At 47.6% G+C, this 70,256-nt stretch overlaps 3 protein-coding genes across 7 annotated transcripts in view; 1 reads left to right on the forward strand and 2 right to left on the reverse strand.

Moving 5' to 3' along the window:
- Window positions 1–3,407: 3,407 nt before the first annotated feature.
- On the reverse strand, window positions 3,408–43,042 carry Pomt2 (protein O-mannosyltransferase 2). Of its 2 annotated transcripts, none has more exons than XM_047538439.1 (21): window positions 42,244–43,042; window positions 34,805–34,889; window positions 33,041–33,145; window positions 31,563–31,671; window positions 29,793–29,901; window positions 28,149–28,308; window positions 26,758–26,864; window positions 26,036–26,118; window positions 22,920–23,029; window positions 18,452–18,518; window positions 16,343–16,415; window positions 14,444–14,522; window positions 13,085–13,236; window positions 12,547–12,638; window positions 11,585–11,661; window positions 8,419–8,490; window positions 8,080–8,139; window positions 7,879–7,984; window positions 6,817–6,957; window positions 6,513–6,627; window positions 3,408–5,835 (listed from the first exon to the last, which is right to left on the reverse strand). In XM_047538439.1, the coding sequence occupies exons 1-21, from the start codon at window positions 42,699–42,701 to the stop codon at window positions 5,730–5,732; spliced, it is 2,466 nt and encodes an 821-aa protein (XP_047394395.1). In that variant the 5' UTR covers window positions 42,702–43,042; the 3' UTR covers window positions 3,408–5,729. The 2 variants fall into 2 exon arrangements, with proteins under 2 accessions (XP_047394395.1, XP_047394396.1); XM_047538440.1 differs by having other exon boundaries at window positions 16,343–16,412; window positions 42,244–43,041.
- Gstz1 (glutathione S-transferase zeta 1) lies at window positions 42,388–55,346 on the forward strand. Of its 2 annotated transcripts, none has more exons than XM_047538443.1 (9): window positions 42,388–42,972; window positions 46,623–46,674; window positions 48,426–48,493; window positions 49,044–49,124; window positions 49,416–49,541; window positions 51,192–51,270; window positions 51,743–51,795; window positions 52,382–52,431; window positions 53,073–55,346. In XM_047538443.1, exons 1-9 carry the CDS (start codon window positions 42,958–42,960, stop codon window positions 53,197–53,199), a joined length of 651 nt encoding a protein of 216 aa, XP_047394399.1. In that variant the 5' UTR covers window positions 42,388–42,957; the 3' UTR covers window positions 53,200–55,346. The 2 variants fall into 2 exon arrangements, with proteins under 2 accessions (XP_047394399.1, XP_047394397.1); XM_047538441.1 differs by lacking the exon at window positions 42,388–42,972 and adding an exon at window positions 46,221–46,319.
- A 6,214-nt stretch (window positions 55,347–61,560) lies between these two features.
- The window catches only part of Tmed8 (transmembrane p24 trafficking protein family member 8), a 36,545-nt gene continuing 27,849 nt past the window's right edge, over window positions 61,561–70,256 (reverse strand). For all 3 annotated transcript variants that reach the window (XM_047539108.1, XM_047539109.1, XM_047539110.1), the window contains 3 exons: window positions 68,663–68,789; window positions 68,144–68,449; window positions 61,561–66,706 (listed from right to left, as the gene is read on the reverse strand). In XM_047539108.1, coding sequence (XP_047395064.1) covers window positions 66,489–66,706; window positions 68,144–68,449; window positions 68,663–68,789 — 651 coding nt within the window. In that variant the 3' untranslated portion in view covers window positions 61,561–66,488. The remainder of the gene's footprint in view (window positions 66,707–68,143; window positions 68,450–68,662; window positions 68,790–70,256) is intronic.

A 70,256-nucleotide genomic window follows, 5' to 3' on the forward strand; every position in this document is an offset into this window, starting at 1 on the left:
CCAGCAATGCCGGGAGACTGAAGTCTGCTGCCTCGTGAGCACATGGTCTTTGCTCAAATTGTACCCATTTCCTGTTTCTTTCTGCCAGGACGTGGGACCAGTGGGCATCAGGTCACATGCCTGCATAACTAGGCTGTCTGGGGACCTGTCTGTCCAAGTTCTGGGTCTGACTGGAGCACCCACACGCCTTGGGGGCTACTGCAGCTCTCAGCTTAGGGAGCAGTCCAGACCACAGCCATTTCCATCAGACCCATATTTTTCTGTCTGGAAATCTGTGTTGCAGTCCCAACCAGTGCAGGAGGTGCATTACAGTCCCCAGACACCAAAGGGGTTCCATGGTTTATTTACAATCATGACTTTGTGGGGGTTGGGGTTGTGGTTCTCCCTGATAAAGCACTTGGGTTTGATCTTCAGCACAGCATAAAAATGAATAAATAAAATAAAGATATTTGTTCATCTACAGCTAAAAATATTTTTAAAAAATAAAATTAAAATGCATGACTTTTTTACAATTTTTTTCAAAATAGTCCAGGTTATAATCTCATGCCAACTTCTCAGGGTGTGCTGCTGGCCTCCTGTCAAAACCAAACTTTTATTTTTCAACCATGAAAATTCCTGAAGCCTCAGCCCAGACCCACTGGCCTAGGTTTTGGAGAACAAGCCTATTTTCATCCTCATTAATTTTGAATCTCTGAGCTGCTCTCCTCTCAGTCTGCCCCCATCTCTGGGCTCAGTTCCAGCAGCTGTACCATAAGAGGGTTGGGTGGCAAGGTCTCTAGAGGCCACTTAGCCCACCTCCTTTGATCCCATGGATCCAAGGTAGCATCCTGGGGCCGTCAGCTACGCCAACAGGTTGTGGCCTCGTGGCCAGCCCTGTGGTGGACGTGGAGTGCTAAAACTTCTCAAAAGATTTCTAAAACTTCTGATCCTGAATCAGGACTGGGGGCCTTAGTCCTGATCTGGGCCAAGTCCCCTGAGGCCCTCTGGCTGCTCCCTTCTTCCAGGGCAAAGTTGGGGTACACACTCTTCCCCATCTTCCTGGTATCTCTGAGTCCCGGGCAGGGGCAGGAGAGCAAGGCTTTGGGGCAGCCTGGCAAAGCCTGTGTCCTGAAGAGTTTGAGATGAGAGGTCCCCAAGTAAGAGCACAAAGAGACTAGGGCTGAAGGGAGAAGGAACCAACTTTCCAAACTGGGATCCCATGGCTCTTCATGGGGAAAGGCCACATGAGTCTTCGGTGACCTTTGCCTTTTAGTGCCCAGATGCCTGGTGCTCTGTTAAGGCCACACTTGGTCTGACCCCTGCTCTAGCCGGCTGGCACTCCTACCCTTGTCCCCCTCCTCCCCTGGACAGGGTCTGCAGTCTGAGGAGCTCACCGGCGCTCATGGCCTCAGCTGGGAAGTGGTGGAGGGGCACAGGAACTCGTGGCTCTCTGCCTTCCTAGAGCCAGAAGGCCGGGGAGAGGGCCAAGCGTGCCCCGATCTCTGCCTCCCTTGGAGAAGGGCCTGAGATTCAGGTGTGGATGAAGCAGCCCAAGTGCACATGCCACCCAGTGCATGGAGTGACCGAACTCACTTCTGAGGGGCTGGGGAAGTCACAGGAGCTCTTCCGCTGGGGGCACCTGCTGAGATGCATGTAGGCTAGAGCCTGGGTGAGAGTTCAAGTGCTTCTCTCCAGCCAGTGCTGTCATTCAGAGCAATGTATCATTAATAACAGCAAAGTGCTACTTTTGAGCACCGTGACCCTGTGCCCATTAACCCCGCATCCTCACGACAGCTCAGTAAAGCCTGCGCTATTTATTCCTTCATCGTACAATTGAGGAAAGGAAGCAAAGAGGTTAAGTAACCAACCCAGAGTCACATAGTGGATGAGTGCTGGGGCCAGGGCTTGACCCACGGGGGACCCTCTGGCCCGTTCTCCCCACTGCTCCGTCACCATGACCAACAGCAGTGTCCATGGTTCAGAACAAGCCAAGGTCACTGGGTCTGGGTCAGAGGTGTGCTGGGATCAGCCTGATAGGGTTTGGAAAGCCAAGTGTCCACATCTCTTTCCAATTTCTCATTCAGGGACATCGAGTTGGTAGCTAGAAATGGGCAGAGGTGGGAGTAATTCACACCATGGAAACTGGCAAATGTTTTACATCAGGGCTTTTCTTTGCTCACAGAAAACCTGCTGTTAAACATCTACCATCACTGGTCTGGGCACACCTGGGGGAACCAGGAAAAACTCGTTCCTCGCTGATCTGAGGATGTGTTATGCAGGACGTACAAAGGAGCACACTGAATCGGGACACGTCCTAGCTTGGTGTTCACACCTCACCTCAGGGCGTCCAGTGCTGCTAGAGTGCTCTCCGGAGGAGCGTGAAGTCCAGGCTGGAGAGGTCAAAAACGCCCAGGTGGTGCTAAATCCTGCCTCTACTATTTCCCAGTTATGGGACCTCAGGCAGGAAATTTAATCTCTCCCCGGTAGAATGGAGACAAGAACCTCACTAACGTCACCAGGCCTTTAAGGGGATTCAATGTCACAGATATGTCAAGATTCCATAAACTAGCAGGGTGCAGGGGCACACACCCATAATCCTGGCAGCTCAGGAGACTGAGACAGGAGGATGACGAGTTCAAAGCCAGCCTCAGTGACTTAGCAAGGCCTAAGCAACTCAGACTCTGTCTCTAAATAAAATATAAAAAAAGGGCTGAGGATGTGGCTCACTGGTTAAGCTCCCTGGATTCAACTCCAGGTACAAAAAAAAAAAAAAAAATCCATTAACTAAGCTACGCCATTCCAAGATCCCAAGTATTTAGTGTGCTTCTGATTTGTCTGTCCTAGGCCTTTTCCATCTCCCGAGGAACACAACCTACCCTGCTCCCTAGCCTGCCTCCAGCTTCTCTCCTCCTCCCCACCTCCTTCCAACACACAAGTTAGCTCTCACCTCCGTCAGATCCCTAATGTCATTCCAGGTGACAAGATCCCATCAGGATAGGGCCTGTTAAGAAAACGGCAAGTTGCTGCAATGCTGGGCCACTCAGCTGTCTCAGAAGCGGACAGAGGGCTCACTCGCTTCGTTCTATACTGTCTGGGCAGGTCCAACAAGAAGATATGCAAGGTCAGCTTCCTGCTTATCTTAGAACAAGTAAACCGAAATAACCAACATCACTCAAGTAGTGTGTTTCGGGGAAGGTCCAAATGCCCCTGGGCATCAGGCTCCGGCTGGTCAGAGCCTCTGGGGGGACAAGAAGGGCCTCGGACAAGAGGCGAGTTGGTTGCTGCTCTCCAAACCGTCTGTCTTCTCTTCTTAAGGAGGCCTCTCTGGGAGCCAGAGGGCAAGTCAGATTCAATTAAGTGCAAGAACAACAGGACAACGTGGCATTCAAACGAGAGCTATTTATTACAGAAGGACCGCTTCCAAGTCCTTTTTTTTTTTTTTTTTTTTTTTTTTTAAATAAAACATGGCTCAAGATGCTGGCTCCAGGGTGGGCTCACTGACAAACGTCTCCTCCTCCCCCTGCAGCCTGTGAGACATGTCACCTTTCTGCCAACTCCCCAGGCTGCAGCCCACATTCAGAGCAGCACCCTGAGGGTCTCCTTCCCAGCACCTTCCAAACAGCCCCTGAGCTCTCACAGCTGTGCCACCCCACGTGGCCTTGTCCCCAGAGAAGTGTTTGCCAGCATAGGTGTGGAGAAAGAGGAGTGGTAAAGGAGTCCTTTTTCTTCCATCCTCAGGAAGCAGTGCCAGAGACCAAGGGAACTCTGGTCCCCAGTGTGGCCAAATTAGGAGGGAGGGTGGGCAGGGCTGGCTGAGTTCCCTCCTCGCTTTCCTTGCTCACAGGTCACCTGGTTGGCGCCTTCAAATATTTCCCTTCCAACAAGTTCTTAGGAAATGAGAGGGCAAGAGGGAAAATCAGCCACCTCCTAGATGTCATGGTGGGCCACAAACAGATGCCTGCATCCACACCTCCAAGAGCGCCCATGCTGACGGTGCCCCACCCAGCCCAGGAGAAATCAACTCCCTCTGAGGGAGCAGGGGCCAGAGTTCCACCCTGCCATCTCCCCTGCCAGACACACAATTAAGCAGGCAACCCAGACGCTTCCTGCCTTCCTGCAGGGGAAGTGGAAAGGGCTGCAGCCGTGGGAGAGGGAGGTCATGGGGCCTCAGATCTAATTAGCCTTGCTTTCCACGTGGCTGCACTTCCTCTATTAACACTAATGACGCTCGGTCTGAATGTCCACGCATGGCCCAGAAGCTCGCCTCCCCACCACTCATAGGTAGCACAGCCTGTCCCTGAGACCAATTTCCAGTCTCCCTGGCAACCATCTCCTGAAGATGCTTTAAAGAGCTCTGACCCTGTCAGGGCTGTTGGGAGCTACAGCAGAGGGAAGCTGAGATGTGGCAGACTCTTCGTTAACCGTGAAGCATCCACCTCCTCTGAGACAAAATGAACATTTTGTCCTGAACTGAGGAGGGAGGCGGGCTGAAGGGCTGGCCTTGGGTTGGTCTGGTCCTGACCCAGAGGTTTCCTAACCCCTCTCAGGGAAGAAGTGGAAGGAGCAGTTTGAGCTCCTTAGCTGTGCGTCGAAGTATTTGGGCAGCTGAAGTTGTCACGCATTTCCAGGAGTCCTGGGTCTCTGGGGAGTAGGAGATTAGTGAAGCAGTGAACAGAAAAAGGGAAGTGCCAGTGGAGCCGGAGGGGGGTCAGCAGGGAGGGCTGGAGGGGTAAAAACCAGGAAGCCCAGCCGGGGACAGGAGCATCACGGGCCAGAGCACCCCACGCCCTGGCCTTCCCCTGGGATCCCCGCCGGTGCCACGGACCCCTGCTCTGCCTTTCATCCCCTTAGCTGTTACCAAGGGTTCCCAAGGGCTCTCCCAGTGATCAGGAGAGAGCAGCTGTCCTGGTCCTGGTGACCAAGCCAGCTGCAGAAGGAAAGGGACAGACTGAGAAACAGCCCCTGGAGCACAGGGGCCAAAGGATACGGAGCTGCCAAGGACAGGGTGGGGTTCTTCCAATCAACCTCACTGTGACATTCCAGAGAAAGAGGAACAGGGCTGAAGCCCACTGCCCGTGTGCACACTGCGGCAGAAGTCCAGTCCCCTGTGGCCACAGAGGGCACTCAAGGAAGCAGCAGGGAGCAGGCCCCTAGTGCAGGGCACTTCTCTCCTCAGCTGGACTCATCTGACTGTGGGAAGGAGGGTAGTGCAGCTTCGATGGTCCCATCTGCCGTGTCCCTGGTGACATCCCAAGGGGTCAGTCTTTGAGGTTCTCTTGCAGGTCAGAGACTTTCTAATGGATCTTAGAAACCCAACCCAAACCAAACCCATGTGAAACAGCAGAAAATATTACGGTAGCCCTGGACTATTTCTTAAGAGTTTATGACACTCAGCTGTCCACAGTTACGTGGTCCATATTCCATAGGGATCTGGACAATTGTGCGTCAAACACACACACACACACGCCCACACTCAAATCCACCCTCATGCACACTTATCCTCCCTTGTGTTGCACACTTGGGGAACTGGGCTCAAGAGATTCTGTCCTCTGTAGTGCGGCAGACAGAGCTGTGACTCTCGTTAGTGTTGGGTCAAATCCAGGTTCACTCCCAGAGCTTGGTCCTGGTAGGCAGCAGAAATCTCCAGGCACCTGAGGCAGCTCTCCCACAGCTGGAAGGGTCCAGGGACTGACTCACAGCTGGTGTCCCCAGGAAGTTCCTGGATCCAGGCTGGGGTCCTTGCAGTGGCCTCAAAAGTCCCATGATTCCAGCCACCTTAGTCCTGCCATTGGACTCTCGGGATCCTGGGCTAGGGGACCAACCATCCCGTAGGCCAGAGGGTGGAAGAGGTAGAAGCTGTGAGAGAAGCAGAGGCAGTGGGCATACCAGGGTCAAGCTGAGGAGCCGACTTCAGCTCCCCCTGCTGGAGCTCAGGGGTTTTCCACCGGCAGGACCCTTTTCTCTCTCATCACCCCATCAGCGTGAGCTCACCATGTGGACAAACTCTAGCGTGCCCTGAGAGCTTAGTGACAAGGAAGGAAAAGGCTCTTCCCAATAGGCGTAGGAGAGGGATCCAGCTTGGGGCCTGGTTGCGAGCTGTGTGGCCCTGAGTAGATGTTAACATGGGAATATAGGTCACAGGCCCTACTACAACCGGGCTGTGACTCCACAGGGGATCTGTGAGGAGTGGGGAAAGGGGACTTTCCAAACCACTATCTCCTTCCAATGATTCTGTGCTCCCACCTCACTCCCCTTCTCTCACCCCACCAAGAGCCATTCCAGTAGGGAGACACCGACCATCCCTTCCAGGAAGGCTGCAATGGTGCCAAAGCTGGGAACCACCAACGAACGGGTAAGCCCCAGTCCCTCTTACTTCACTGCACATGAGAGTCACCTAGGGGCTTTGGAAATAGTGAACAACTGTCTCACAACCTCTGGGGACAGGGCCCAGCCACAGGAACGCCTTAAAAACACCCCAGGAACTCTCAGTGCATCCAGGGCTGAAGCAGCAGCAACAAGCACAGTGTACACACCTGTAGGCAGTTCCCAGGAGCAGACTCAGGATTCCCAGTGCATGCACACCCCTGGCCAGGGAAGAGGAGGCCAAGCCCCAGGCACAGAGCCGCAGGAGGGTGTCCCACAGAACGCCTAGTGGAGAGAAGGCGAGCTCAGCATGGCCTGTCAGAGAATGACTTCTGGGCTGTGGCAGGAAGGAGCCACCCAAGGCAGGGAGCAGAGAGTCCTCTCAGCACTGCTGCCCCATGGCGGCCTCCTCCGCCCTTCCCCACCCCAGCCCTCTCCCTGTTGCATCTCCCAAGAGCAGGTGGGTGTGCTGACCTGTCAGCATGCTGGAGAAGAGCATGGCTGGGAAGTAGTGGTGGAAGTAGAGAATGCGGCCCATCAGGAAGAACGGGAAGTAATGGAGCACCCAGCCGAGCAGCAGCTGGCCGCCTCCACGCAGCAGGATCTTGGTCAGCCCTGGGCCCCAAGCAGCACAGCCCCGGTCAGGAAGGAGGGTCTGGGTACTAGCCCTGCTCTGCCCCTTCCTTCCTGTGACCCAGATTAAGTCACAGCGCCTCAGCAGGCCCTCCTTGGCTCAGGTGCACCAACGCAAACAACCCGGTGGCAGCCAGAAGAGAGGAGCAACTGGATCAAGATCCCTGGCCAGAACCCGGACTGGAAAGGCCTCGGCACCATGGCAGGGGTGTGGCATGCCAGCAGGAGGCAGCCTGGCTCTAAAGAAACCCAAACCTGCCTGCCTACAGGCAGCTCCCCTCCCTGCCTCCACCTCCATCTCCATAACCACAGACCCTTGCAGCAGCCGAGGGGGACAGAGGTGAGGGCAGAGAGCCAGACAGTACCTGGCACGGTAACTGTTCAGAGAGGGAGGCGCAGGGAAGAAAGGGCCTGTGTGGTGTTTCAGATGCTGAGATCGTGCCTGGTAGCTAAAGCCACCAGGAGTAGCGGCAGGCCAGGAACCCATTGCCAGCCTCAGAGGCACCTCCCTATCCCACTGGAGGAGAGGGCCATGGAACAAGGAGGGGCAGAGCAGAGAAGATGGGCTACCCTGGCTACAGCACGGGGTAAAAGTGCAGGCTCTGAAGCCAGGCTGCCTCAGTGCTGTCATTCACTAGCTCTGTGTCCTGGGGCACTCCCTAATCTCACCAGGCCTCCGTCTCCTAATCCACCGACGGGTAATACTACTATGCCCCAGTGTTGGGAGGATGCAGCACTGATCAGCAGTGCAATGGGTGTCTGGTCACTGGGCTCTCAAAAGCAAAGGAGAAGGGGAAGCAGGAGTGGGGAGGGCAAAGGATACCCCTCCCCAGCAGGCAGGCCCTCTAGCACTCAGGCTGCTACCAGTGCTAGGTCGGGGCAGGGAGAACCCAGTGACCTGACCTTCCACCTCTGCAGGCAGCTGAGCCCCTCTCTGCATGGCGATGGCAGCAATGCTCCCTGAGAGGAGGTAGAGGGCAATGCTCACCAGATTGAGCCACCAGACCACCTGCATGGAAATGAAAACCAGAGGATGAGAGGAAAGCAGCAGCTCTCCACAGCCAAGTGTGGGAGGAGCTGAGCCAGGAACATCTGGGTACTCACCGGGTTGCCAAGCAGATAGACCCGGAAGTCTGTGTCATTAGCCCCTGAGAAGCGTAGGCCCTGTGGACAGAGCACAGCCTGCTGAACCAGAGCCCAGCTAATCCCCAGTCACCTCCACTTGAGGGAGGGAAGACTTAACCTTTCACAGACAGACAGCCTGGACAGGAGGCTCAGAACGTGCAAATTCTACCTGAATTCTCTGGGGAGTTGGAGTCAGCATCAGGGAAGAAAAGGGAGCCCAGCTCTGGCCAACCCATCCCAGGACCCTAGCCCTGTGCAGCCTTCACACATCTCTTTCTTGGCTCCATTTCCTGGAGGAGTTCCAGCTTTGGGCCGTACCTGATAGTTGATGGGCCAATGCCAGGGTTTGGATGTGAACTCATTGTCCTTGGGCTTAAGGCCATTGTTCCCCTACAGGAAGGTAGCAAATAAAAGTTGGTCAACTAGGAGATCCGGAGGGCTAAAAGAAACACGAGGTTCAGCTGCTCAAGGGTCAAGAGCAATCCTCCCTCTCTCCCCTCCCTCCCGTGCAGGAAGAGGCAGGTCCCCCCTGCAGCCACTGTCCACCTTCTACACTGACTGCTATAATACTCTTCCATGATCAAACAAGCTCCACTTGCCATCACAGGCCATCCAGACCTGCTCACTAGAAAGGAAGAAGGGGAAGAGGAATGAGGGACTTGTTTCCATTAGACGCAAAACACATACCTGTTACCAAGTCAAGGACAGGGTTGGAAGGGCAGGTTGGGGAACATAAACCAGCTTATTTATTTGATTTCAAACGAAAAGCAGAGGCTCTGAGGCATGCCTGGACTTGGAAAAGGTTATGTCAGCCTAGTGTTTCTCAACTTCTTTTCATTATCACCTCTTACCACTAAGAGCCTTTTTAGACCTTTTCCCCCCTAAATGCCGACCACGACATTTTAATAGCATAGCCATGCTGTACATCTGTTTATGTACTAATGAATACCTGTGCTCTGTACAGATAAATGGCAGGACTCTGCTTGCCTCTCCAAGCTGACATTTCATCTACTGGGAGAGAAATCATTCTCAAGTGCACACTTCAGGCTGAAGGACCTGAACCTGGCCCCTCTAATTCAGCAGCCAAGAATATCCAAAAATTTGTCCCACCATGGCAAAATCAGACCTTCACTAAAATGGAAGGGAAGGGGTCAGGTCCCTGGACACTAGGCACCAGGGCTGGGCAGCTTCAAACTGAGAAGGCACTGCAGAAGGGGAGTCAGGCGCTCTGACTTAGGTCAGCGTTCCAAGTCTTGCCACTTGGGGCTGGATAAGCCTCTATCTTGGGAGCTGTCCTGTCATTACAGGATGTTCAGCATCCCTGGCCTCTACTCACAAGAGGCCAACAGCACTCCCACATCCCACCCCTCAGTTATGCCAGTCAAAAATTTCTCCCTGGGCTGGGGAGATAGCTCAGTCGGTAGAGTGCTTGCCTTACAAGCACAAGGCCCTGGGTTTGATCCCCAGCACCCCAAAAAAAAAAAAAAATTCTCCCAACATTGCCAAATATTCCCTGGCAGGTTCTCAATTGAGAACCATTGAATCTAGCCCAAGAAAGATCCAGAAGTTCTGGTTCAATGAACTGCCACCCAAACCTTACTCATTCAACTCTTTGAGGGTGTAGAAATAGTTTACAAGCCTTCATATGGTGATTGAGTGACTCCTGTAGGGTCAAAAGTGCCATGGGGTGGGGTGTCAGACCCAAAGGGGCAGCTACACTGTCCCTGAATCACTATGGCCATCTGGAAGACCTTGGACCCCTGGAGCAGTGGCTAAGGTAACTCAGCTCCTTCAGACGAGTCTAGCTGAGTCCCAAACTCAAGAACTCTCAAGAACTGTAACAAGCCAAGGGGATCCTATTCACTACGTTAAACTCAGAGAAATGCAGCTCCTTTACTAAATCAAGAGATGGAAGGAGGGGAAATCTATAACTAACAGAGGTATATATGTTTATAAGTTGTCCTTCATGCTGAAAATCCAGAAGGCTTATTCCAGCTAATCTCATCAGACAAGTCAGCCATCTCAGCTGACAGAAGACAAGACAGACAGACAGAAAGACATACACACACACACACACACACACACACACACACACACATCCCTACAGTTTCTGCAGCCTGAACTCACTATTTAGGTCATTCCCTGAGTCTACACTGATTAAATAAGAGAGCTCCCTTACATCCCTTTTCTTCTTAAGATAATGAAAGAATGAATGAAACGCCTTAGACCAACTCATTTACTCTTAAAATTCTATGCAGACTCAGACTGATATTCTGGCTGACAGGCACATATTTAAAAGAGCTATGTCATCAGGCCACAGTGACAGTTACAAGCAGAGAGTCAGAGAGGAAGTGACCCAGAGATGGCTTAATGTCAACTCATCACCTCTCCATGTGCAAAATGACAAAATCTGAATTTTAAAAATTTAATCTGGTGAAATAAGTCAACTGTGTTTACTGAGCACTGCTGACATAATCACTTCCAGGAAAGTCTGCTTGACAGTGGCTCACAGGGGAAAGAGAGCCCTTTGCCTTCTGGCCCCCATAGATGGCTGAGGATCACCTATCTCTTGAGATACAGTGGTTCCTCAACATCACTCCTACAGGACTCGGGTTTCTCATAAGCCAGAGCAAGGGGGTCTCCCAGGGAGCACCAGAACTGTACCAAGGTCTCCCTGATTCACAGGGGAAACTTAAGCTCGTGGGCAGAATTTTTCAATTTAAAGTTTTCTTCTCTCAATTTTCCTTAAACCTGCTGTCAGCTAGTAATGACAGAGCAGAAACACTGAGTCTGAGAAAACCTTAACAAGAGTCAGCCATGCCCCCTAAGTTTCTGTTCCAGGAATATGGGTGAGCTCATAGTTGGAATTATATGCTGCACATCAACAACAAATTCAAATTAGCTATTTATTATAACAAATCCTAATTCCACATGGAGTGAACTATTAGTGTCTCAGGATCTTCAACCAAGAGACTATGACTTTCAGGGGCCCTGCCACTTGTACAGATTTGCAAATCACTCAGAGGTAGAGGAATATCACATCTAACTGGCACTGACTCTGAAAGCCTACTAGCCTCGCTTTGAAGCCTGGATCTACTTTTTACACAGAGCTCTGTAAGCTTGGACAAGTTCTTAACCTCTCTGGGTTTCTGTTCCCTCATGTATAAACTGAGAATGACAATAATCTCCATAGGATTCTAATAAGTATTAAGGGAGTTAATCTATGTACAGTGCTTAAAGTGGTGTCTGGCACAGAAGAGTCCCACAAGTGTCTCTGGTATCAAGGTTGTTGTCATCGCCATCATCACCACCCATCACCCTCCTCATTTTGTGATTAGCCTGTGAAGGTGAAGTAAACCAGCAGAGTAAGACACTTTCGAAGTCTTCCACGTGGGGGCAGTGGATCTACACCGTGACTATTGATCTGTGCTCCAAATCTGTGGCTGACCCAAAGCACTGAGAGAATAAAAAGGGACCACCATACCCGGATCATGACCATGTGGGACTCCAGCAGTATCTCAGGAAAACTGGGCTGCAGCACATCCAGGCTGATATTTGGCACTAGGAAGAAAAGCACATTTCTCTTCACTGTCCAGCCACGGTATCCACATTCCCACCAGGAAATTGCACCCTCCTAACAAGCTGACACGTAGTGACACAGTTGAAGATCGTTTATTCAGCTTACTTTGAGCATGCATCAGGCATTCTGAGAAATGCAAAGGAAAGGAACAACAAGGTCCACCCCTGAGGTGTCCAACAGCCTTTGGTACGCCACTCCTCAAGACCTCCTGTCAGACATGGGTGAGATCAGGCCCAGATCTGCCTCACTGGCCAAGGATCCACAGGGCCCCACGTGGTTCCTGGCATACTCAGTAACGGGGTGCTTAATGAGTTGGTGGTCTGGCTAGATGAGGTGGTAAGAAGGGGCTGGGGAGGAGAACGTCAGTGCAAGCCTGAGGGGGAGTTCAGGAAACAGATGATGGACCCATAGACTTAGTGAGCTGAAGCTGATGACAAAGGGAGCCAGGAACAGTGGGGGACCAGATCAGGGCTGTGGCCATGGCCTTCTGTTCAGCAGCGGGCTGGATGTGGGAGAGGAGAAGCTCTGCCCAGGTAGAATGGGAGAGGACCAGCTGCTCCCAGCCTAGAGGGTGCAGGGTACTCTCCAGGGGCAGAGACAGAAGAGCCCAGAGGGAGACACAGGGTCCTGCAGGAGGTCACTGGTTACCTTAGGGAGGGGAGTTTAAGGAGGAAATGGATGAAAAGAAAAAGGAGTTAGCAGGATTGGTAAAGACAATGCTCACGAAGACATTTAGGTGAAAAAGGAAGAAAGTGCAACAGTAAGATGAAATGGTAGCAGAATCTGTGGAGGCTTATTTCTCTGTAAGGTAAGAGTTCATTACAAACATTCCCCTTCAGAGCCAGCTGGGAAGTCACCTCACTCACATTTGGGATTGATATGGTCCTCCACATTCCAGATGGAGCTGAGTGTGTCTTTTAGATATGGTGTGCAGGTAACTTCCAACTGCTCCCAGCCCCTGTGAAGAGCAGTCACAGATGTCTCTCAAAAGACCTGAAGCCCTCACCCCTGCCCCAGAGCACATCCACTGCTCTTAAATCTGTGGAACTTCTCTCTTTTCAAGTCAGGGGCTATTATCTACTCAACCTCACACTTTCACACTCCACAACTCTCCTAGGACTGGTCTAGGATATACCACTCCATTTTATGAAAGACAGACCCGGAGAGTTACTATCACAAGCCAGGTGTGCGGATGTTCAGCTGTCCGAGCACGCAGAATACCATGGCTCCCCTGGAGCTCTGTGCTCCATCACATACTTGATGCCTTTTCTCCTTCCTTCTACCAGCAAGGAAAGGCAACCTGAGCGAACACTGACCACAGGAAATGGAAGCTCCGGCATTCTCCTCCTAGCATAAAGGAAAAAGCCCGAACTCCATCAGGACTTTGGAACTCTGGAAACTTACCACTTGGGCAGAACCTTTCCTGAGGAGCCCAGCACACAACCCGTGACCAGATGAATGAGGCGAATTCGACTTCTCAGCACTTTGATCCGGTTCCCAAATTTTCTGTTTACAACCTCAATCCTCCAGAAATCATTTGAGTCCCCTGTCCCATTCTACCACATAAACCAAGAAAAGAATACAAATAAGATGACTTTAGAGAAGAAGTGTCAGAAAGGGAAATGGCCCCCCTTTAAAATGCCACCATGTTATCGAGGTCAAAGACCAAATCAGCCTCCGTGACTGCAGTGGGAAAGGGAAAAAGGCCATAGAGATACCCCAAGTAACTGAGATTGCCTCCACTCACAATTAAAACAACAGTAACAACAAAGTGATATTTTTGCCCTTAAACCAAATTCAAGACCAAATTTTCCCTGAGCCAACAGAGGCAAATAAAGACCATTTGCATTCCTCATGTTGGCATGTGGACACTCACTCATCCTGGCCAGAAAGGTCTGGCCTGGATAATGTACCTTGAAATTAAGATAGTGGCATCTAATTGTCCTCAAGAGATTCCCTCAAGAAAAAAGATGAGGACGTTCAGTGTCGTGGCGAGTGCAAGTAGGAGGGTTGGGAGATCCACCTTAATGAACCCATGATCTTTACCAAAGCACTGGTGATGATGGGGAAAGAGGCAACTGCTATTTTTGTCTTCAGTTATTCTTAAGCCATAAATACTCAGAGTTGCCTTTGGGGGGAGGGCAATCCTAGGGATTGAACTACTCTGGCACTGAGCAACACCCCCAGTCCTTTTTACTTTATTTTGAGACAGAGCCTTGCTAACTTGCCCAGGCTGGCCTTGGACTTGTCCTCCTGCCTCAGCCTCCTGAGTAGCTCAAATTACAGGCATGCGCCACCACACCTGGCACCCACAAAACCTTTACTCTATGGAGTCCACCTCCCTGAAGCAGTAAATAGAAAAGCCGTGTGGATTATATCCCTCTGCAGAACAGGGAAGAGATCCTTACAATAAAGTAGTGAGAATTTGGGATCTGACCAAAGAAAAACTTACCTGGATCCACAGGCAGGTCTTTAGCTTCTAAGTTTCATGTGATTTTAAGAGGCCCAAATAGCACTCACGTTTGACATTTATTGGGAATTAGGATATGTAAATGATGTGGTTATTATATGAGGACAGAATGGAAACAAGCAGACTTCAGAGACTGCTCTGCTCACAGCAAACCTAGACAAGAAGTTCTCAGATGTTTAGACATCTGCAATCCTTAGGAATTCCAGAACTCTTGGGAGGATGTGTCCTGACATGCAGCCCTAAGCCAAGCCACAACTCTTTACATCCTGCTCACACCCCAGCTGCTCACTTACTATGCCATAGCCAGTGACCTGATAGTGCTTCCGGGTCAGGGGGGCCTCATGATAGTGACTGTGCAAGTTTCGAGAAGTCCTAGGAGTGAGAAGAGAGAAGAGCTGTTACCTGAAGAAATGGGCAATGTTTCCTCCTTTACTAGGAATATATCTGTGAGAACAGAAAAATTAGCATCTGAACTATTAATCCAACCTATCAGGAACCTGTTCCCTATTTACTCAAAAGAAATATCCAGAAAATCGGGGGAAGGAACTCAAACTGAGAAGGAGACGGCAGGAGCACTGAACTACCTGCCAAGCAAGGGGCTAACTTAGGTATCAACAGGGCGGGTGGTGACTTTCAAACGCTAGGTGGCTTTGAAGCACAGCCTGCCTACTTAGGAGGCAGGTCTATAGAGAAGAAAATCAACACCTGTAATCTGCACACACCAGAGGCAGGCGACCTGCCCATCTCCACTTGATCACTCCCATTACAATTTTTATAATCAGAGGAATTTAATTAACTTTTATTTATTTCACTTTCCACTTACTTTTATCTGTAAGTAAAGAATGCTCACTGTAAAATTTTTGAAAATTTGCAAAAAAAAATCAATTATAATAAAATTTAATTTATTAATAAAAGGAAATTTATAATAAAAAAATTTAAACAATCTAAAATCCAACTGACTAAAGAGAAACTATTGGCAACTGCTTTCCTATGTGTGCATATCCACTCCTGATCTTTAAAAAATCTATACCTAATCATTTCAGTATATGAAATTTTTAAAGGGCAGCTTCTGTTATTATTTTTTTCTTTGTTATTACACATGGTGCCCGATTTCTTTTGAGTGATTTATTTTTGTGTACATTTGTGTATTTTGAATACACTATTGTTAGAAAACCACTTATGGGAACTGATTGCAATGTCTTTTCCAAAGGAGAATTTACATTTGCGTTTAGCCAGGCATCTAGGAGACATTACCAGTCTAAGGTCACGTTCATTAAATTCATTGTTTGAATGATTTTTGAGACCAGGAGACATAATGAAAGCTGAAAAGCTACATGAAGACCAACTGGTAGTTACTTCTCAGGAACTGAGAACCCTCAATACTCTGCTGGGTACCAAAGCCACCCTTCCTGGAGATAGGTGAATAGTAGATTTAGCCTTACCTTATGCCTCTCAGGGTTCCAAATTTGGGGGAACATCACTTAATTTTGTTTTTTTGTTTTTTGATGTGCTGGGGATTGAACCCAGGGCCTCATGCATACTAGGCAAGTGCTCTACCATTGAGCTATATCCTTAACCCAATAAACTTACCACTTTGCAAAAGTCTAGAACTTTGACTTCCAAACCCTTCTTAAGAGACAGTCAAAACAAAAGATCAAAATGAAAAATCAAAACTCAGAACTGTACGATCAAGACCAAGTCCCTTCAGGACCTCACTTATTTCTCAGCATTCCACCTTTCACTTAGATTTTGGCTTAGTAAGTCTTTAATATCTTGTCAGTTATTTTGTGCTTTTAAGAAGTTTTTATATTATCCCAGCATTTTCAGTCAACTCAGTGAGAACACTGATGAAATAAACTAGTTGTCGTACTTTCAGAAATGGACACATTTCGTAAAAGTGTCCACTTAAGATGAAGTTTTGGATAACTCAAACTTCATCCTTTTCTTCTAGGAAAAGGGAAACTGAAAGGTGCCTTCAAAGATCAAAGCTCCTCACAGTCAAAATAGGCAGGCAGAGACTGACCTGCCTGATTCATCACCTTCATAACTGGTTGTTATCATTCTAGCACAGCAGCTTCACTACATTACCAGAGCCTCAGTCAAACCTGACTTCTGTGTATTTTATTTCTTAAAAGAACTCCCGACCCTTGGTGCCCATCCCACTCATTACCTAAACAGCAAGTTCACTTAACTCTTTGTGTTCCAGTCGAATGATGTCTCCATGTCTCACAAACTCCACTGGGAATGAAGGGTCTAGGGGATCTGCTGAGAAGAAACAAGCATTGATATGGGTCATTCACTCCCCAGGCCGGCATTGATGGAGGGCCCACTGGAAAGCAGTGCCAGAGGTACCAAGAGTGCTGTGGGACCAATGAATGGGGCCCAGTCACCTCAGAGGATCAGAGAAGGGCGTCCTAGAGACCGTGCTTGAAAAGACTCTTAAAGAAGAGAATTTCATCAGGTGAACAAGTCAGGGAAAGGCCTAGAGCTATGAAAGAATAAACTCACGTGATCAACAGCACACGGTTTCATGTGGTTAGATGTGCAGGCAGACAGGGAGTGGGCGCAGGAGGGAAGGTGTGAATGAGTGGGGCCAGGCTGCCTAGGAGGAGCCAGGCAACGTGGCCTTCATCCGGCATGCCTTTATCTGAAGCCCCCACTGGAACTTATGCTGGGAAGCTAAATAACAAGACTTTCTTTTATAAGTAATAACATACTCTTCCAAAAATTAATTCCATGAAAATCACCATCTGCCCAGCTCTCCTCAAAATCAAATCTTATCTCTGGTAACAGGCTTGCTAAATGTGAGGTGAAGAAAATGATGAAATGATGGAAGAAAAGGACTACTTCTGTGTCCTCTGGAAATCAAGACTGATGAGGTCTAGGAAGGCCATAAGGAAAAGGTGCTGGCAGTCGTCAGAGCGATGCAGATTGCACCCGTGCAAATTTCTGTTCCACACAGTGAAACCAACACTCTATGAATAGCTCAAGGTCAGGAAAGATAAATTTGCCAGAGGAAATCACTGGCTCTCAAGAGAATTGGAGAACTTGACTGCACCACTGCTCTGCTGCCTTTTAAGGTCTTCTAAGATTAATTAGCAAGATGACAAATCAAGTAAGTCAATAGGAAGGGAAGTTTTATTTCATATGGGCCGTGGGGGTGGGAGGAGGATGACACAAAGACTTTATTCTATTAAGTTACCAGAAAATCCTTAGTTGCTTAGTTGAAATGGAGTTGTCTTATCTTAGAAGCCACAGTGGAATAAGAGACCAGGTATGTCCAAAAGATTTGGTTAAAATCCATATAACTTAGAAGTAAAACTGTCCTTTCCTCCTAACTCCTTCCTGTGGACCAGTTATGTTGGCTTGGTGGATTGAAACATAATAAACACTAGTATAATAAGAGTATAAAAACAGTTTGATGGTGTCATAATTTTTATTACTGAGGGTGCAAATAAACAGGATGCAAAGACAATGGTTGTGTATGTCATGTTTCTATCCTTAAAAAATAGCAATAAAAGAAGGACAAAGAAAGTGGATTAGATTAGCAGCTGCCCATTTCTCCACAAAGCCTCAGGAGCAGCTGGAGGCTACACGGTGGTATCTGCTGAGTCACAGAGAATGCCTGTGACATAGGACATCGACATGAGGATGGACTCAGAAGGCACGAGGAAGATGCCCTCTGCTCCCAGATGCAGCAGAAGGCAGTCTGCAGGTAGCTAGTTGCCTGACCAAAGAGAGGAGGAGGGAGCCACCTATAGCTCTTACTCTGTCCTAAAGCCTGGAGGGCTCAATAGGTGTGTTTCAGAGCTACTTTGCTTAGACGGTTGGAGGCAGATCAGCAGGCTTCAAGTGCTCTCCCAGGCACTTGCCTAGACTAGTCCAATGGGGAACTGGCAGATGGGGTCTGCACAGCTTGGTGTGCTCTACATTAGAAATAAGAGCAGCCGCCAGGTACCCTGGCTTGGGTTTGGCTACTCAACAACTCCTAGTGTGTCATGCTCAGGTAACCTCTTCCAGGAGGAAGTCTAAGCCTTGCCCCTGCTCAATGACTTCAAAATAATAGTGCTAGGAGTGATCTTATTTGTTTTACTCACTGCTTAACCCCTATGCCTACAACTGTGCTTAGAACACAGTAGAAGCTCAATTGATAACTGCTGAAAGAATAACCCAGATCAGTAAAGATGCTGTCAAAGAAGCTTGGGGAAGCCCATCTCGGTACCATTTTTCTGGAGGCAAGAGAAAAGCGGAGGACTCAGAAGAAGTAGTAACTCAAGAAGTCCCATTCCCAAGCACATTACCTGAGTTTGTATTATGTTTCTTGATGATCCACAAGTTGTTGTAGTCCTTGTGCAAATAGGTGGTGACCTGGACGGGAGTTGGGCAGAGGAGGAGGAGGTGGGAGAATGGCATCACTATCACAGAGCTAGCCAGGCACCATCCCCAGCAAACCAGCCCATTACGTGAGCCTCTTCCAGAACCCCAGCCATCAACCCAAGGGGCTGCATCTCCCACCAGACTCAGGAGCAGCACTGCTGAGTGAGATTCTCTCCTCCCTTCTGGATTTAGAGGCCCTGTCCCTCCAGAACATTTGGATTCATTTCTGTGTATCTTTCTGTGTATTATCCTTAAGTCCTAGCCTTCTAGAGGGAGGAACCATGATACCTTGTGTAACAGTCTCCAGCACAGAGTAGATACAGTGCATTTTAAAAAGGAATTCATAGCCAAGTGCAGGGGTACATACCTGTAACCCCAGTGACTTAAGAGGCTGAGGCAGAAGGATAACAAGTTTGAGGCCAGCCTTAGCAATTTAGTGAGGACCTCAGCAACTTAGAAGACCCTGTCTCACCATAAAAAATAAAAAGGGCTGGGAATGTGGCTCAATGGTTAAAGCACTCCTGGGTTCAATCTCTGGCACCCAAAAAAAAAAAAAAAAAAAACTCTATAACTCTATGCCACAGATGCTATGGTGTTCTCCATGTTACTTACAAGGAAACAGACTGAATCATTGGTTCAACATAGTCACACAGTTTATGCATTAGGGAGATAGGATTCAAATCAGGTAACTAACTCCAAATTTCCCAAGATAGAGACTAAATACATACAATTATGCCAACTGTGTAAACAAGTCCAGAGGCACCCAGAAACAATGGAAATACAGGCATTTCTTTTACACTGAGAGTTTTTATAACCCCAGCTGGATGCAACATGACAACTTTATTTGCAAAGAAATTTGGAGCTAGCACTTATGGAAAAAAACATTTGCATGTATTAAGGCTGCTTTTGCTTTGTTCCTCAGAAAAAAATTAATGATAACGATAGTAAGAATTTATAAGAGGCTAAAACTTTTGATGGTTAATAAAGAAATTAAACCATACAGAGACCATCTGGCTTGGATTTGCTCATGGATGTCGAAGTTCTATAGGGCTCAAGAATGTAGTACATGGCTGTGTGCGGTAGGGAATGCTTTTTACTTCTTCCCTTTTACAAAAACCATTAGCATTAAAATTCCTACAAGAAAAAGTATGTCTTTATCCTAAGTATAGTTCTTGGCCCCTTTTCCCCATGAAACATTTGTTTTATAAAGAATTTTTGGTTTTGTATGCCATGAGGTTTCTTAGGAACCCAGGTATACAATTATAGCAGAATACTGTATATCAAAATACTTGGATAAATACAGAGCTGGGATTATGTATAGCTTTTGTTTCCTTTTTTATGCTTTTCCATATTTCTCAATTTTATTTTAGAAATTTTATGTTTTAAAACATTTGTAAATGAGGCCTAGTGACATTACTAAGATGTTAACTGAAGGGTAGGTGATTTAGTTCAATCTCTTCAGCTCAAGTGAGGCAACTGGCAGAGATAGGCTCAGCGATCCTGCCAAGACTAAGCCAGACCATCTAGCTCCTTGCCCAGTGCGCTCTCTCCACCGCTGCTACGGCTTAAATCTGGAACGTCCTCCAAAAGCTCATGTGCTGCAGCCGTGGCCCCCAGCGCAGCCATGTTCAGAGGAGGACTTCTGGGGAAGTGACTGGATCATGAGGACTCTGAGCTCATCAGTGGATTAATCCATGGGTAAGTGAAAGAACCCTGGGAAGAGGCAAAAACTGTAGGCAGTGGGGGCATGGTTGGAGGAAGTAGATCACTGGGAACGTGCCCTTGGGGACTATACTTTATCCCTGGTCCCTTTCCCAGCCCCCCACTACTTCCTGGCTTCCATGAGCTGAGAAGCTTCCCTCCACCACGCCTTCCATGATGTTCCGCCTCACTTCAGGCCCAGAGCAATGCAGCTAGCCATTGACTATGGACTGGAACCTCTGAAACCATGAACCAAAATAAACCTTTCCTCATCCAAGATGTCTGTGCTAGGGGTTTTGATGACTGTAACAAAAAGCTGGCTAATACAACTGCCATCGTGGCTTCACACCTACACTGTGGGCTCCAAGTGTACAACACCAGCCTAACAGGGTCTCTCAGAACTTGGCCCTTCTCTCCCTTTGCACAGTGCAGATGTTCCTGGCCACATCTGTAACTTCATTATCTTCTACATGACAGCTGCAGCAAGGTTCAACATGGGATGACTTAGTTATGGTTTTCTACCCTAGCTGGGGATTAGAAATATCTGGAGAACTTAAAAATGAAACAAAAATGCACAATGCATGGGTCCCCCTCAAACAAACTGGAATCTCTGTGGCAGAGTTTTTTAAAAGCTCTCCAGTTGATTCTAAAGTGTAGCCAAGGCTAAGGACCACTTGGTCAGAGAAAAGCAGAAAATCAGGAGTGAGAAACATAATCCTAATGCCCTGGATCAACTTTCTAGTAACTAAAAAGGAAAAGACAATAAAGCATTTTGAGTAGTAAACTTTTTTGCAAAGTGAAGAACTTGGTCATCTGCAAGAAGACAGCTTCATTTGCAAACTACAGGAATGGCAGCCTGCCCTCCAGCCTCCACGTCCCATCTCCCGTCTGCTCCTTAAGGCACGCATCTGAAGCTCCTGCTGGGGCCTCTCCTCTGAGATCACCCTTCCAGAGTCACAGGACTGTTTTGCCTCACCCTTTCTGACATGGGGCTGCAGCTGCACTGCTGGCTCTCCTCTTCTGCAGACGCTCCCTCTCCTCCACTCTGCCTCTTACCTCCCTGTTCTCTCCTTTCTTCTTGGCCTTTTCTGCTGGCTCTGCTCCAGGCAGCTTTAAACACCATCCTCAATGCTGGACCCTGGCCAGGCCGCTTCATGGGCCCCTCCCCTGAACTGCCTTTCTGGGCAATGCGCTGTTCCCTGTGTTGACACCCACATGCTGCGCCCTCCTGGGATGAGCCCCAAACCTAGGATACACAAACCAACCCCTCCTGTCCCCACAGGTAGCCTTCCCCCCAGTCCTTTTCCAACTCTGGTGACACAGCATCATCGCACATGCACTGGGGCAGCCAAACTATACACTGGGCGCAGCTCTTGGCCATCACACCTATGAAGTGCTTCCTGATCGATTCCCGTCTCTGTCCTGTGCTCTCTTTCAGAACCACCACTTCCTAACTGGTTCCTCACAATCTATTCCATTCCCACTACAGTTACCCTTCTAAACTAGGGAACTAACCATTTCTTACCATCATTTGACAAATTCCATGCTCCCCAGTGTCTGCAGAAGAGCCAAATCTACTCAACAGAGGCCTCTCCCTCGTCTGACCCCACCAACCTTTCCAACATGCTGCTAGCCCTCTCAGAACTGTTTGCCACAGCCACACTAACGCTCCCTGACACGAACATGTTGACACTCACTCACTCGTTCAGATGATTCTCATGGCTAACCTCACATGTACTTCTTATAAGTTAAGTCATTTAATCCTCACAGCAACCCTGCAACAGAGGGAGATATTGTTTTTCCCCTAATTTAAAGATGAAGAGACTGAACCACAAAGAGATTAGAAATTTGTCCAAAGTTATACTTTAGAAGAAGGACTCAATCAAACCCAGCCAATCTAGTCTGACTCCTGAGTCTATGCCCATAGCTACTGCACTTGAGCCTTCTAGGAGCAAAAACCAAGGACCAAGAAATGGGAAGAAGTAAGCCCTCGCAAGTCCCAACGAGAAGGGACATCACCCGGGCCTGCAGAGCTGAGAAAGCCCCACATGAGAAGGGCACTGTTCCAGCCAGATTTTTGTCACTGTATCCAAGAGACCTAACCAGAACAACTTAGAGGAGAAAAAGTTTATTCTGAGTCACAGCTTCAGAGGTTTAGTCCACGGTTAGCTGACTCCATAGCTCCGGTCCCAAGATGAGGCAGAACATCATGGTGTTAGGGTGTGACAGAGGAGAGCTGCTCAGGACAGACAGCCAGGAAGCACGGAGAGCACAAGGTCCCTAGAAACAACAAACCCCAAGGCATGCGTCCAGTGACTGACCTCCCCCAGCACACCTTACCTGCTACCTTGCCACCCACTTGGTTGGTTCATGGGTATTGATCTGCCCCTTAAGTACAGCTCATCATCTGATCATCTTAACCGGAATGTTCTCTTATTGTCTCACACGTGAGCTTTTGGGGGCACCTTATATCCAAACCATAACAGGCCCAGTACCAGGCAGAGAGGAGTCACAGTGGACAGGGAGGAGCACCTACGCTGCGTCCAAAGAGGCTGCAGCTAGCAAGAGGAAAGAAGGGGGCCGGAGCAGCAGGAACATTTCAATCGGAGGAAAGGGAACAGAGGACAAGAAGAAAGCGAACAGCGGTTCCGCCACAGCAGCCATTCAGTGTGCACACAGAAGGCCACCCACCTGCTGCTGGCGGGCACCAACGCCCTCGGGGTACAGGTGCCTGTGCGAGTGCAGATAGCCGATGGCCATCCGGAGGTTCTTCACAGTGACCACAGAGCCGTAGGCCAAGTCTGGGAGGAAGGGAGAGAGCAGATGATGAGCGGGCACTGCGTGACAGCCACAGGCTCCCAAGCCCTCGGACTCCTCAGCCCTCTGAGAGACTGCTGGGCCTGGGGCTGCCTTCTCGGTCCCACAGGACCAACTCAGAGACTTCCCCACTGGGTCTCACATGTGCCCTGCCCTCCCTGAGCACTTCAGAAGCTGGGTGTTGACGCTGTCATTTTTGAAGCACTACTTATACTAGCAAAGTTCAGAAATGGCTGTCCCACGGTCAAGGCCTGTACATGTATTCAATGGAATAAAGAAGGAAGAAGCACTTTATGTCTTTATCTGGAATGTTCTCCAATATATAACATTATGACAGACTATTAAAATACTTTGGTTCTATATACTTTTGTGCCTTTTGAATCTAGTAGCATATGAAATAACTCTTCAATGATGCTTTGGGTTTTTTTTGGGGGGGGCACTTAACCACTGAGGAACATCCCCGACTCTATTTTTTTTTTTGTATTTTATTTAGGGACAGGGTCTCCCTGAGCTGCTTAGCGCCTTGCCATTGCTGAGGCTGGCTTTGAACTCAATCCTCCTGTCTCAGCCCCCTGAGCAGCTGGGATTATAGGCGTGCACTACCACACCAGGCTGATGCTTTGGATTTTTGAACTTTGAATTAAAACACCTAAAGTAAACTGCTTCCCCAAGAGATGCCCTCCTGCAGGCTCTGGTTACTGAGCAGTCTCTTTTCCCTATTCCTGTCCCTCGTCTCAAGCCCCTGTACTCTGGCTGCCCCACCATTTACCACTGCACTGAAACAGGTCTCTCGCTCCACTAGTGATGGCTTACTCCTGTGCATTCAGTACACCACCAGCATGTATTGATTACACAGAAGATCCAAAGGCAGAGGAGGCTGGCTGCAGCCCTCGAGGAGCCCTGTCTAAATAGAAGACAGCTTCACACACCGACGAGCACTGGGCAAATGGGCAAGTCCTCCAACAAAGGTGTGACACATGTAGCACATAGGAGCCCAGAGCAGGCTAGGATGAATTCTCTTCTGGGGAGCAAAGAGAGGACCACCTGACAAAAGAGGGGACAGCTAAGCTAGGGGTTTTAAATGACAAGTGGGAATTTGCTGAACTCCATAGCCACATTTTTCCAAGTTCTCATGCAGGTCAACACCTGTGTCCCTGTACACTGCTGACCACCTTTGCTCCCTGTTCCCCTTCCTCCCCTCCAAGTCCCCTCATAGACTGGTCCTCTGCAGCCTCCTTCCCTCATTCTCTTCCTCTTGCATTTCCTGGTGACCTGACCTTGGCCCTGTTCTCTTTCAAGCTTCCTTATGGATCACAGTCACTGTCACAACATCAATTACCCTGTACTTGGTTGGTTCCTCCTTTGAATGCATCAGCCCAAGCCCACTGGCCTCACTGCACAGATTTATGCTGAAAGTCAGCCCTGATATCTACCCTTCTGTTATGGGTTGGATATGAGGCGTCCCCCTGAAAAGCTAACGTGAGACAAAGCAGGAATGTTCTGAGGTGGGAATGATTAGATTATGAGAGCTGTAACCTAATCATTGAATTAATCCATTTGATGGATTAATCCATTTGATGGATTAATAATTTGAATGGACTACTGGGTGGTAACTGTAGGCAGGTGGGGTGTGGCTGAAGGAAGTAGGTCACTGGGGGCATGCCCTTGAGGACTTTATTTTGTCCCTGGCACCTCACTCTCTCTCTGCTTCTCAGCTGCCATGAGCTGAGCATCTTCCCTCCACCATGCCCTTCTGCCACGGTGTTCTTCCTCAACTCAGGTCCAGAGCAAAGGAGTCTGCCAACCAGGCACTGAAACCTCTGAAACCCAAATTAAACTCTTCCAAGTTGTTTGTGTCGAGGGTTTTGACCATAGTGGCAAAAAGCTGACCACATACTTCCAAACCAACTTTTTCTCCTGCTTTCCTACTTCTCATTCCTTCCAGTCTTGGAGGGCCCGTGTGCTCTGGACCCTGGGCAAGGAACTGAAGAGACTACACTGAGTAAGGCGTAGTTCCTGCCCCCAAGAAGCAGTCACCTGAGCTCAAGTCCTCGGTGACATATTTCTTGCTTTCTTCCAAATCCAGTCTTCCTTGCACATTCCCATTTGCTTCCCCTGTGGCTGCCACCATCACAGTCAGCTCATGTCCCTGTTCCTAGAGGATGTCCCTGTCTCTGATCCTGTACTCCTCCCAGCCATCTACACTCTTCCAGCAGTGTCACCTCCAGCCGCCAGCCACCTGTTTAAAGACCTGCCCCACGTCTCTGACACCTCAGCTGAACATCTCAAACCCTTACGATCTGGGCCCAACCTACTTTTACCAACTTATATTCCACTACCTTTCAGCATGTAACCTGTGCCCCAAGTTTGCCCTGTCCTCAGCTTTGATCACGCCATCACTGAAGCCTGATGCAGCCCCTCCTCCCCTGATGCAGCATCTCCTGAAGTCTACCCTCCTCTCCAGGGCCCAACTCTAAGTCAACCCACTCTGTGTAGCTCCACCAGCCCAGCAGTAGTGACCCCTCATACCCTTCAAGCCCAGCGCTCTGGGTTCCCTTTTAGTACTCAGGACACACTGAGCACTCAGTCATACTGTGTGCAGCCCACTACCCGGACTGTCTCTGGAGGGTGAGTGCCTGCTAATGACCTATCTGTGAAGAAGCAAGTGGACAGGAGTCTCAGAACTCTGCAGTGGAAACAACAGCTGTCCCTAGGGGCCTTCTTCTGTCACCATATTCTCTCTGACTAGCCTTCCCATGGAGCTGGCTTTGACAGCCACAAAGAAGTTAGTCGTTAGGGTCAAACAGCTTTCTGTAAGGCAGCACATCCTGACGTGCTGTCTTGAGAATGCATACCAGCATACCAGCCTTGGCCCCGCTCTGCCATCTATGGGCTAAAATAACTCAAGCTTGATCAGACTTGTCTTTTCCAATTCAACTCCCAGGAAACGGCTCTGCCCCTTCACTTGTGCAGAGGCCCAGAACACTCACGTTCAGGGATGGAAGCGTTATAAAGGTTGTTCCCAGAAAGCCGGGCCTGGAAGGCAGAACTGAAGAAGCCATCACCGGGACCACTGCGGGAGAGGAAGAGGAAACAGTCAAGTTGATGGAGTGAAAATGGTGATTTCCCAGGAGCCCTCAGTTAATTTAAAAGAAATAGAATTAGATTGGCAGTGTGGTATCATGGGACAGTTGTGGGTGATGGAGTCAGAGAAATTGGAGTCCAAATCCCAACTCAGTCACTTACTGGCTGGATGACTTCGCCAATATACCTAACCTTGTTTAGCCTGGAGTACATTTATAAATTGGAGATTTTAAAAAGACAGAAGAACTCACAAATGATTAAATGAGATCATGGATACAAAATGTTAAACACAGTTCCTGGTACTTAGTATTCACTCATTAAATGGGAACTACTGCTGCTGGTATTATAGTTATTATTACCCTCACTCCTACTGCACCCCCTTATTTGCTAAGGTCAGGGACTCTATTAAAGATATAAAGCAATTTGGTTATTAGGAAACTTTTCTCTTCTTGGCCTTTCCGAGCCCTTGGGACACCCAAAGGATAGGCTATAGGGGCAAAGAAACAAGAAAAAACCCCTTCCCCCCACCACCATCCTAACCACAGACCTGGGAAATCATAAGGCCCACCATGGGCTTAGGAACCAGAGGAAGACCAAAAGCAAGAGGCCAGAAAGGTTCTGGTCGTACCTTTTATTCAGCACCGTGATGTGAACGGCAAAAATGGCCACGTAGAGCACCAGGGGCAGCACTATAAGGCACAGGATACGAGCAGTCAGGTGTTTCCCCACAGTTACCTGCAACAGAGGCCAGCACGGGGTGAGGCCATGTGGGACCCCATTATTCTTTATACCATCCATGGCATTATGTAAGTTTTTATGTATAAGCCATAACCATTAAAAAAGCCCAAGAAGAAAGAAGAATAAGTTGAAACCTGAACCTTTTCTTTCTATAACCCACCCACCTCCACAGCCTGCTCTTTTCTGCACCTCAGGCCCTGCACCCAGGACCCTGGACTGTCTCAGTGCCTACCAGACAAGGTGCAGCTGCTGCACATCAGGCCTACGACCTGTCACATGGAACTCCCTGCACTTTCCCAACGTTGCCATGTGCCTCCCCATAAGGCCAGCTGTTCCCTGCCTGGACTCCAGCCTTGGCTTCCTTCCAGAGGCCTCCCTGGAGCACCTGCGACTGGGATGGTGGCCTCTCTCTGCACACACAGCACTTACTAGCTGGCCTACAGTGTGACTGCCTGTTCCTTTCCCTCTCAGGCTCTCCTTGGACTCCAGAGGACAGAATCGTGTTTTGGCCATCTGCACCTTCCCAGCATCTCACAGTCAGCGGACAGTCTCTATGTATTTTCTGGATGAATAACTAGTGTGCTAAGAGTTGGGTTCAGAGGTAATGAAGCACCTGCAGCACAGTAGCTGAGACTGGCCTCAGCTTACCTAAAAATGAGCCCCAGGCCTCCCTATTGCTACCTGTATAAACTTGGGAAAGCCATTACCTCTTCAGGTCTCAGTTTGTTCATTTGTAAAACCAGGGTAATAACTACCCAACTCATAGGACTGTCATGAGGGGTGAATGAGATAATAAAGGCAAAGCATTTCACCGAGTGCCTGGCACCAAATCAGCCCATTATAAATGATGATATTATAATAAACCCTAAATTCCTTACTGGTCTCCCTATGTGAAGACTCTGGATCAGGAAGGAAAAATTGTAAGTTCAGAAGGTCATTCCATCCATTTTAACATAGGTCTCAGGTAGTCAGAGTCTGCTACACACTTGACATGAGCCCAGCTGGACAGAATACTCTGGCTGGGCAGTTGAAGAACATTTAAAAGATGTTATAGAAACAAACGCCAAAAGAGAAGGTTAAGGTTATTAGTCTATCCTCTCCTTTTATGCCCCTCTAGCTCTTGCACCAGGCCCACTCCCTGATGCCCGTTGTCTACCGAGGGTAGTTAGGACTAGTTCAGCTGAGACCCAGGACACAGTTGCTCCCTAGCCTGTGGCTGGGGTAGACCACTGGGAGCGATGCTGGGGAGCAAAGACATTCCACAAGCACTTGGGTTCTCACCAACGAAAGACTGAGGTCTCCAAACAGGTGCCAAAGGTCTGAAATGGTGTTCAACCCCACCTGCAGGATGATGAAGAGGCCAACAAACTTGACCCCTAAAGCACCAGCAAGACTGATGCCAGTCAGGCTGAGCCAGGACCACCAGGGGGCAGAGAAAGGCCTGGAAACCAACAAGACACAAGAGTTTAGTTTGGCAGCTGGAACCAAGCTCGAAAACAAGAGCAGCAGTGGAACAAAGCTAGGGCTCAGAGAGGCTGTGCTGTGCCCTGTGCCTTGGGCAAGGAGGCCCAGTTCCAGGGAGGATGTGGTCTGTGAAATCCCTAAACTGCAGACAAACCAGGGTGAGAGTGAGCAGGATATTTTCCTGGGGCGATGGTCCAGGGTGTTCCTGGCTATGTGTGGGGCATAAGATAGACAGAGACTCTTTCTTCACTAGTAAGCAACTGAGTAGAAGTATGAGTAGAAGTAAAAGGAAAATCCAAAGAAGTCCACAGGGTTCAGTCAGCCCAGGACCTGTTACAGTCAGCATTTATGGAGTGCTTACTATGTGTCAGGCACCATTCAAGTACTACACACATATCAACTCTTCTATTCACCACAGCCCCGTGATGAAGAGCCAGTTATGATCCTTTTTTTTTTTTTTTTGCGGGACCAGGGATTGAACCCAGGGCCTTGTGCTATATCCCCAGCCCCATGATCCTTTTTTAATACATCAGGTACAGAGTGCTTAAGAAAGACAGCCAACAAGCAGTGGAACCCGGCACATGCTCTTAACCATTTGGTTGGCTAAAACCAATGCCTCTGTGCCTCTGCATCTTCAAACCTCCAGTTCCTGGCATAGAACCCACTGCAGAGTAGCCATTCAAGAAATGGTACATGGACCCAGAGGTGGCAGAAACAGAAGGTAACTGAAAGCCAGAGTGTACTGATAGGCACTTGCCCAGGCGTGATTAGCATTGTGTGGCTTAATGAGTCTGGCCACCGGTGAAACCACACTGACTTCTAGAAGAGCCCATGAGAGGCCAGCTCTTTTGGTTTAAATAGTTTGAATGACCTACTCTACTCTCTGAGACAGAAAGATGATCTAGAAAAGATTATTCTGCAAGTAGAGCAGAACAGCTTTAAAACTGAGAAGGGCCTGAAAGGATCCTCTTGTCTTGTCCAGAACATTCACCATTAGGTCAGAACTGGATGCAATCTCTGGGGCCAGGAGACAAACAATTCTAGGCAGCATCTACCCTGGTGTCTCACTCCTAGGACAGAGAATTGAAGCACACTTTGTCTGAGATCTCCTAATCAGCACTGGTGCTGAGGGGCATGCTAGGCAGAGTGAGGGAAGCTACTAGGACCCTTCTATAAGATCCATAAACCCCTACACAATTGTACCCCCACTGTAACCTAGTAATAATGTTCTTGAAAAAGACAATTGTATGTTCTCAATTTCACATAGAGAAAACATAAAAGCATTTATAAAAAACTTTTAAATCTATTTTTATTATTTAAATTTAAAAACAAATGAAAAGTATGCTTTCATAAACTCAGCTTTAAGACAAGTGTTCTGGGCACCCACTCTGGTTCTGGCTATTATCAAACTCCCGGGCTGCCAGTTTCTGACCCTCCCCTCCCAGAGATAGTGTTTCTGACCTGTCAGCGCAGGAGTTGTACTTGACCATGCTCAGCATGGCAGCCATGATGAAGAACATCAGGATGGGGTCAAGGAGGATGTACTGGGACAGAGTGAGGCATCCTGTGTCTGAAAAACATGAGCTCACTGGTCAAATGCAGTCGAGAGGGAACCCCCTGAAAACCAGAAGCCCCATCTCCCTTGCTTAATTGCTTATAAGCCTTTGGGCGGGCAAGACTGGTTGTGCCACTGAGTCACCATGGGATCATCAGAGAGGTAGGAGGCCATAGCTCTGGGATACACAAAACCCCATGATGAGGAGCAGCATCTGACACTGTTTCTGGGCCCTCTACCTCAAGAGGGCCCTGAGACAAGTCCTCCCCATTTCCACCACCAAAAAACAGGCCTGCCACCCCGCTCATGCAGGTGCAAGATGAATATACCCATGATAGAATCTTAGCATTTTACACAAAATTGCTGTTGGAGATTGATTCATCATGTAGGTGTCAGAGTGGGTTTTTGTTTGTTTGTTTTTTAACTTAACTCTCATTACATCATGCCTCTGCTTAGACCTTCCAATGTCTTCACATTCCACTCAGACTAACAGATTCTCAGGATGGCTACCAAAGACCGCATATCGCCCTCCCTGAGTAACCTGTTCATCTCCACACTCTCTGCCTCACTCACTCCACCCTCGCCATAACAACCTTCCTGTTGTTCCTTGATTCCACGAAGCCTAGCCCCCATGTGAACACGCTTCCCTCGAAATTCTGCATGACCCTATCCTTTGTTTCACTCAGGTGTGCTGCCTTCTCAGGGAGTTCTCCACTGCCCACCTGACCTAACAGTACTGATCCCCATTTCTCTGTCCTTAGTCTGCTTTATTTCTACATTGCATTGACTGCTTAAGATGTTCCACTAAGACTTACTAACATACTTGCTTATTTATCTGTCTCTCTGGAGAGTAAACGCCACAACAGCAATGTTTTCTCAGTCCTTGGAGGCCAAGGAAAGCGGCCTGGCATAGGGCAGGTGCTTGAGAAACAGGTGTTGGTGACAAGCAAAGAATACCTGAAATGACTTAATGAATCAATAACTGAAGAAAAAAAATTAAAGATACAAGGAAAAGCCACCAGCCCTCTATAGGAAGATGCTATAATCTTGAAATATATCCATCAAAACAAAGGTACAGCCCTGTCAAAACAAACCCCTAAAATATCCACCTAAATTGGTCTGGACTTCTTTGAATGTTAAGCTCCATGAGGTCTTGAATTCACTTTCAGAAGAACAAAGTAGATGACATGATCATCTTCTATAAACCACTCTCATCTTATCCACGTGAGGAACCACAGAGAATGTTTAAGTTCCTACTGCTATCTCTTGCCACACAACTATTTCCGGGGCATCCTGCATTTAGTTGTGATTTAGTTTAGTGAGTGCAAACTAATCTGTGTATTAATCTAACAGAAGCAAAATTTAAACTGTAAACTCCCTTTAAACATGCATGCATATACACACAAATCTATCTTATTATTCATTCCAAATTCAAATGCAGACTTGGAGAGAGTCTATCCTTAGGATTACCCAGGCCAACTCTCCCCTCCATTAATAAAGGCTTGCTATATAGCAGTACTTACAAATAAATTACTAGTAAATAAAATGAGATTGGCAATATAATTTACCCAATCCTAAAATTACTTAAGAACTGGGCCCACGGATGGGTGCTTGTATGAACTGAGCCTCACCGTGTGGCATCCACCTCCCAAAACACATGGGATAAAGCAACTTACCAAAGGTGAGAAGGGCGGCAGTGAGCAGTGCTGCTGGGAACGACTTGGACAGATCCAACACAGTGAGGTAGGCGAAGGGGATCAGCCAGGAACCAAGGAACGCACAGAACTGAGGAAGGAGCAGGGTGGCTGTCAGGCAAGGTAGCATAACCACCAGGGGCTGCTTGTGGACCTACTTTGGTACAAACCAATGTTTTAAGATGAAGGACCCTGATGAAAGCATGACTTTGGTGACCTAAAAATCACCTAGAAAACCTAAAAATAAGAAAGGGGAGATGTAAGAGTGAAGAGTCAAATCAAGCAAGATGTATGTTTGCCCACAGCAACAACATGCACACTGGCACGAGAGCAGCAAAGTTCCGTCAGGAAGGTGGGCAGGACTGCCTTATCACTGTGACCTAGCTGTGACCTTGAGAGTCCATTGCTTACCTCCACCTCCCCATCTGTGTGATGGGAAGAGAGAATTCCTACCTCACAGGTTTACTCTGAAGATTAACTGAGCTAAAGATTTATTAATGCACAGAAAGTACTTGATGAATGTTAGATTCTATCTAAAAACTGTAGGTACGAGTTGAGAAAGACCTCTCTCACGTATCTTCTATTTTAGAGAATTCTAATGTTATTTCTGTAATCTCCCTACTGATTCTTTTCTTCAACTACAACAGAAACCACTCTTTAACCTACAAGATGTATTTTGATTTTGGAAAAAAGATCGCTCAGCACTTTCATATCTAGAAGATTGTTTGCTTATTGTTTTTTGTTTTGTTGTTGTTGTTAGAGTTGTTTATTTAACTCTCCAGTCCTCTTTCACCCTCCTATGTGCCTCTGAACAGCAAAGACAAACCCAGAGAAATGGTCAATTCTCTCATTTGGGTTCTCACCTTTGTAAACAGAAAATAACATGCCTGAGTGTGAAAGAGCTTCTCAATTTCCAGAGCAAGTCCACAGTGAGTCAGGCCTATCTCCAATTATGTCAGCTTCATCATGTTCCAGGGAAAACAAGAAATGCTTATTTTAACACTTATTTAATCTTCAGAGTAAACCTGTGGGGTAGGAATCCATATTTTCCTGAATGATGCCTGAAACCTTCATGTGTAGAGGCAGGAACCGAGTGGCAGGGTGTGGGGACGCCAGAATCTCAACAAAAGGCTGGAGCAGCTGTGGCTGCAGAGGGGAAGGACGTGCCGCCTGCCAGCGCAGAGGCCAGGGCGGGCCACAGGAGACCCCTGACTGCCTGGGTCCCGGCTACTCTCCAACCTGAGCGCGACGCTGCACATGGGCAGCGCCACAGGCTTAGCGTGCGCTTGCTCTGTGATCTCTGCCTTGTCCATGGCCTCCCTCCCTTCCTCAGCCCTCAGTCCTCAATCGCCCCCTCGCCCTGCTCCTCCAGGAGCACCCACTCCAGGGCTTCCCACTGAATGCTGCTGAGCGAGCGTGGGCCCAGGTCCAGCCAGCCCACAGCAAGCCAGGGGACTCACTCCTCTCATTCCCATGTAGCGGTGATGCTCATATTTGTCCCCAGGCTTCTGGAACAAAAAGGTACCATCATATCCACTCAGGTAGCCAGCAAGACCAATCAGCATCTGAGAAAAGAACAAAAAGATGAGAGGCCTCTGGAAAGATCCCTCTGTACCCTGAATGTCCCTCCAGCTGCACCACAGCCCTTGGCATCCCTTAACGACGATCCGCAGAGGAGTGCCCGCCACCACATTTTCTCCTGCAGCTGCTGCAGAGTAAAGAATCCTCTGTCTGTCAAGCTCGCTGCTTGAAACAAATCCTCTCTTGTATAAAGGCCAGTTCTTGGAAAACAGTGTGGACTGAATCCTGAGGAAGGAAACACCCCCAGGCGTGAGGGGTGGGCTCAGCGCAGCGCTCCCACATCAGCCTTCTTTCACGAGTTAGGAAATGGCTTCTGAGGAGGGAGGTCACGGGGGGGATGCCGATTCCCAGGAGATTGGCTTATTGAAAGGAAACTGAAGTTCCAAGTCACAATAAGGAGGGAGAAAAGTGAGCAAGTAGCTACACGCCAGGAATAAGGAGAGAGGAATGAAGAGACAGGCATTTCCCCAGGGATGAAGAGGAAGAAATGCCAGTTTCCCGTGTGCAACGGAGCTACAACACACCTCTTCCATCAGGGTGTTCCTCTCTTCATTGTTCTTGTTGTAAAGCAGACAGGAGGAAGCAGGGCATTTTCTATCCTTTTCTGGATTTAGAACCAATTTCAAAACAGGCCTCGTGCCCTACCGCTTTCCCCACCCCTCCTTCCTCAGGGACCTCTGAGGAAGCCCACCTGTCACAGATCACTTCTCTTGCCTGCCCTGCCTCTGCCTTTATCCCAAGCACTACTCTCTCCAGGATCGCTTCCTGCCTGTGCCCTGGTTCTGAGATCTGGCTCTCCAGTCGGGAAGAGGCGCTTGAGTGAAAGCCAGAGCTAACCCACTGGCCTGCTCAAGGGGATTGTTTTTAAAAGAGTAAAGGAATTCTAACTGTAGAATTTCTAATTTTAAAACGTTCGCAAGGAACAGGTCAAAGAAGGTGTGTGCAGGGAGTGGAGAAGAAGTTTTGCTTCCAGGTGGGCAGTCAGCTCTTCCAAGCCATTTCTGCTTTATTTAATATATTCCTTCTATTTCTTTTATTGTTTTAAAAATTGAGATAAAGTTCACATAACATAAAATTCACCATTTTAACATAAATAACCAGTGGTTTTACATATATTCACAAGGTTATATAATCATCCCACTAACTAATTCCAGAACACTTCACCACCCAAGAAGAAATCCCATACATATTTGCAATTGCTCCCTAATTCTCCTTCCCCTCAGACCCTGGCAATCACAGGGCAATCGACTTTCAGTCTACAAATTTGCCCATTTCAGACATTTCAGTCATATACACAGCCTTTTGTGTCTGGCTTCTTACAGTTAGCATAACATTTTCAAGGTTCATTCATGTGGTAGCATGTATCAGAACTTTATTCCTCTTAATGGCTCAGTAATATTCCATTGTAGGGACATGCCTCATGTGTTTATCCATCAATCAGTGAATAGACCCTCTCTCCATTTCTGAGCCCAGAGGATTCCTAAAATCACCCAAGATTCTGTATGAAAATTGATGATCCAAAATGTCAGGGAATCCTGCCAGGAAATTCTTAAGTCCAAGAATTAAATCCAAAACCAACACCTGGCTCCAAGCCTTAGGAACCAACCCCCCAGGCAAGAGCTGCTATTTACCACTCTGCTCACCTTTCCCAGAGGTGGGTGCACATCAAAGAAAAAGGTGCGGTTGATATAGTAACTTCCCATTTTTCCAAAGTGAGTCTCATCCCAACTAAAGGAAAAACAGAATGCCTTAATAAAATGTAGTTAAAATGACAGTTAAAACTAAAGACAATGAGTCTCAAGATATTAATAAGAAAATCTGGATTAAAAAAAACTTTTGATACAAGTGATTTGAGGAAGCAGGGCATTAAGGTGGTTATTAACCTTCATTTTAGAGAAAGGAGAAAGGTTAGCAAATATTTACCAAACAAAGACTACAAATTTAAGTTAAATATATGCTTTTTCAGTATTTTGAGTTTTTAATCTATTTATTTTAAAAGCAGAGTTGTCCTGTACGGGAAGGTCTGTAGGTATGAGTTTTCTTCTGAGTCTGTGACCGCATACCTCTGAGACTATTTGCTATTGGAATGTTCGTTACATGAACTACACTGTTGAGCAACTGGTCACAGAGCTGTTATGCTGTGACTGTCACAGGATCCGACTTTGCTTCCCAACCTTGAGATAAGCAACCTGCTATGCTCTGATCTTGTTATGATGAAGTATTGGTGTGTAAAAATTGAGCATTTTCTTCCTAAGAATATACCTAAAACTTATCCTCACTTGCATAAATTATTTTATAAGTGAATCTACACACTCACTTTTAACACAATGTGAAGTCTTATTCTTCTGTACAACCACATAAGCTTTTTTATATCCTACATGGGGCCTGCAGTCAGCAGCCATGTCACTCAGCAGAGCCTGGTCATTTCTATTTATTATTTTCTTCCTGCAGCTCAAAGGAAGGGCTGCTCCCTATTGACTGTCCATCCCCAGGTCAGTTTCCATGAGCAATCACTACAGACATAACATATAAGGGGCAAAATCTGCTTTTCCCAAAAATTTGCAAATTTTTTGTTTAAGTCAGTAGGACCAATAGATGGACAGAGAGTACATATGCTTCTGCTAAGTACACTGACATCAGATGGGGACAATGGCATAGTCACTCTGGAGGCCAAGGCAGAAGGACCACGAGTTCAAGTCTCAGTAAGTCCTGAGGCCCTGTCTCAAAACAAAAAATTAAAAGGGCTGAGGATACAGCTCAGTGGTAAAGCACCCTGGACTCAATTCCAGTCCGGGGGTGTGGGGGTCATGCTAGACACAGCAAGGGGAGAGAGAAAATGAACTTCAGAGCAGTGTAACGAAACAGATTTGCAGAGAGAAGAGAGATCCAGCCACAGCTCCAGCATTTACTAATGGTGTGACAAGATCACTCACTGTCTCCAGTCCTCTTGTCTCACTCAGTGGTGCCATGCCCCACTCCCAAGGAGGCAGGCAGGCTCGATCAGGTAACACAGGTGCAAGAACTCTGTGGACTGGAAGGTATCACACATCTGGGGTACTGTTTTTTTGTTTGTTTGTTTTGTTTTGTTTTTGGTACCAGGGATTGAACCTAGGAACACTTAACTACTGAGTCACATCCCCAGACCATTTATTTTATTTTTAAATTTTGAAATGGTGCCTCACTAAGTTGCTCACTAAATTGCTAAGGCTGGCTTTGAACTTGAGATCCTCCAGCCTCAACCTCCTGAGCTGCTGGGATTATACATGTGTGCCACTGTGCCCGGCTTATGGTTAGTTGTGAAGTTGGTTTGGGAACACACTGACAAGGGGGCAGGAGACCTTTACCTCAGAAGCTTGCCATGAAATCGGTAGGGACAGTCACAATGCTTTCATTGGGAGGGACAGTTCTGACTGTCGCGCTCCTGGAGGCCTTGCAGGATCTACTGAGCATGCAAGGCCCTGACCCATCTGTCCCCAGGCCATTTCTGGTTTTCCCTGACAGTAAGCAACCCCTGGGGGAGTGGGGGGTCTCCCTCTGGACAAAGAGCAGCCTGCTTCCTGCCTGATGTAAAACACTCCCCTAGCTCAGGTAGGTGCAGCCACCATATGGCAAGCACTCATCCCTGCACGTGGCACTGCGTGGGATGCTGGGGGACAGGGGTCGAGGCCAACATGCTGACGCTCACTCGTCCTGCTTGCTGTGCCATGAGAAATAAAGTCCTTTGCCTCCGATCCAGGGCTTTGTCCACTGCCAGCATCCAGAAAAGTGACAGGTTAACTTGTGAGTTTTTAAGTCAGCCAAAAAAATTTCCCAGGCCCCAACCATTTGGGAGGTCGACCATAGAATAATGAGACACGCACCCTTTGGAAAAAGAGAGGACGAGGCCTTCATGAGTTGGGTTGGGAGCATGAGCAGTCTCCTAGGACCTGTCATGAATGCTTGCCCACATGGCGGGCAGTGGGAGTGTAAGAGTCCTCGCTATCCCCTTACGAAAGCAGTGACTGGGGATAGGCAGGACGGAGATGGCTGCCTGAATGCTCTTTGGGTTACTACTCACTCTCTTCTAGGCAAAAGAAAGAGACCGTGATTTTGACAGTAGAGTGACAAGTCCAGCAGCCCCTGTCAAAGGGCAATATGAAGTGACTGCTGAGTCAGAAGTCTCCAAAGCATCCATAAATGGTGCAGCAAAAGGGTCCTGCTAGCCAACACAGTACTTCCATTAAAATGACAACGCTGAAAATCCTTGGGCGAGCTGTGTACTTCAGTCAAAAGCAAATGTGTCTTGCATACCAGCTCAGGGTCACCCTCCCCCTATATGTGCTGATTCCTCCCCCTACCACAGCCTCAGCTGTTTTAAAGGGTAAGATGATCTAAAGCAGGGCCAAGGTTTCCATGACCCCAAAGGGGAACCAAAGGCCATACACACCCACCCTGGTATGCTGGAGACTCCAGGGAGCCCTCCAGATTCAGGGCTCTATTGTACAGGAGTCATACCTCCTGCCAGCCAGTCCCATGCTAGAGGAGAAGGTGGGGGTGCGAGGTGCAGGGTTTACCAAAGGCACTAAGAACTGCAGGGACAGTCATTAGGGATATGTGCAGTAACTAAAAGAAAAGGAAACCCAAACCCAAGGGCTCACCAGACACTAGGCAGAACCCTGAGGAAAATGTGGTGCCAAACTGAGTGAGGGGTAAAGAAGGAAAGAGCTTCTCCCCACTGCTCACATCCAGCACCCCTACACTCTTCGCCGGGAAGTGGCATAACCTCTGGGTGGTGCCTGATGCAGGTCTACTAGCCCCATTAGTTCAAGGTGGGAGCAGGGAGTGCCTGAATTCAACTGACAGGGCTTGAGCCAAGTTCCCAGTAGAGAAAGGAAGTGATAGTGACCTTGTGGTAAGGACTCTTTGTGCCACTTCAACGTGGCATCCACTCTTGAGTGTATAGATTGTACTGATCCCACAAGTGTCAAAGAGGATTATCCCATTCAAGGACTGCTGTGTGTACAGAGGTGATCCTGTCTGTCTGTCTCCTCCTAGTGGTCCAGGAGAAAGAAAGAAAACTGGGAAAGGGAGATCACAGCTTTAAAGACTGGCTGGCTGCTGGAACACTGAGTCACCAGGGTGACTCCGCCACCTGCTGGACAAATGCGCCAAGTACACCCTTTTCTAAAGGGACAGCTATTAACCTACTGAACTCTGAAATGAGTATCCCAGGCCCCTATGGCTTGACATTCCTACTTTGGAAAGGGTTCACTTGGAATTGAAAGCTAATGTAGGAAGGGCTCTGTGTTCTAGGAAAATGGTACACACAGGAGGACAGCCAGCCTGGAGTCATCTCAGATTTACATTAAAGCAGCAAGTCCCTCTGTGGGTAAGGAAACCATTTCCCTCTCCACTCACCGAAGTATGGGAGTAGCTCAGTGGGACCCTTGATTCACAGAGGTTCCTCAAAATGCTGTGCCTGGTTCACTGATGGTTAGGCTATTAAAAGCTGATGATGTTAAGAATTTGCAGTTTGGATTGGGCAGAGAGGAGTGAGGGGAGGGAAGGGGGCAGGGGAATGGGAAAGATGGTAGAATGAGATTGACATCATTACCCTAGGTATTTGTGTGACCGCACGAAAGCTATGACTCTACATCACGTACAACCAGAGAAATGAATAGTTGTGCTCCATTCATGTACAATGAATCAAATGCATTCTGCTGTCTATGTATAACTAATTAGAACAACTAAAAATCAAAAATCAAAAAAATTTAAAAATTTAAAAAGCTGATGATGTCCATTGAGAAGCAGCAACCATTCAGCCCCAGTGACAACTCTGGGCAGCCAACATCATATGCCAGTTGGGAGACTCAATGCTGAGGGATTAAAGACACTTCTCCATGGAACCAAAAACTAGGAAAGCAAACTGCGGCTGCCTTCCAATGGACAGTCTGGCTCATTCACTCCTGTGGAGCCCACAGTCAGGGCCAGTATGCTGACAGGACTATGCAACCAAGCTGCTGATCAAGCCTGCACCATCCAAACTGCAGCCATGGCCACCTGGATTTATCAAGGCACCACCAGGTATGGAAACACATCTACCATCATGAACTGGGCACAAAATAAAGGTCCACAGGTGTTGAAAGCCACCACCACAGGCCATACTCCCACCAAAAGTTGGCCTGCCTGTCTTGCAGTGAAGAAAGTCACAATGCATGGAGCACTGACCCCACCTGCTCCTAGGAACTGACTACCTTTGGACTTTGTTCCTTTCTTGGGCTCATCACTGGTACCTCACTGCTGCGGATACTTCTTTAGGTCTAGTCCAGTCATCTGACTCTGCGGCCCTTGAAACTAAACTGTCATGTTTTCAGCTTTCTAAACCATCTAGTCTGACAGTAGATCACTTTTTTGTCACAATGGCCACCCAACAATGAGCCAATAGACAAGGTATTTCATAGATAATCCACATTCCCTATCATCCACAGTATCTGATTTTATCGAGCATTTTATAGTCTCCTTGGAGATTTCTGACTCTACCTCCATCACCTCCTTTTGGCCTGCACAACTCAGTAGAGCAGTCTGGTCACCATATGCAGTCATTCTGAGAAAGGTTCATCTCTTCTTGGTCACCAACTGGGTAATGATCAGGAAAAGGGGTAGAGTTATAAAAACCTATTCAGAAAAACTAAAATTTCCCTGATCATGATTTGTCTGTCTTTTCCCTTAGAAAAGCCTCAGATCAGCTGGGAAGGGTGGAGAGGGGTCTACAGAATTCAAACCTAATTTTAGTTCAGTCACCTGGATGGTCTCACTGGAGTGACAGTCATAGAGCATAAACATAATGACCACTTGGTTCAGTACACTGCTCTTCAAGTGGCTCATATGTGTCATGTAGAAAATATAATGGGTCTCTCCCAATTTTCTAACAATGCTCATGTCAGAAAGGTCTAGATATTAGTAGAGGATAAGTGGGGAAAAAGTTATGGGACACACTAATTATGTGGTAGTGGTAGGAAATAACCCAAATGTTATGGAAAGAACACCTTAAATCTCTGGAGATATAAAGTGAAGTGAAACAATGCTCTCTTTGTGCCCAGGTCCAGCAACAAAATCTGGAAAAAGACTCAGATGGTCTACCTAAGTCAAGTGACAGCTGAAGCTGGCAATCTGACTTGTGGCTATGAAAACAGGAAAACACATGTGGATATGACTACTGATGTACCTGATGACACCCACATCAACTCCCAAATATGCACGTTCCTCGTATGTGTGCAAATACATAGAACAGCACAACCTTCTGTCAATCTGATACCAATCACATGCTTGCCCTGATGTAGTAGAGGCCTTGGGTTATGCCTTATACATTGACTGAGACTGCAACTATTTAGTGACACTTCCCATAAGGCTTAACCAAATCAATGTAATGGTGATCTAAATCAAATCTGATGGTGATACAAATAAAATGTAACAAAGTATCTGAACTGAGTGACCTATGCCCCTTCAGGTGGTATGTTAAGGATGTAAGGAAGAATGAGCCACAAATGTCTTTCCATTGGGCATGGAAGTCACTTTTTTTTTTATGTGGGGGTGGGTATTGTCATTACTGACAGTAACAACAAAGATCAGAGGTCAATTTAAACTCCTATGCACAGATCATAATGTATAGTAGACGGGCTTTAGGGTACATCTCAGTTGTCTGAAATAAGACTTAAAGGTCTCCAGCTCAAAGAGGATTTATTCACAGGTGGCTGAATTCAGGACCCTGGAGGCCATAGTTGAGGTAAATACTGAAGGCTGGCCTCCTCCTGCTTCTTGGAGTCCCATGAATACTGTATGAAACAAATTAAAGAGATTCGGTCCCTGCCTCTGTCATCCCAGTTCATCAGAGTAGCTAACAAGAGTTGCATATTCATGTGAAAGTCTGGTAAAGGTCAAGACAGTGTAGAATCGAGGGGTGAGAAGTACTGTTGGGAAAGAGTCCACCATCCATGTCTCATGCACCCACAACCCTTGCTAGGTATGCCAAGAATGCAAGACTCTGCCTGTGCTTGACTAGAGTCATTTGTCAGGGTTGTATTTGCAGCAAACAACCTGGAAAAAAAAAGGTAACATCTCCCTCCTGGACAAAGAGTAGGTTTGCTTACTGCTTGCAATAACACAGAAGATTCCCCAAGCCTGATAGCCTCCATACAACCCACGGTGTATGCAGTTGTTCATTCAAGCTCATAGCATCACTCTGTGGGACCTTGGGGGTGGGGTGTAAATGAAACCGACTCCAAAATGCCAATACTTATCCTGCTTTCTGTAATAAAGTCCTTTGTCTCTAACACAAAAGCATCACACCTTCTGCCAGCAGTCGCCAAACAACAATGTGTTATGGCTAATTTATTAATGTCAAAGTAGGGCAACACTTGCTGGCTTTTTGGTCAATAGGTTTCATTTCCGACATCCTCTGCTAATTTTCTCCTTAGTGATACTGAGAAAACATGATATCACTTGGCCAGACAAATTAACCCTTTTCAGATCATATAAAACTTCTACTTACTTTTTAAGCTTAACTGATGAAATCTAATCATGTCTCAAGAAAGCATCTGTGTCATACAAAATAAAACTTTCAAAAAATAAATCTGTTCTCACAGGACAGCCTCAGATCTACCTCCTGGAATCCTTGTCACCATCCCTGGATACTCAAACTGTCCCTGATGTGCATGACGAAAGTACCCAGTTAGGAATTTTCCTTTCTGCTGACGCCTGCACATCCCGCAGATGAGGAACTCAGGCCTTGGGAAATTCTACACGAAGAATTTCCAATTCTTTGTAAAGTTCAGAGCACCATTAAGAGTCCCAGTTTGAAAGCGAAGTGAGACATTCCAGCACCACCAATAAGGACTGCTTCCTCAGATCCTAGTGTCCCACTGTGCCCCACCAGAGCAAACCCAGTCCACCCAGACTGTAGCTCACAGCAAGCCAACCACTAGTTTTCCCTCCACAGTGGACCCTCGGATCCTCCTGTGAATCCTTCGAGTACCCGGGCCAATCAGAGGGCGGCGTCCCGCCTCCCAGTTGCCATGGTGCCCGCCGAGCCCTTCCCATCACTCACCAGACGTGCGCCGGCTGGTCCAAGCCGTGGAAGCGGGTGGCAAAGGACACCAGCGTCACCAGGGCTAGCAGGGCCCACCGGCCCGCCGCCTCGAAGCGTCGCGAGCTCCGAACAGGCCGTTTGGGGCTTCGTGCTGCAGCCTCAGCAGCCACGTCCCGACCCACGACCCTAGCAGCCTGGGACCCGCAGCGACCCCTCCGGGAACGCAGCTCGGACCCTGCCAGGCCTCCGCCCACGGCCGGCGGCATCCTCCCCCTCCTCAGGATCACCCTTCGGCCCAGAGGCACACTTTGTCTTGTCAGCCGGCCCACCGAGGAGTCACTAGAGGGCGGCTCGGGGTGCCCTGGGAAATGTAGTTCCCGCCGCTGGTATCGGAGCGCAGGGCCCCGGCCTCTAGGTGGGGCGGGAAGCGTGGTGGCCGCCCGGGCCACTAGGAGGCGGCAAGAGGCGCAGAGCATAATGGGAGGACGCGAAGATGGGGACCGATTCACGGAACTGCAACTCCCAGCAGCACCGGGAGCAAGAGACTGGGAGGCGGCGGGGCGGCGGGGCGGAGCCAGCCAAAGGCCGCAGGGAAGTCCATTCCAGCCCGACCTCGCTTCACCCAGACGAGGGCCAACTTCTAACTCGTGGGGGTCTCACTAGGCCGCAGTCGTCCGCGGGTCCCGGAAGCGAACTTTCTTGGCTGGAAGAGGGGATCTCTTGAAGTGCGAGATGCAAGCTGGGAAGGTCTGTGCCGAGCTCTATGGGGAGAGGGTCGCTTAATTAGTAAATGTGGATTAAAGCTGGGGGCGGGGCCAAGGGTGCGCCTCTTCGCCCCGCCCACGGCTCCCACAACGACTCCTGGCGTGCCGTGCGTCGCGCCGGGCACACTCTGCGCCTGCGCGCTGCCCGCTAGGCCATTGGACCCGACCAGTTAGGGGTGGAGGCGCTCCCGGAGGAGCCTGCGCCGCGGCGTCCCGTCACACCCCTCTCCTGTCTGCGTCCTCCAGGTCCCCCGCTGCACAGATTTCTAGGGCCTCAAAACGTCGGCCCTCGTTTCCCCGTTCCATGCTGTTCTGCCGTTCTCGGCTGGTCTTCCTGACAGTTGATGGATGGCTTTCCAGAGAAGTTTGCATTTTAAGAGCACCAGGGGAGAGGGGAGCAGTGGCACTTTAAGCCGTCACAGTCTGGGGAGCTTCCCGGGTTTAACCTGCATTTCCCCTAGCCCCTCCTAGAGCCACTGTATCACCTTCTGATTAAAACGGACTGAGAATATGTTTTATAAGCGACTCACATGAGTCTTGAGCGCACTGAAGTTTGAGAACCGCTCCTTAGGGGCGTTAGATCACGTTAATAACATATACCCCTCCCACTTCCAAATGGAAATTTAGGAGTCCTTAAGATCAAATGTAAGAGATGGCTAAAAAAAACTGCTGAGGGTGTAAGGGCGCTAACCTAGCATGTTTGAGACCTTGCGTAAGATCTCCAGCACCGCAAAATAATAAAAATTGCGAGAGTAATTGGAATGCATATTTGAATTCCTGAATTCTTCCGAGCATGCTACTGAAATGGACGCTCTACTTGAGCTTAAAATTTAACTGTACAAGTGTAAAAAGTAATAGGGAATGATTTACAGTACTCTCCCTTCATCTGTTTCTCTTCTGTGCTTTGTCATCTGTGATCAGCTGTCGTCCAAAAATATTAAGTGAAAAATTCCAGAAATAAACAATTCATAAGTTTAAATTGCAGTCCTTGCTGAGTGTTGTTGAGATCTCACGCCATCCTGCCTGGGACGTAGTGAGGCCTTTTGTTCTGCATATCCAGGCTGTATAGGCCACCTGCCTATTGATCACTTTCTAACTGTCTTGGTTACCAGATAGGCTACAGAGGTTCAGCAGTGCTTATGCTCAAGTAATGCTTATTTTACTTCATAATGGCCCCAAAACTAAAGAGTAGCAATGCTGGCAGTTTTATCACAGTATGCTATTATACGTATTCTATTTCATTACTGATCATTGTAATCTCTTACTGTGCTTAATTTATAAACTGAACCTTAGGTATGTATGTCTAAGAAAAAACATAGTATATATAGGACGTGATACCACATGTGGCTGCAGCATCCAGTGGTCTTGGAACATATCCCCCCAAAATAAGGGGGGACTACTGTATATAGTTAGCACTAGTAAGAGAAAATGCAGAAGTTTCCTACTTATGGGCCATAGTGGAGGGCAGTGGAATTTACTGTGACTCTGATCATCCTTAATACATGTCAGAGGTGTAGCATTTATTCATTAGGTGAGACATTTCTTCAGTGATTCCAACCTAGTCTGCCTTCTAGTAGTCAGTCCCTCACAGCAGTCCTTGTTTATTGATCCAGGAGGCCCCTCCAGCCTAGCCAGATAAGGAAAGGGTTACATCTCCCAATAGAATCCTACTGTGGCTGCCCAGCTTCTCCTCTGCAAAAGACACTTGCTGCCTGTCACCAGCTCTCTGTGCCAGGACCATCTTCACCTTCCCCACAAAAGGTGCTTGCAAGGCAGGCTGGTACTCTTGGACTTGGGAACCACGTTGGAAGAGCTTGTGTTCCCACTTGTGTCCTTGTCCACCTAGAAGACTGCGTTGGTAGTGTAGGGCTGGGGAAAGCAGGTTCAGATGGAAGTTTGGGGTGCTGGGGTGGCAGGATGGTGAGGGAACTTTGGTAATATGTCTGTAGTCTGAAAGGTAGTAGACAGGGGTGATCTAAAAAATTCTACCAAGTTCTCTTAGCCACGTGAATATGTGTGGGGGGGAAATTCATGAGTATTAATCACTGGTTACTCTTTCTTGGATCCCACTTTGAAATGCTGGTTACCCAAGAAGCACCAGTCCCTTAAACCTCAGAGGAAAAGCCACACACTGTTGTCTTTAGGAGCCTGAAGGTAGCAAAAATGAGAAAAATGGGCCAGGCATGAACCATGGCAGAACACATTAGCCCACAGTTGTACAAAAGCATGTAGCACAAAGACTGTTTTATTATAAAGTGTTAAAAAGTTTTATTTATACACACAAATGGATATCCTCCTCCACCCCAGGGGGCTGGGGATTGAACCCAGGACCTTGCACATGCTAGGTAAGCATTCTACCACTGACCCCCAGCCCCACAAATGGGCATTTTGTAGACTAGATAGGACGTCAAAATACAATATTGCAAAAACTGCTGGCAGCACAGTACACTGTAGATTGTCAGTCGTTCTGCCTTATGATCAGCCTGCGATTGTGATCACGGAGCTGTGGCTTACTGCTGCCACCTGACATTTTACAGAAGTATTATACTGCATATCACTAGCCTGGAAAAAGATCAAAGTCCAAAATTTGAAGTATGGTGTCTAAACTGAATGCATATCTCTTTTACACCATTGTAAATTTGAGAAATGATTAAGTTGAACCACTGTTAAGTCAGGAACCATCTGTAATGTGTAGATCAACAGAAAACCTGAGTGCCAGATGGGGCCCTGTGAACTGCTAGTTGCTACCTCACCTTTAGGGTGAATGGGCACATCTGCTAGCTATTTTTATGAGACCAGTTGGGAGCTGAGGACTGGAGGGTGGGGGATTAAAGGAGATAGACCCCAAAGCATAAAAAAAATTACAATTCCTGGTCTTTTTGCCTGTTGGCAGGGATCTCTGCCATCATTTGTTTTACAAGCAGAGGAACTGAAGACTAGAGAAGGAAAAGTTTTGTCCAAGGTCATGCAGGGCTGGGTCCTGCACTGGATCTGGACCCCAGAGATGCCAGCTCCCTGCCCACTTTGTCACACACACTGCCAACTCAAAGCCAGTCTGCATTTTCTGCCCAGGACATCAGACAGCTCCACCAGGAGCATAACAAACTTCCCAAGAAGAAAGAGTTGCCCCTGTGATCAGAGTCAAAGTCCCCTGATGGAAGAGACGTCCCTTGTGTTTGGAGCCAAAGTTCCCTGACGCCTGTCTAACCCAGCTTCCCCATTGGTTCATGGGACCTGCCCCTTCAGGGTTCATCCCTCTGTAGCTCTGTGAGAGGGGACATTCCTTAGGAAGCCGAGGATCACCACAGCACTATGACTGAGTCTGGCAAGGTAAGGCAGGCCCCTGAAGGCCGCTGCCCCCTTGGTGGCCACAAGACCTCAGGGACTCATGCCAGCACAGTTGGGAGCCAAGGGACTTACACAACTCCCAGGGCCTCTGACCCAGAGAGCTCTAAGTCTGCCCTGGGATGTCCAAATGCAGTCCTGAGCAAAGAGGCCTGGTGGGACGGGAAGAAGCTGTGGTGGCTCAAGAGACCCTTTCCTGGGGCCGGTCCCTCTACTCCAGTGGGCTTCGGAGGCTGGAAACCCAGTGAGCCTGAGTTAACATACCCCTTGTCCTCTCTCTCTCCTCAGCCCATCCTCTATTCCTATTTCCGGAGCTCCTGCTCATGGAGAGTTCGAATTGGTAAGAGCTGAGTACCTTGGTGGAGTGGGGTAGAGAAGCCTCAGGTGCAGAGCTGGCCTGGGACAGAAGGGGCGCAGTGTCAGACAGGACTTCAGCCCCAGCAACCAGCATCGCTAGTTTCCTGGATACCCTATCCCTGAATGGCACCTCCACCCAGGAAGTCCAACAAGAACAAGCTGGGGGTGGGAGGAAGGGGTTGTTTTTCTTCTTGGCACTACTACTTGCCCCTCTCTGTTCTCTAAAACCCCTTAGCAACCATGCTTAAAACAGGTTTATAAAATCCAGAGGTCCCTGGTAACCCACAGAGGAACAGCTGGCCTCTTCTGATTCTTATTTGATGTGTCAAATTAAATGTAACTACCAGTGTCAACCACAGAGGCTTCAAGGGAGCAGAACCACAGTCCTCTGGCTTAGTCCTGCACTGCCCCCACCTCCAGCTTCAGACAACCCTTGACCAAGGTCATCCTTACTGCAGCTCTACTGATAAAGGGCTCTGCCCCGAGTCCTTTTGTGTGTACAATTCCCTTTCATTCTGAAAACCCTGTCCCTGTTGTATAGATAAAGAAACAGGCCCAGGAAGGTGAATAACTTGCATCATGTAGCAACTAAGAAACCAAGCTGGAATTTGAGCCACATAGTCTGGCTCCACAGTCCACCTGGTGGTCTGTTTACGCTGGGGATGCACCACAGACAGAATCCACACTTTTAACTACTACACTGTGCTTGCTTGTCAGTTGGGGAAATTGCAGCAAGTGGCCCATTAAATACTTGACTGCTGTCTAAGGAAGGGGATGAAATTTGAACCCAAGCAGCTTGCCCCCAGAGCCTGGCCCTAAGTGCAAAGCACTGTGTGACACTCACCCCCGGCCCCATTCCAGGTCGCTTGATTGGTGTCTGTGGAGTCAGTAAGCAGGAGGACTGGGGGTGAGGAGAAACTTTTCCTCCAAGATGTCCCCATCTCTGGGCCCTTGAGCCTGTGCCCTGGCTGAGTGCAGAGCAGTAGGAGTGCTGTCTCTTTAGGGCCTTCACGCTCTGGCTTCTGCACTTGACCTCCACCACTTTCACTCTCCAGATGAGCTGACCAGCACCAAGGAGGAACCTGACCTTTCGCAAGCTCTCCTCACATGTCACATCTTCCTCTCCTTGCTCCTTGGCGCTTGCCAGAGCCCAGCTAGCACCCTGTTTTAATAGCCAAGCGTACATGTACACATACACATGCACTCTTCTCCACCAGGGCTGCCCCTGGTGTTTGCCAGATGGAAGGAAACCTGGTCACTGGAGTCACTGCAAATGCTTTGAGACCACCAGAGAGCCTGGTGCCATCCTGGAATTATAGTAAATGAGAACAGAGAGAATGGATTGGAAAGAGATTCTTCTCTAAATAGAAACAGGTGTCATTTGACCTGTGTGTACTCTGCATGGTCCTCTGAGCATCTTCCCTTTGCCCCTAGACGCCTTCACACTCCTTCATCGCACCATCCATGGGGCGGGAGGGCCCTGTTGCAAGGTCCAGAGGGTGAGGACTCTAAGAGTTCAGGGGTGAGAAAGGTGGAGTCTCACACACCCAGGTAGAGTGGTGGGTGGTAACAAGGAAAGCTGGACAGAAGGGGCTAGTGCCAGGCTGTGCATCTGCCATCTAGCAGTGTGGGGAAACTTCCCCCTTGGCAGCCTCATGTCACCCTGGGAGGGCTTTTTCCTTGGGAGTATAGCAAGAAACTGAGCCTTGATCTCCTATCTGTGGTCTCTTCTAGCTTTGGCTTTGAAAGGCATTGACTATGAGATAATACCCATCAATCTCATAAAGGATGGGGGGCAACAGGTAAGGAGGCTGCCCCAGACCAAAATGTGGGAATTAGACTGTGAAGAGACCAGGTAGGGGTCTGCCCCCATAAGTATGCCTATGTCGCATGGTCCCTATGACTGGAAGATGCTGCTGGCTCTCCCTGTGGGACAAGGTAGCAACCTGTGCAGCAAAAGGAACCACGAGACAGGTCCAAGCTCTGGGTGCAGCACTACAGCCTGTGCTCTTCAATGCCTGATTGCATTAGGGTGGGTGGCCAGTGAGTCCTTGCCCCATCCTGGACCCCCTGCATGGATGGCTAGGGTAGGACCTACCTTGGTGGTCACAGTGTGAGATGCAGGGAAAGTCAAATAGTCAGGCCATTGGGGAAAAACCTAAAGCTGAGGAGCAGTTAAGGTTTCAGATAATGCACAGATCCCTCAGGGTTTAGCCTGGGCCTGGGAGCAAGGGTCTCCCCGGGGAGGGGGGGTATGCACAGATGGCAGGCCTCGGGTTTGCCCACTTGCTTGGTTCTGCTCTAGCCAACTCAAGCCAAGCCATCTATCCCACTGGGGCCTTGTCTCCACAGTTTTCTAAGGAATTCCAGGCAGTGAATCCCATGAAGCAGGTGCCAGCCCTGAAGATTGATGGAGTCACCATTGGCCAGTCAGTGAGTACAGGGCTTGGGCGGCCCCTCACAGGAGCAGTACCCTGAATGAGAGGGCCTGTTATCTCTTTCTCACTTGTGTGTGGCCAAAGAACCTAGCATATACAGCTGCTTGGTGGATGTCTGTCAGAGGGAGAGAGGTTGGGGAGGTGAGGAGAGAGTAGAGCATGTGGGGAACCAAGATCTGCAGGACAAGGGCCAAAGGCTTCCAGCTGAGGAGGGCAAGGTAAAGGAAGGACCTCTGGTCCAGGGTCCCCTCAGGTCCTCTCCCTGACTCCTGTTCCCTCTGGACAGCTGGCCATCATTGAGTACCTGGAAGAAACTCGGCCCACTCCACCACTCCTGCCTCAGGATCCGAAGAAGAGGGCAAGCGTGCGCATGATTTCTGACCTCATCGCCTCTGGCATCCAGCCCCTGCAGGTGAGTCCCTTGCACGCCTCTCACACTCGTCCTCTCACACGCTGACTGGTGAGCCCACGATGGGGTGTCTAGATTGGAAATGGGGGTAGCAGGAAGACAGAGAAGGACTCTTGGGGGCTTTGACCTAGCCACAGGCTTATGTGGGCGGGAATCCTGGAAATCCTCCACCCAAGAAGCCCTCAGTTTCCAAGGATGCAACTACAGGGGCTCAACGTGGAGAAAGGGCTGGTGGCAGGGAAGGGGCTGGGTGGGCTCAGGTCCGGGCCTCTGGCTTTAACCCGAGCAGCCTCCCTCTCATCTGTGCTGTGTTCAATACAACACACCTCGTTTTACTGCTCTTGGTTTCATTGTGCCCCGCAGATTCCGGGGTTTTTTTGTTATGTTTTGTTTTTGCGGTGCTGGGGATTGAACCCAGGGCCTTGTGCTTGCAAGGCAAGCACTCTGCCAACTGAGCTATATCCCCAACCCTGTATTTTTTTTTTTACAAGTTGAAGATTTGAGGCAACATTCTTTGAGCAAGTCTCTCGGTGCCATTTTTCTAACAGTTCACTCGATTGTTAGCATTTTTAGCAATAAAGTATTTTTCAACTTAAGATATATACACTTTTTTAGACATACTGCTACTTCATACTTAATAGACTACAGTATCACGTAAACAAAACTTTTATAAGCACTGGGAAATAAAAAAATGGATGTGACTTGCTTTATTGCTGCATTCACTTTATTACAGTGGTCGGGAACCAAACCCCAGTCTCTCCAAGAGATGCCTGTTTTGGGATTCTCATGGGGTTTTTTGGGTTTTTTGTTTTGTTTTGTTTTGTTTTGTTTTGTTTTTCTAAGTTTTCACTAGTAAAACAGAAAAGTAAGTACTAAAACTGATCTTCTGCTGAGTGTGGTGGTGCACACCTGTAATCCCAGTTACTTGGAGGCTGAGGGTGGAGATCCCAAGTTCAAGGTCAGCTTATGTAACTTAGCAAGATACTTTTTTAAAAAAAGAGCTGGGGATGTAGCTCTGTCATAGAGCACTGACTACAGTGTGCATGGCCCTGGGTTCCATCCCTAGTACCACAAAATAAATAAGTAAATAAAACTGTTCATTTGTGCTAACTCCTGACTTTGTGAGAAAATAACCCCAGAAAGGTGAAGTGACAGCCAAGTGACACAGCTAATTAGTGGCAGAACAGGGACCAAGGCCAGGACCTCTGTGCACCTGTGCCCACTCCCATGTCACTGCAGCAGAGAGAATTCCATTCTACAGGTGAGGAAACTGAAGTCCAGAAGTAAAGTGGCTCCAGGGGTACAAGAGTCAAAATCTCTGGAAGCCTGTCCTGTGCCCCTCCCCCACCCTGGCCCTCCCTCTCCTAACATGGGAGCATATGAGGGAGAAGCACTGGGTCAGACAAACAGGCCTCAGGTTATGGCCACACGTGCCATGGCAGTTGTCCTTTGTCCCTACTCTTGCACATCTCTGCCAGAATCACATGGCTTCTGGACTATAAGCAGCCTGAGAAGGTGGCTACCAGGATGGCTCCCTCCAGTAGGTAAATAACCAGGGGCGGGTGGGAACTGAGCTGCTCAGAGCAGGGCGTAGCTGAGGGGAAGACCCAGGTGGCTCCCAGAGCAGTCACAGACTTTTCTTGGGCTACACAGAACCTGTCTGCCCTGAAGCAAGTGGAACAGGAGAACCAGCTGCCCGTGGCCCAGAAGGCCATCATTTCTGGCTTTGATGGTGAGTTCTCACTCCTGTGAGCTGCCCCAGGGTGACGGCTTAGAGAAGTAACCCTGGAGCACAGGGCCCTGGCACCTGAACCAGCCTGCCGGACTGCTTCTGTCTTGACAGTGGCCTGGGTGGTGGCAGGCCCTTCAGAGCTGGGTGATGGCCCAACTTCTGCTTTATTGCTTTTCCCACCCCAGTCAAGAAACCACGACCAACAGAGTGCCAGCCAGTCAGTGTGGGAGCAGCTGCCCGGCCAGCTGCAGGTCTTGTCCCTCTGGTGGGTGGCAGCAGACTTGAGGAACCCAGGGAAATATCAGCCTGTCCCTAGAAACTTTCCAGTCCTGACAGCCTTATCCCCTCCAGCACCCATGCCACAACTGTCACTCAGCCACCCACCCTTTTATAAGTATGGAGAACAAGGCCCAAAAGGCTAATGTCCCATCTCCGTGCCCAGAGTACGATTACTTGTGTGGTCTCCCCACAGCTCTGGAGCAGATCCTGCAGAGCACCGCGGGGAAGTACTGTGTGGGAGACCAGGTAAGTGTCCCCAGACCTGCCCTCAGCAGCCTCCTCCCTCGTGCTGACCCCAGGTTTTCACTCTCCCACTGGGACTCGTCCATCCTCTCCCACTCTGGGCAGACAGCTTCCTGTGGGGAGCTCCACTCCCTGAGAGGAGTGAAGGGTCCGGGCCAGAAGACCACACCTGGGAGAGGGTAGTGGGCCAGGCATCAGATGAGAGCTAGGCGAGATGGCGTCTCCCTTCTCTCCTAATCCTGAGATTCTGGGATCCAGGTGCCTTGACTCCTACAGACCAGGCCCTGGACCTGTGGCAGTTCTGGTTCCTGAGTGTCCCCTCACCAAGGGCCACGAGCACAGTAACATCCACCAAACCAGCCGAGCTTTCTCTGGCCACCCACAGGGTTGGTTGTCAGGGTAACTGCAGTGTAGCCTAGTTCTGGGGGACAAAGCCAGGTAGACCCAGGGGAGGCAAGGGTGAGGGTGGGTGGAAAAACTGAAGCAGATGGGAACATCATGGACTGACACCTCTAGCACAGTGACAGAGAACACACCCAGTGAGTCTGAGGCACTCATCCTGACACGAGCCCACCCGACCTCCTTTCAGGTGTCCATGGCTGATCTGTGCTTGGCGCCTCAGGTAGCAAATGCTGAAAGGTAAGAGAGAGCGGCACCACCCTTCCTTCTCCTGGTTCTACCAGTCGGGTCTTCCGCTTCAGCCACTGGAGTAGCATCTCATGCAAACCCTTCCCCGACTGACGAGGCCACGCCACACCAGTCACCTCAGCCTTGAAGAGCCAGGGTGGAAGAACCAATGAAATGCCCTTACCATGCCCCCTGCACCCAGGTGGTCCTGTATACAGCCTGTGCTTCTAAGAGGAGGTGGCTCACTTTGTGGACACCCTGTTGTCTCCAGACAACAGGATGCCCAGCAAGAAGGTCAACCTCTGTGTTCCTCCAGCAGCCCTTCCACAGAGCATGAGTAGGTACCTCTCTGAAGGTATCGTGCTGGGTATTAGGGACATGGAAGTGCCTTGCACTGGGCTTCACACATAGTAGGTTCTCAATAAAGAGTCGTTGCTTAGATAGGAACAGTAGGTAACAGAAATGCCAAATGATACCACACCAGACCTACCCACACCCAGAGAGCTACCCATGACAGGGCTGCCTCCTTGTCCTTCCCTGACCGGCCCCATGGACCCCATCCAGCCCTACTTCTCTGCTTCCCTCACTACCCACAGGGCAGGCTCCCCTATATCCCTAAAAACCGTGGTTTACAAGGTGTTTCTCTGCCGCAGGTTCAAGGTGGATCTCGCCCCCTATCCTATCATCAGCCGCATCAACAAGGCACTGCTGGCCCTGGAGGCCTTCCAGGTGTCTCACCCACGCCGACAGCCAGATACACCTGCTGAGCTGAGAGCCTAGCTCCCAAACATTGCCACATTGGCACATGGGCAGGGAGGGGACACAGGAGTAGATGCTGGGTGGGCTGAACAGGCCTGGAAATAAGCCTTCAATGGGCAGCCAGGAGATTTGACTTTAGTCCTTGAACTTGAACTCTCGACCTGGTGCTGCCTTCCCCCTAAACTTTGTCGTACTTCAGTCCTCTCGTCTGTCAAGTGTCAGGAGGTGGTGGGCAGAAATGGTATCTGCTGTGTATGTCACAGGGCAGTCACAAAGACAAAATGAGAATATGGATTAAAAGGCCACAAGTTACCCAAGCGCCACGAGGAAGCCTTACTGAACTGACTTCAGGGAGTGCCCACGCTGGAATTTGGTCATTAACTGCAGCCCGGCCTCCAGCTTATTAAGACCGAGCTGGGTTCCAGAATTTGAACACTGCCCCCGACCCCCTGCTGGAACGCCCCATGACTGGGCTCAGGACAGGAAGTCAGTCCGGTCAGCCACTTGCCTGCCTTGTGATAGGCCTGGCCCTGAAACCAAGGGCAAGGAAGAGAAGTAAGCCCAGACGCCTGCCTGAGAGAATCAGGATCCAGGGAGAACTGAGCAGGAAAGAAAGCACCTAGCCAACAGCAGTGGGAGTGGTACCATCACCAATGTTCTGCTCCCTCACGAGAAGCCAGCCGGCGCTCACACCAGGGCCTTACCTCCAGGGGCAGAATTCTCTGTACCAGTTCCAAGGTTAGGAATTTGGGCAAATCCAGCCACAAGTGGTCCTACGAACAGGAGGTAGGCTGCCCCTACAGGCAGTGTGAACTGTCACTGGGGTCAACTTGAGCTCAGGAAACCAGCCAGGTGACAATTCATCACGGGCTGTGCTAGTGGGGACATGTCCCCATGCTTGGCAGTGCTCACATTGAACCAGGACCGATTCTTGGCAGAGACAACGTAGGGAGATTAGAGTAGCTTCTGGTGGTGAAACGAGATGAGCTTCATGATCCATACCTGAGATTTCATTTCTCCCACGTGGCTGAGGTTAAACAGGACTGGGGTCTACATGCCTGTTTCAAATGGAAGCCACCTTTCTCAACCATGTGTCCCTTTTCTGCAGCCCAATCCTAGGACACCTAGTTCTCCCCTCTCATCCTGAGTTCTTTTGTGGCCTTTCCTCTCTTAAAAGACCTTGGTTCCAAGCTCTAGAATAACCAAAGTGGGCCACTCTTTTTCCCAAGGTGGGTTTGTCCCCACAAAGCCAGAGAGAAGCAGAGGAAGGTAGATGAGACAGGGCCGTGATGAGGGAGACTCAGTGTACCCCCGGTCCTGCCCTGCTGCCATCTGGACCCTTCCCTAAATTACTGCAGCCTTGCCTGACTGGATAAGACTCACCTGGTCTCTTTCTACAAGAAATGTTATTTGGTAAAGGACTGATCTCTTCCCAGAAACCAGGGATTATCACCTCCTAAAATTTGGATGTCTGAAATCGTAGGTGATTAAAACTGGGGACTACAGGGAAAATGAGCTCAGAGGAAAGGGCGAGACCCCGCACTGCAGGCATGTACCTGCCACTCCCGTGGCAGTGCGCCTCCCGGACCTGGAGATGTCGGGGGAGCTCTGCAGAGGAGCAGCAGGCCAGCCTCGGGCTGGGCCAGGCCAGATGGGCTGCCGCCGCCACTGCTCTAGGATAAGGCAGCCGACTGGGCCCCTCACCAACCGCTGCCTCTCTGAGCCCAACACATCCAAAAGGATTTCCAGCCTGGCTCGGGCTAGCAGGTGCTCCCAACTGCCTGCCTCTCCCCAGTCTCATCTCCAGGCCACAGGAAAGTTCAAGAGACTTCTGGGAAGCAAGAGAACAAATTAGAATCCACAAGTAGGATAGAAACAGACAGCCTGAGACCACTCCCCCTTCCCTGTATGATTCTAGAGCGAGCTAGGTTGGAGAGGGCAACGTGGAATCGTCCTAGGTGGGAACAGTCTGGTCTCCTGCTCTAGCTAGCAGTGAACTTCACCATTCCCTCCCTTCAGTCTGCCAACATGGAGCAGCACTCCCCGGTGACTCCCAAAGCTGGGAGCCAGGATGTGTGCAGGTGTGAAGTGCAACTGACAGACGTGGACCTTGCTGTTGCTGATTTTATGTCCTCCATAAAGCGTGCCTGGCTCTAACTACCACTCAACTGTGTGTTGGCTCTCTGCTTGTGTGTCTGTTCCACGACGAACTTCCAGGAGCCAATGTGTTTCAACTCAGGTCTCCTCCTCCTAGATAGCATCCAAATATTAACCTGTTCATCCTGGGGCTCCTTCCGCCATCCCAAAAACTGGTGGTAAAAGATTTATGGGTTTTAAGGAAACCAAAAATCAGGTAGAAAGGTAACACAGTCTCCATTATCAAATAGTATTTAAAAACCATCCCTCATCTAACGCACAAAACTCATTTTACATGTATCTTCCCATAGTCCAGGTCCTATTTCAAAAGAAATTTTCAGATATGCATCACATGTAATGTGAAAATCAGTCCCAGGTGGAGGGCTGGTAAAAAACAAATTTTGTGGCTTTTACCGTGGACTCATCATGGAATCATCAGAGATCCCTGGAGTCTATGGCATTTCAGTGAGGCATTCTGTATTAATCAAGAACTAGTAGGCTATATGGAGGAGGGTGGGAGTGGGGGTGAGTTATATGGAATTTTCAAATGCAGTTATAGAAGCCAAGAAGTCCCATGGTCTGCCATCTGCATACTGGAGACCCAGGAAAATGGGTGATGTAATTCAATCCAAAAGCCTGAGAACCAGAGGAGTCACTGGTGGAAGTGTAAGGACCAGAGAAAATGAGACATTCTAACTCAAGCAGTGAGGCAGGAAAAAGGGGTGGGGGTGTGTGAATTCCTCCTTTCTCTATTTTTTGTTCTTTTCAGGCCCCAGTGGATTGGATGATGCCCACTCATTTTGGGGAGGACTGTCTACCTTACTGAATCAACCCATTCAGATACTAATTTCATCAGAGACATCCTCACAGGCACATCCAAGATGATGCTTCATCTGGGTACCCTGCAGCCTAGTCAGGTCGCCATAAAATTAACCATCACATCCTCCTTTCTTATCTTGCGCCCTCCCAAACCCAGACAAACCTATTCTTCCCCACAAAAACAAATGTGTCTTAAGCCAAAGAAACTCACTCCAGGATCCTTTGAGGAGACTCACCTGGAAAGCGCCAGGTTCTGGCAGGGATCCCACCATCAATTATAGGCACTACCCAGAGAAAATGACTAAACCTTCCGGGTTCTCAGCTACACTGGCTTTAGAGGGGCAGAAGTCTGTCTCTTTATTTCATGATCTTTTTGCAAAACTTTTTGTACTTTAAAGCAGGGAAGTTCTGCTCACTGTCCATAGCAACACAAACGTCTCAAGGCCAGGGCTAGGAACCATCCTCATCTCCCTCTTCATCCAGAACCAAGGAGCCTCAGCAGCAACTTTTCTGGAAATTCCCCTGGATTTTGGAGACTGGGGCTGTGGGAAAGTCGGGGAATCTGGAAGTTGGAATTGGGAGGGCTACTGAGAAAACAAGACCAGGAAGGTCACCACTTAGGATCAACTGAGGGATGGAAAAAGTATTGGGGAGGTAGTAGATGAACGAGGTCCTGGTGTCACTGAATGACCGCAGATCAGGAGAGAGGAGCAGTCTGTCTGATCTCTGGGCTGCAGTGTTGAGTCAAAGTGAGGCTATCTTGTGTTTTCAGCCCTGGGGCTTCTACTGGAGTCCAGGTTATCATGGATGGATGTCCTGCTGTTCAGAAATGTGGAGACCTGAGATTTTGCTGGTTTCATCCATACTCCACAGGAAACCATCCTCCAGAGACCCAGGTCTGGTTAATTGAGAGGGGAACCCCTTTCTCTATTCCCATAGGAACTTTGCTGGAAATTTCCCTGCATGAGTGCAGAGTGCCCTCAAGCTCTTCTAGGCTGGGTTCCTGTCCTACCTGTTATCTCAGTATCAAGCAGTGTGACTAGTCTCACTCCATAAATGAACATTAAGTTGAAAGATGTCCATCCTGTACAGTTGTGACTGACTCTCCCCTCCCATCCTCTTCTATCTTCTCTTTTTGGGGCCTAGAAGATCATAAAGGAACTAATATCTTCCTACATGCATAGACTTCTCTAATGTTGTCAGATCAAATGGCTTAGCAATAATTAAGCTTCCACAAATAGTTTTTAAAACAACCTCCTCTGTGACTCCCTCAAGTCTGCAAATAGTCTTATTTTCAGGTGACAGATGCATTACCCAACCCAAGACTGTCTTAGTGTATTTATACCCACTATAACAAAATAAGCAAGATTGGATAATTTTTTAAAAACATAAATTTATTTTCTCACAGTTCTGGAGGCTGGGAAATCCAAGATCAAGATAACTGGTTCAGTGTGTGGTGAGGGCTTGGTCTCTTTCCAGGATAGTGCCTTCAATGTTGTCCTCAGATGGTGAAAGAGACAGAAGGGCAAAAAGGGCTTAAGTGGTTCCTGCAGTTCCTTTTTTTAAGATACTAATCACATTCATGAGGTGGAGCCCTCATGGCCTAATCTCCTCCAAAAGGCCCCACCTCTTCATACTGTTGCTTTAGGGATTAAGTTTCAATCTGAATTTTGAAATAGTAAAGGCAATCACCTTTTCAGGGGACATTTTTTCAGTAGGAGCTTCTCTCAAAAGGCTGAGTGAGTGGTCAAAGTAGAGCCCTTCATTTCTATATCACTCATCAGACTGTGAGGGACACTCAGCAGACACCTGATCCTGATGTGCCAGAGGCCCAGGGAGACCTGATACGTAGTCTTTCCAGAGTGGGAGTGGCCACAGCAGATGAAGAGCAGATGTTGGAGTGGCCTGATACTGTATCGGATGTGGCCGGTCTTCCAAGCAGATGAAGTAATAAGACACAGCAAATGCTTTGGAAGGATTAAGGCTTCAGGAAGGAGGTGCTGCCAGGAGACACTTGAGAACAAATCAAAGAGCACAGGAATTGTTTTCTACAGAAGTTTTACATATTAAGCAAAGTGATAAACTTACTAGATAAGCAGGTGAGTACACATGTTCGTATAGTAAGTATTCATTTTATTGGTTCCTCCCAACTTTTCAACGAAACTTAACTTAGCTCTTGATTGCATGGCCACAGGCACCATTCTGCTGTGGGAGAATACTCAGAACTTAGTTGTTGAGTTTAAGCCAGAACTATGTGGGTCAAAGAACATCAAGGCTGAATGTTCAGAGCTGCAATTTGTGAGCTGCCTTATACAATCTTGTGCTATGTCAAGGTCAATCATATGATGAATAAGAAAGCTTTTAAGAGTCAAAAAATAATCTTGGGGGGCCAGGGATATAGCTCAGTTGATAGAGTGCTTGCCTACCATGTATGAGGCACTGGGTTCCATCCTTAGCACCATATAAAAATAAATAAAGGTGTTAAGTCCATCTACAATTTAAAAAATATTTTTAAAATAATAATCTTGATTCTATTATGTGTTAGAGTGACATAATACAGCCAGTATTCTATACGTGACTTTAAATAAAGATCCTTAGCTACATGTAAGCTGCCTACGCATTTTGTTTGTTTGGGGTTTTTTTTTTGGGGGGGTGGGTACCAGGGATTGAACTCAAGGGCACTCAATCACTGAGCCACATCCCCAGCCCTGTTTTGTATTTTATTTAGAGACAGGGTCTCACTGAGTTGCTTAGTGCCTCACCGTTGCTGAGTCTGGCTTTGAACATGTGATCCCCATCTTGGCCTCCCAAGCTGCTGGGATTACAGGTATGCACCACCTCATCCAGCTGCCTAGGCATTTTATTGTTGGTTATGGCATAATTTAGTAGGTGGATTATATTCATTTAACTCACAATTATTTCATATCTCTTCTTTATCCTGCCACCTCTAAGATATGTTGCAAAAGCAGAGAATGACCTGACAGGCTCATCTTAGAGTCAGATAGCACTGAACAGAGTATTTAAATGGCATCCTGCCCTACTCAGACGCCAGGAATGTGAAGAGGCAGTGTTTTAAGAGATGTCAAAGACATGTTATGGTGTCATATTTGCAAATAAAACCAGGCTGAATTAAATATCTGCAGACTATGTTAATGATTAACCTGGTATTCAAAATACTGGTGCCAAATTTGAAGAGTACATTCATAGGGAGATGAGCATCACTAGGGACCAAATCCTGACTAAAATTCAATGTTCTATTAATCATCACTATAAACACAATTTTTTTCCAAACCCAGTTCCCAGTTCATAATACTCTGCTGTGAATTTAAATACAGATGAAAGATCTATTATTAATCTTATCCTCATTTTTTAAATTGTATAATCTTGATATATTATAAAAGAATACACGTGGATTCACAGAATACCCTTCCCCTTAAGATGAAGGGGAGAGAGAGAAGAGTTAAATGTAAATCAAGTTACGATACAACTCAGATGTTTTAGGTGCACAGTGAAAAAGTTTATTTATGACAGATTTCAAAACTCGGAAGAGAAGACAAAGAATGCACAAAAGCATCACAAAACTGTTACATAATATAAAAACACAAGAACCGAGCTATTTAAAGAACTATAGCTCAGGATCATCACCGTATCACAGCAACACACTCAGTGCCACAGGGTGATAAAATGTGGTATTTTATAAAAGAAAAACCACTCAGCAGGACACAGAAATCAAATAACAATTTGGTAGAGTTCTTAACGTGGAAATCATAGGAAATATTGACAGCATTTTGCATGAGGGTGACATGTAGAACAAGTTGATAAATGAGTAGTTAGGATACTATTATATTTTATAAAAGACAAAACAGTGATACAGATTCCCTTCCAGACCCCTCTTGTAAAGTCAGCATCCATGAATGATGTAGAACAGTAAGGAAAGAATGTCTTCATGGTTGCCAATTGCTTAAATATTTACCAGGAAAACATGATCGCTTTTCAATCAACTGATAGATCTGAGTGATGGCACCAAAGCAGGCCCTCCAGAAACATGAGCTAAATGCTGTGGAGCAGTGGTTTAGGAAGCCTTCAAGCACCTGCCTGCACGCCCATTATCCATTCCCAGCCTGCTGTCTTCGAATCCATCACTGAATACGATTGAATACTGTAAATGCTTTCATTTTTTACAAAGCATCCCAGCATTTCCTCTGGGAATCTGAAAACACTTCCCATTATTATTAAGGAAAAATGGATACACCAGAATCACGGGTCACAGGATTGCTTTCTCCAGACTTCACTTGTTATTTAACGTAGCTAAATGGAAGTAACTCAAATGGATTAAATGAAAGCTAATTCACTTATGGGACAATAATTTCAAAAAGGAACATGATGGTGCTTTTAACAGGAATTTCTTAGTAAAATGTACTGTTCAGAACATGAGAGAAGGAATTTAGATAATGATTTCCGGATGATTCCTGGCCTGAACCTAAGAATCAACAATGACCATCAATAACAAGGAACATTACAGATGAGGCATTTCAACCCTGAGTGATGAGGAGAGTTCAGGAAGAGCCCCTTAAGTTGACAGAGAACTGTGGGCTCTTCGGCAATACTATGTACTATGATATTTCAACCCAAACTTCAGAATTGTTCATGATCCTATATCAGAACTTAGAATATACACTTTGTCCCTGAAAGTCATTTCACATATTTTTTCACCCTCGAATAAGCCAAACGACCTGCTTAAAATGATAAAAAACTGAAATTTCATCAAGTAGCCTATATCTCTAGATTTTTAGGGCACCTTTTCATCATATCTTAGAATGAAGAAGAGCCATGACAGTATCTGTGGCACACATGCCTGGGGCCTAGAAGAATTCGAGGTTACATAAAACAAAAATCAGATGATGAGGTCAAACCAGTGTCAGGACCACGAACAACGTCAAAGCCAGTGTCTTGCCTCTGGACTTGGTTTGGAGGAACGACAATTTGTAAATGAGCCATACTATCTATACACTATTTCAGGCTTTAAGCCATTCATTGAGTTTTCTTAGCTTGGAGATAAGGGATTCAAATAGGAGAGCTTCTGTGTAGCCTTCCTGGTTCAAGCAGGAACAGTGAGACACGTCAGAGGGAGCACTGATTTTGAAACCTGGCCACATAATGCTTAACAAAGTTTCTCTTTGGGTCACAAATTCTGCCCTAACCTCATCACCCAAATAACTGGGATGTTATGTGGGAATGCCCACAGGTGCTACATGGATTAGACAAGAGCAAAGGACAGTCAACCTGACACAGCCAAAGCAGTTCTTGCCTGTCTCCTCCCATTCTCATAGAGGCCACCAGGAGCAGAGCACTGGGTCAGGGGAAAGCAAACACCCAGCTTGAGACTGATTTTCTTTTCTTTTTTTTTTTTTTTTTTTTTTTTTGTACCAGGGATTGAACTCAAGGTTGCCTATGCCCAGCTCTTTTTTATGTTTTATTTTGAGATAGGGTCTCACTAAATTACTGAGGTTGGTCTCAAATTTGCAATCCTCTTGGGATTACAGGCGTGCACCACGGTCGTAATGGTAGCTTGTGACTGATTCTCAATGCTCATTCCCAAAGGGGCACATGTGGAGGCACCCTGAGCACAATCACAATGAATACGAGGACTTGTGCTCTGTCAACCAGGCTTCACAAGCTTACCGCCCCCCACTTTTTTTTTTTAGTATTTTTCACATGTTGATAGACCTTTATTTTATTCATTTATTTTTATGTGGTGCTGAGAATCAAACCCAGTGCCTCACACATGCTAGGCAAGCGCTCTGCCACTGAGCCACGACCCCAGCCCTCCCAAGCCTACCTCTTCCAACAGTAGTGGATTTACCTTCCTTCCTTCCACCAGACAGGCTCACTCTGTCTTCAGCCACCTTTGCTCTGCAGGGGTGGGATGCTTCCCTGTTCCAGCAGATTTTGGTTTCTAGGTATTCTTCACTTTGGGCCATGTGGAAAGGAGCTAGTTAAAGAGGTTGCTGTGGATCTCTTGGCCCCAGGAAGAACTCTCAAGTAGAAGGTCTAGTCAGGGAGGAAGGTGAGTGGTCTGCTGCGCTCAGTGCCGTGTCTGACATCCCACACAGGTTAACGATGCCCGTGCAGTCAACCTATGGGGACTGTGTGTTACCCAGCCCCGCTCCTATAGTTTTAGGCTCATCTGTGAAGTTGATCAAAATGAACCTCTCTCACCCTCTTCTTGGCCATATTAAGGCCACTGTGGTGATAGTACCACATCTGGAACTGACTCCTCTCAGCCTCTCTCTAATGCCACTGTTTTTTTGCATGGCACAAAACACTTTTAAATCCCAGAGAACAGAGAGATGAAAGCAATCCTCATGTCAGGATTACACTTAGCAGAGGAGACCTACCAGTTTGTCCTACTGGAAAAGAGAGCAAAATGGGCTTGGGAATTCCCCCGCAAGCACATGGAAACCAGGAAAGCTCCTGGCTTAGAGAATGAAATGTAGACTCAAACATTAAATGAAATCAGGATAGGAGCAAGCCCCCAGGATGTATTCCACAGCTTTGCTCTCCCTGCGGTCTGATCCTATTTCCACTCCTTGTGAATTTAAAAGGCAGCACCAAAGTTCGCCCGCTCCCACCCTCCACTAGAACTAGTCCTTTAGTGAATCCGGAGTCCCTCAGCTCCAGGCCTTAAAACCACAGGCTTTGAGGTTAAAGGCAACTTTTTGCAGAGAAGTGGTCTTTAAAAATAAATGTAAAACTACAAACTTTAGGGTTTGGGTTTCACCTAATTCTCTCAAAGATGGACTAGGTGGGGCACCTCAAATACAAAACTTATATATTGTAAATTTCACAGTATCTAATCCTATTGATTAATAAAAGACAGCAAGCTTATCAATTTAGCTCTTCCATGTCCCTACTAAAATGAAATAATATATACTTTTTTAAAAGTCCATTTTGCTTTCCTAAATAACAGATTAAAATATTTTTTAAAGTACATAAATCAATTAATTAAAAAAACAAATAAGCATAGTCTAATTTCAAGTTGCTCCCTACTTCTGTGGTAAAGGAGGATTGAGTTTGGGAATTTCAGAGTCCTGAGGGTGTGTCATAAAGCAACAGAGATTAGAATCAAGTCTTTCCAGGGCAGCCTCACAATTACCCTCACTGAAATGCCAGTTAGAGGGAAAGAAGCAGAAATCATAGCCTGAAGGTAGAAAGAGTTTTGAAAGATGAAGAAGAACCATTTTTGTGAAGGCCACATCTAGGTAACCCATGTTGAATGAAACAGGTCTGCTAAAAACCAGGGGCACTCCTGACACAGGACAGCTGGTGCTGTCTGTACAGAGAACATTCTCTAACTGGACACTTGTCAAAAGAACAGAAAGTTAGAATCATCTTTATTTAAAAATTAGCATTTTATGATTTTAAAGTCTACATGGGATGTGTGTGTTTATACTTACTTTTTCTGTTTGTTGAAAGTTTTCATAGTAAATGTTGGAAAAAATAACTTTAAATATATCTTCCCAAAGTCCCACCTATCAACAAAGTAGGAAAACTACACAGACTGAAGAAATTTAAGAACTTAACTACTCTGTGGAGAATTCCAATCTCCGCCCTACATACTTTCTTTCTAACCATTAATATTTTACTTGTGCTCTGGAGAACAGAGTGAGAGTGAGAGCAAGGGATTTTCATCTCACTGTTTAGTTCTGCAAACTTGGACAAGGAAGGCCTAGGAAGTCACCACCTTTTAGAATTTGCTGAGCCATGAGTTCTCAGTAATTACCTGTGCTTCAGTGCTGGTAATTTGTCTCAAAAGTTCAGTTACTTCAGAAATTTAATATGAGAAGAGTGAATGTATTAGACTGTGAAAGTATCTCCTTTTAGCTATTTTGTGCTAATGAAACCAAGAAACCTTGTTGAGGAAAAAACAGTAAGGAACTAAATATAACAATGCCCAGGACTTCAAAAGTGACCATACAATAGCAGGCACATAGAGGTGATGAGAACAAGTCTCTCAGGGTTCCCTGATACAACAGAACCAGGATTCCAAAGAAAAATAAGCAAAGAGAATCTCATGACAAAAATAAAAAATAAATGATGTGTGTTTTCTGTGGGAGCTTGCTACTGGTGGCCGACAGCTCCATTTTGAGATAGTCGGAAGCTGATAATAAACAGGAAAAATAAGCAAGGCTTTCAATGACTGGAAAATAGCTCAGTAGAAAATTATTTTACAAAGACTGTATTTGATTAGCTAAGGCATGATTCAACTTCCATGGTGAAAGAGTACCCATGACATGTTTGCTTTTCACTGCCCAAACAATCACTAAAATAATTTCTTGCAAGGTATATAAATTTTGGCCAGTGTGATCCTCTACAAAACACATTTGCAATGATAACATGAACGGAGGTATGGTGCCGCTCAGAGAATGGGAATGCCATGGTAATCCACAACACCCTATCCTACTTTGGGCTTTGCTCCCAGGGGAACAGAGGCTTAGGACCCACGCAGGTTGCATGGCCCTTTGTTCCTGACATCGATGCTGTTACCTATTGGGAGGAGTCTTGCTGTTCAAGTGGTCACTCCTATAGGGAGGAGAGGCTTGGTGTGAGTCACCCACCCAACAAAGGAATGAGCCAAAGAAAACATCATGAAAAGGTGTCAGAGGAGGCAAGGGACTTTGAAATCCTGGAATCACAGTGATTGGCTAGTCACTGATTGCTAGTCAATTCCTCTGCACTCAATTCCCAGAGAATGAGTAGGCTCTCTCGCCACTTACAATTCCTGATGGGAGTGCTGGTCTGCACCTACACATGGGGCAGGCTAAAGTCATCCATCCTGAAGGAGCAGACTCCTCCCAGAGCATCCCAGGACTGAGCTGTAGGAATGAACATAGTCACTTCCCAAATTCTCCTACAATCATCTTCAACTCTATAGAAGAGGTGGCCTCAGTGGCTCAGAGCAGATGGGAAGCCTTCTGAGAAACAGATGAAACTGTTTCAAAGGCAAAAATGAAATGTGCTAAAAAAATAAATAAATAAATAAATCTGATTATCCAAAATTCAAAGACTTAACACAGGAACAAGAAACAAGGAGGAACAGATGACTGCTGGAGTCCAGGCCTCACCCGGCTCTCCTTCCCCAGAGGCCCTGGCACCTGGGGGCTACCTGCTGCAGCACATCCGCACTCTGTGGCACTCATAGGCCTCAGGTAGACAGAGCGAAGAAGGCTGTCACCAGGGAAATGCAAGCTTTGGTCAGGTAAAGAACACGTACAATCAGCAGCATCCCTTTCCTAAGGGACTTCGAACACCAAAAGCTTTTAGCCCTCAATACAAAAAACCTAAATCCAGAAACTTTGGAAACCTGATTGGGTTTCACTGTATTTGGTTCCAAACCAAAATTTATTTAAAAAAAAAAAAAAAAAAAAAAGTGGTGGGGGAATCTGGAGTGTTTTTCCTTTTTTCTTTTTTATAAACCTCTCTCTGATGATACCCCTCTTTCTTGGATTAAATTTTTTTTAAAAATTGAGTAACACTAGAATTTCAAAGGTGCATTCTAAGATCAATTCAGTACCTAATTTCCACTCTTTCTGCATCAACTGCCAGTGCCCTTGGTAAGGGAAACTAGCTCTTGGAACAGGAAGTGATAGAGCCCGTTTTTCCTCCCAGAAGATCTTAGGTTACACTGATCCATCACTAGATTGCATCAAAGTTCTTGCTATATGGCAAAAACACAGACTTAGGAAAAGAGAAAAAAGGAGGAGTCTAACCATCAGAAATAATAGTACCCCTCCAAGGCAGTGAGGTCTCAGCCTGTGCTAGAGACCAAGAATACCCAGCAGGCAGGAATATGGCAGTGGTGAGAGGCTGGACAGAGCTTTCTCTGTCCAAGACATTGGGCTCCTTCACAGGCAATGTGCTTTTCCCTCTTCTGGCACCTTCAAAAGTAAAGAGGGTGGGTGCCACTGAACACATTGGCATTACAGGCTCTAGAGAGGAGCAAGCAGCAACCTGACTGATGAACCTTGTACCAACACAAATCTATTTTTAAAAGACAACATCCTACTTCCTTTTAGGCTTTTGCCTGATAAGTGCCTTCAAAGAGGGAGTTTGCTGGAGTCTGAAGCAACAAGAGCATGAGTCAGGGACCACAGAACAGGGGACTACACCACCACCTGCAGAAGCCAAGAAGGGGAAAAAGCTACGCGGGTTAAACAATCAGGCATGCCAGGCAGGACGTGAGGCTCAGAAGCCTCCCATGGAACTTTCAGCTCTTGTCTGTCTAAAACAAGAGGCTCCAGCTGGCAGCCTGCGTCAGCCAGCAAATACAGCCTGCCCGCTGTCCCAGCAGTCCTTCAGCTAGTGTAGTAGATGTGGAAGTAGAGGGTCTTGTTGCGTAGCAGAGAGTAGGAGTTGTCAAACTTGAGCAGGTAGATACCCTCACCAGGGTAGTCATGGCTGCCAGCCTGCACATCTCGGTGGCTGTCCCGCCGGTACACAGGCATGACTTCCCCATAGCGACCCCGTAGGGAGCTCCTGGAGCCTCTCTCCACATCTCCTACTGGGACGGGTTCTGCAGAAGCAAAATGGCAGTGTTTGGATATGAGTTCAGAGACTGAACACAGGCTACTGACGGTGGGAAGATGAGCTAGGTGACCCCATGACTTCAGCAATGGAGAAGGGGAGGTGCTACTGGCATTCTACTGTAGTCATCTGAAAAAGGTCTGGTGATGTTTTTTTTTTTTTTTTTTTTGGTCATAACAGTGACTACTGAGTGACACTGGCATTTAGTGCTCCAGGGTCCAGGAGTGCTAAATTCAGGATACCTCTGCAACAAAGTAGTGCCCCATCCCAAATGCCACTGAGAAACAGTGAGTTAGCCTAAAAAGCTCCAAACATGTCTGGGTATTTCTGAGGGGTAGAAAGAGACATTAGATGGGAAAATCTCGGAATTCTTTCATTCAGCAGGTGAAAGAACTAGCCAACAGAAGTAGGAAATGTGGATAAACATGTTGTACAGAGTGACCCTAAAACTTCCACTTGGTTTCCTAAAATGTGGCAAATAAGATATAAGGTTCTCCCCTTCTCTAAACACCTGTAGATTTCCTTGAAGACTTGAAAAAGCAAGTTAAGGAACTGATTTTAAGATTACATTTAAAAAACTAAGAAAAATAACTAAAGCTTAGAACATACTCTTAGATTACCTCCCTCCTCAAAATGTCTCAGGGCCATCCTGAGCAGACACTACAAATAACAGCTGGAATGGAGCAGAGACTGTTTTTTTTTACCCGCTTCCCATAGATGGTACTGGGGATTGAACCCAAGGGCACTCTTCCACTGAGCTACACACCCAGCCCTTTTTATTTTTTATTTTGAGACATGGTCTCACTAAGTTGCCCAAGCTGATCTTGAACTTATGATCTTCCTGCCTTAGCTCTGTGAGTAGCTGGGATTACAGGTGTGCACTACCACACCAGCTAAGGGACTACTTTCAAAATGCTCTGGTGATGAAGTGAAGAAGAACCAGGGGTCAGATGGCTAAGACAGTTTGCATGGGAGAAAAAAGGGGTACATTTAACAAATTGCAATCACTCAGTTTGGCTCCATGTTAAGAATAAATAGCCCTAACATAAGAGAGAAATGTAACATAATTTCAGGCTTCTATGTAATGTGGAAAACCCAGCCCTAACATATGGTAGCAGTGACTTCTCTTTCTCTGCTCCTACCCTATCGCCACCCCCAGAAAAAAGTTGGGGAAATAACTAGGTACTGATTAAAAGGAAATAAAACTTTCAACTAAGGCATCAATAACAACCCCACTGGAATGTTCTCTGAGTGTCTGACTTTGGCCTGCACCTCTCGACTTTACTTGCAACGCTGGATCCCATGCCCACAGTGCTGCTGGATCCCTCCTCACCTGCATTCTGAGGAGGACTGCTACAACCCAAGAAGCAGTCACTACAAGTTAGGCTGAGGCAGAAATGAAAACTGCAAATCATGTTAAATTTACCTTCAATCTCTTCCTCCTCTTCCTCTTCTTCATCCTCATCCTCACTGGAATCACTGACCTGCACAGTTATGTCAGTGCTGGTTACAGGGGTCCAGTCAAAATACACTCCAAAGCCAATGTCATAGTCATCAGTTGCAAACTCCCAGCAGACACGCTTCCCCTCTGGATGGGTGGGTACCCGGATGGTCACCACCTCACCCCGCTTCACCACCAGACGGCTGTTCTTCTCTTTGCCCAGCTTGCTTTTGAATTCCTTCACCTTGGCAAAGGTCCAGATGCATGGAGGAGCCATCAGAGGTGGAGAAACTGAAAGGACAGGAAGCTTGCTACTGGAAAACTGAGGAAATGCTCCCACACCCAGCACTTTGCTTAGGGAGGCTGACACAAAGACATTCTTGCTACTGGCTTCTTTACTTCCTTTCACAGGTCATTTTCTTTCCTTCCATCTGCCTGCCTTTCTTTACATATCTATTGGAAATTTTTAAAAATATATATTTTCTATACTTCCAGAGATCTCACCTTTCCTGTGGTCCCCCAGAAGATCTGCAGATTCCAAATCAGCTGAAAGAATATCGATAGCTCCCGTATGCTCAGACTGGATCATAACGATGTCTCCAGACCTTTGTGGAACTTGGTACTTGGCCATCTGCACATCAGAACTCTGGTTAAAGGACACACTGGAGTGGCAGATTCCAATTAATCTCTTTACAAATGAAGGTTAGCCCACCCCTCCCCTATTTCTTCCACAACCCCAACTCAAAGCTCAATATGCTATTCAACATTCCTTTTCTTCCAAGTACACTGCTAACAAATTCTTTTTCTTTCTTTTAAGTCTGAGTAATTGAACCCAGGCATCACACACGCTAAGCAAGTGCTCTACCACTGAGCTACATCCCCACTCCTTTTTATGTTTATGTTTATGTTTACTTTGATACAAGGTCTTGCAAGATTGCCCAGACTAACCCCGAGCTTGCCATTCTCCTGCCCCAGCCTCCCAAGTAGCTGGGATAGCCAACACACCAGAATAAATTCTATATATCTTTTTAATGCTCCCTGGTTTAAAGATTCTTTCTTGTTCTTTCCTACCTTTTGCAACTTTGGAAAAGTTTTCTGCTCCATACCCTTTACACAGTCCTTCCCCACACACATTCTCTCAGTTGGGTCCTGGCTTTTGCATCCCATGTTCTGGGCCATGCCTGATCTCACCTCAGCCTGCACAGCATGGTCTGTGGCTTCTCTCATGCCAGTTTTCCACTGTTTAGCTCAACTTCCACTCTGCCACACAGCCTCCTGCTACATGATTTACTTCTACACTGAGGCTACTTCCCACTTAAGGGTTACCTCTATATCACTATCAGCCAGTTCAACAAACACCGCATAGAGAAACTGCTTTCTCAGTCTGCCCTCCCTTCCTCCCTCCCTCCCTCCCTCCCATTTTCACTCTTCCTCTCTTTTCTTCTTCCCTCCCTCTCCCTCATCTACACCTCGGGCTACATGTTCTCTCACCCTCTACATCTCTATGTTCTATAAACAATTTCATCTCAGAGCAGCCTCAGAATTTGCATTTGAGCAGTGCACTTGCTGCCAAATACCTGACATGCATGGAAGAATACAAATGGCATTTGATACTCAAAGCCCTCACTAACCCATACAGGAGCCTACAGTCTCTCTATGCTGGGTTTCCCTTCAAATCATTCAGATTGTGTTCCTTGTTTCACGGTATTATGCCTTATTTCCTTCTCCAGTTGGTAGACACTTCAACAAGAAATCTACACCTACTGCCCACTGGGGAACGTGCATCAGGGAGTCAGCAATCCAGTTAGGAGGCTGGAATTGTATTTGTGAGAAACAAATAAATCAAGTTTATAATGCACTCAGGCTGGGTTCTCAGTATGTTTTGGGAGAGCAAGCACTCCAGTTATTATCTCTACTGCTAAATGAAGTGAATCAGACTTTGACTAGTGTGCTAAAGGAATCCTTCTTTTTCCAAAAGGCTCAACAACAGATTTCATTTGTAATTAGTTTAGCTGCATAGCCTTAGCCTCAATTTCCTCATTTGGTAAATGGGGTCACAATGGTATCCATCTTACAAGGCTGCTCTCAGAGTAAATGA

The sequence above is a fragment of the Sciurus carolinensis genome, chromosome 2, assembly GCF_902686445.1.
Source record: "Sciurus carolinensis chromosome 2, mSciCar1.2, whole genome shotgun sequence".
Classification (NCBI taxonomy): Eukaryota; Metazoa; Chordata; class Mammalia; order Rodentia; family Sciuridae; genus Sciurus; species Sciurus carolinensis.

Excerpts from the sequence above, each read along its gene's own strand:
- Pomt2 (XM_047538439.1), bottom strand. The coding sequence starts at position 42,701 with ATGCTCTGCGCCTCTTGCCGCCTCCTAGTGGCCCGGGCGGCCACCACG. Across the intron at positions 31,672-33,040 it reads GCTACATGGGAATGAGAGGA|TTCTGTGCGTTCCTTGGTTC; the intron begins GTGAGTCCCCTG and ends CTCCTTCCTCAG. Across the intron at positions 8,491-11,584 it reads CCCACATGGTCATGATCCGG|GGGAACAATGGCCTTAAGCC; the intron begins GTATGGTGGTCC and ends ACCTTCCTGTAG.
- Gstz1 (XM_047538441.1), top strand. Across the intron at positions 51,271-51,742 it reads CATCATTTCTGGCTTTGATG|CTCTGGAGCAGATCCTGCAG; the intron begins GTGAGTTCTCAC and ends GTCTCCCCACAG. Across the intron at positions 51,796-52,381 it reads AGTACTGTGTGGGAGACCAG|GTGTCCATGGCTGATCTGTG; the intron begins GTAAGTGTCCCC and ends ACCTCCTTTCAG.